A 72089-nucleotide genomic window follows, 5' to 3' on the forward strand; every position below is an offset into this window, starting at 1 on the left:
TCAAATGTCTCTAAGGTATTAAGAAAAGTTAAATCAAGTGAAATTACTTAGTGATAGGTCTCATTTGAATCTTTAAACATTTTTGAGATATTTAAAACATACAGAAAACAACAAAAAAACTATAAAAATAAGTTCTCTGTATATAACATCCATAATTGTCAATAAAACACTTATGATTTTACCTTTCTTTTTAAATTAAATTAAGCATTACAAATGAGGTTGCTGACGCCTTATTTCCCCCTCCTAATCCCTTTCCCTCACTGATAGGGACACGGACAATCATAATGTTCAGGTACTTCTTACTGTCACATTTTGCTCTATATATTTATGTACTAGAATTATTTCTAAAGAGTTCCTATTGCTTTTTTTTTTTTTTTAGCTGAGCCATCCCGCCACCTGTTGGCAGCTCCGCGGCTGCTCAGCTCGGGCTGACTCGAACCACTGTTGCTCAGAGCTCAAACTCTTGAGCGAGCTCTTGAGTTCCTATTGCTTTTGAAATTACTTTTTAAAAAAGCAAATGTTGTTAAAATGTTTGGTTTGAATTCTGTTACATTAAGCCACTTAATTAAAAAAACTTATTAAATTTATTGGGGTAACATTGGTTAGTAAAATTATATAGGCTTCAAGTGTACAATTCTATAATACATCATCTATCTGTTGCATTGTATGTTCCCACCCAGCATCAGTTCTCCTTCCATCACCGTATACTTGAACCTTTTTTTTTCCTCTTCTACCACCTCCTCCCTCCTTACCCTTTGAGAATTTTTGTTTCTACTGTCTTGACTGATTCTATGGCTTTCAGCTTAGACATAAAAATACTTGGAGTTACACCCCCAAATTCCTATGATCTAGTTACACCAAGTTCAAATAGTTGCCCAGATACCTGTGACAACACGTTAATTCTTAGTTTCTAGACTTTCAACGTGTTCCAAATAAGTGTGTGTGTTATAAAAGAAGCATCAGATTAAGAGTTAAAAGGAAAGGGTTCTTGTCATAGCTTTCTCCTACAAGCCATTAAACCATGTAGTGTTTCTTCATCCCCATTTCTCTGGGCTGTGGTGAGAGCCAAAAGAGAACTGAATGTGAAAGTGTTTTAATATGTAAAACACAAACCTTACATTATTGTTTGTCATTTCTAAATTATTTCAAGACCAGTAATGTCTAAAACATAGAATGTAAATGGTATTATGCAGCTGGTAGTTAAAGCATCTAAAATTTCAGTCATGTGAAAAATATGTGATGCTTAATAAAACAAAGCACATCATAATTCTTATTATTCTATATTATCAAAACAAGACACTCTTTTATCCTTTCTCATCATTTTGTGATACCAAGAATATAAGCTTATGTCAATTAAAAATGTATTTTACTAATACCAAGGGATACTTGTTGCAAAGAATATGTGAGCAGAAAGTTTTCTTTTTTTTTAAATCATTTTGAAGAAGTTCACTTTTTTTTTTTTTTTTTAGATTTTTATTGGGGAATTGAGGGGGATGGGAACAGTGCTGGGGAATTGGGGGAAGGGGAACAGACAAGTTGCTGTCGTTTTGTTCTTCAGTCTAGTTGTGGAGGACGTTGCTTCACTGGCCCAAGTTGGCACCATCATTGCGCTCTTCCCGGGCGAGGCAGATCAGTTGCTGGCTTCTGGACAGCCGCTCAGTGCGGCTGCTGGCCGCTCATGCTGGCTGCTGGCTACATACAGTAGCCCATGGCAACCCACTGCAGCAGGGGCTGCAGCCTACACCATCTGCCGGCGACTCATGGCAGCCCAGCTCCAGGTTGAGCTGTTGTTGAGCATCTTAGCTGTGGAGGGCAGTGTCACTGGCCCTCATATGTGGGATCCGAACCGGTGCCCTCTGGAGTCCCAAAGCCAGCTCTTAACCATCACGCCACTCGGCCGGCCCAAGAAAGTTTTCTTAAATCATAACTATCTGGGTAAAAATTATAACTCTAACCCAATTTGTTTTTGTCATCAACATGCTTAGAACAAACAATATCCTCAACCATACTTAGTCAGATACTTCCCAACATAGCATCATTTCTCAAAATTATTTGCTGTTTCGTTTTAAATAATAAGAATTACCATTAATTAAACCTACTCCATATACAAAGCACTTTATCTATTTTAGCTTATTCCCCTCTTACATGCAACTCACAGAGATTTAATAATTAGCCTAAGGTCAAGTTACTAAATGAGAAAGCTGGGATTCTATCCTGCATACCTGATTCTAATATTTGTTTTTTTAAACACTGTCCTCTAGTCGTGATGATCCAGTCCACATGCCCTTTATGTTGGTGCCGTGGTTTCAGTTTTGGCTGCACATCACAATCACCTAGGACCTTATAAAACAGGTCTAATGCCAGGACCCCACTCTCAGAGATTGTGATTTGATTTTCTGTCATCCAGGTTTGTGGTGGCATATGAGCATAAGTTTTTAAAGTTCCCCAGGTGATTCTAATGCACAAATAACACTGAGAATCTAAGATATGGCCAAAATATTACACTGTGTGGATGATTCTCTGTATACACAAGATGTTTACCTACCCTCAGAACCTTTCCTCATGCTGAGAGATAGAGTTGCCTACATGAAAAAGCAAAGGGTTTGGTGTAAGACACAAATAAATGGTTTCGAATCACTAACCTATCACAGTGATTAGCTCTATATAGTGACAATGAAGCTTGAAACATAAATTTCTTCATTATTTAAAAACGGAAAAAATAAAATTCACCTTGCAGAATTATTGTGAAAGATATAATAATGCTTATAAAATCACAGATGTGATATATAGGTGTTGTGGCTTCAAGGATATTTATGTAAAGAACATGCGTTAAATATATACATATGCATATTCTCGTACATGCAAAAGAATGGTTGTCCACAGGGAGAAACAAATTGAATGTGTTCAGATGTGTCTCATATAAATTTGTGTGCCTCAAACACCCAGAAGGGACACAAAGAATGAAGGAGCAATTCCAGGGAGGATCTTTAGTTCTGGGTAGGGTGTGGGATCCAGTGAGATAGCATCTCATCAAGCTGCTGTGAGAAAGTTTTCTCTGACTTCTGCATTTATTTGCTACTTGCCCGTATGCATAAAGCTAAATAAACACTTAACATCAGTCTGAGAGCAAGATCATTTGCAAGCAATATATCGATTGAATCAGACAGTTAATTGTCCATTAGAACAGGCAAAATGGCTCTTATTAAGTTGGGCTTTTTGCTTGAAATGCTTTTTTTCATTCTACCACAATTGGTCAAAAGCTCATCATCATCCTCTAAAATGTATCTCAGGTGACATTTTCCTCCTAAAATGCTTTCTGAATGCAAAGGTAATATATAGAGCTAATGACACTTCCAGTCTCTCTTGCATCTGCTAACTAGAATACAAAATGGAGGTAGAATCCATATCATTAATTTACTCATGAATTCAAATAAAATTCATCGAGCATTAATTATACATTGGGAAATATGTTAGGATAACAAAAATGTTAACCTTGACCAATATAAAACTATCACCTTGACCAGTTTAACGGGGATGACAGACATAACAACTACAGTTGAATTTCTGCGTGATACCTGAGATAACAGAAACAGGCTTGGATATAGTCATAGAAGAGAGCATAATTATCATGTGTTGATGGGTAAGACAAGATTTCACACTGATAAGACTGAGATCAGTATTGCAGCATCTTTTTGATGGCATAGATTTTAGTGTCAATCACGTTCTTGGCCTGGCTCTACTGTTTATAATTCTGTAACTTGGACATAATATATAATTTTACAGGATCTGCTTTCTCACCAAATTTTCATAGTATTTATATTAGATAATACATAAAAAGAATTCATCAGATTATCAAATATATGGTAAACTATTAGCAAATCAGCTGTTGTTTGTAATACAAATCAAACACTATTTTTGTTAGCATTGGAAGCACGAAAAATCATAGCAATTTCAAGGAACTGTTAGTAATTTATTAGAAAGTGAGCATTCGATATTTATGAGAAGTAAAGGGAGACATGTTTGGACAGGTAGGCTGAGGCTAGAACTCAGGGAATTTGTATATCACCCTAAAGAGTGTGGGCTTTATACTCTAGGCCAGCGGTTCTCAACCTTCCTAATGCTGCAACCTCTTAATACAGTTCCTCATGTTGTGGTGAACCCCAACCATAAAATTATTTTTGTTGCTACTCTATAACTGTGATTTTGCTACTGTAATGAATCGTAATGTAAGTATCTTTTTGTTTTCTGATGGTCTTAGGCAACCCCTGTGAAAGGTTCATTCGACCGCCAAAGGGGTCGCGACCCACAGGTTGAGAACCGCTGCTCTAGGCAGTAGGGGTAGGATGTGATTGAAGGAATAACATTAAGTTTTAAAGGCGTAATATGATTAGATTATAATTTGTTAAAGCCAGAATAACATAGATTATGGAAATAAGGATACAGAATAGTTACAAACTAGGCAAGTTCAATTAAGAATTTGCCAAGAAAATGTCATTGTTGATGTTTACTTATTAAGGAAAGTTTGAAGAGTGAATAGGAAGAGAAATGTATTAAATTGAGTTTAAGGAGGTAGATTCAATGTAACTTAATGACCAATTAGATATTGAATGGGATAGATGTAGGGTCCATGGTGACTCCCAGGTTCTGACATTGTATAATAGGCAAAAGTCAGAAAAATTTTCAAATATGGTTAAAAAGTGAGAGCAGATTTTAATGGAAAATTAATAAATGCAGTTCTAAGATACATGAGGGGCAATTAAGTAGTTGCATATACATTTCTAGACCTCAAAACAGAGATATGAATTGAAATTATAGGTATACTGTATTCCTTCCAATCTCTAGAATTAATATTTTATTAATTATAAAGTTATTATCCTCATCTTAAATGCAGATAGATCATTGTAAGCTGTTATTGAAATACATGTTTTATGTGCAGTATTTCACAAAACCCATAGAAACTCCACTTCAATTAGTATTATTAGAATTTCCACTTTACAGAAGAGGTATCTAAGCTTTTAAAATAAGTTGATTTTTCAGATAGCAGGTGAATAAAAGATGTGAATCTAGACCACCTGAATCAAGTGTCTGAGCTCTTTTAGTATCACATATTTACACATCTTTACTTAGAAAATATTTAAATCATTTGTAATTTTAGCATATTTAACCTTCATATGCAAACTCTCTTTCCTTCTCCCTAAAGCAGCTTTTCACTAAATTCTAGTATGTATTAACCTGATTACATGTCAGACAGTCACTATAAAAACCTACAAACTGATGAGAAAACATGCTTTAATCTATTAGTATTAGTAATATTTGTAATGCAACTAAATTAGAGACAATGAATCTTTAGTAATATGACATTTTTTAAAACTTCTATTTAGGTATAAGATTGAGACATTTCAGGCATCAATACATTGGTAAAATATTAGGTAGTAAAATACTTTATTGTGTTCAAATGTAAAAATATAAACAATATATCTTATACGAAGCTTTATCTAACTTAAAAGAAAATCAATGTGTAGCATTTTTCTCTGAAGGGTGAAAATTTGTATTTTTAACTAGCTGCTAACAAGACTTGACATTTATCTTTCTGAGGTTTAAAATAGCTGTCCTCTAACTTTCAGCAAGCTCATTTGATTAATTTGGAGATTGGTCAATCTTATCAGATATCAATTTTACGTACAGACATATATGTATACACATGCTTACATATATACTAAGCAAAATGAATGTGCACTTATATAAATATAGTTATTATTTCCCCATGTATAAGACGCAACCTTTTTCGAAAAATTTGGGGTCTAAAAACTGGGTGCATCTTATACATTGGTTGTAGATTTCAAATGTCATAGATGGAACTGAGGACGAGGCAATATACGAAGACAGTGATTCGTCATCAGACACAGATGAGGACAAGCTAATGGTTGGGAGTTTTGACAGTGGGAGTTGTATGAATTTTATGATGAATAAAACCTGAGTTCAATAACTTTATGTAATATATTTTTTTTCACATTTCAGGCCTCAAAATAAAGGTGCGTCTTATACATGGGGGAATATGGTATCTTTAATGGCATTAACATACATTTTTGTATGTAAATATCAGCGCTAGAATTTACATCATATTTTGTAAGATATAATGCAGAGTGGAATACTATTATTCTGCCATTACAAAAGATGAAATAGTGCCATTTGTGACAATATGATTCGCTCTTGAGATTATAATGCTAAGTGAGATAAGTCAGACAGAAAAAGTCGACAACCATATGATTTCACTGACATGTGGTATATAAAACTAAAAACAACAAAAGAACAAGAAAAACAAATGAAGAAACAAAACTCATAGACACAGACAACAGTTTAGTGGTTACCAGAGGGTAAGGGGGGAGGGGTGGTAGATGAGGATAAAGGGGGTCAAATATATGGTGATAGAAGGAGAACTGCCTCTGGGTGGTGAACACACAATGTGATATATAGATGATGTAACACAGAATTGTACACCTGAAATCTATGTAACTTTGCTAACAATTGTCACCCCAATAAACTTTAATTAAAAACAAAAAGATATAATGGTTAAAAGTGGCTACACTTAGTTAAGGTATTTTTTGGTTATCATTTGTATGCAAAACACTATATCCTGGGCATACAAGTAATGATAATAAGCAATTTCTGTCTTCTAGGGAATTCCGACTTGATAAAAAAGTTGGTAAATAAGTATATTGTGCGAGTCTGAAACACACTGACTCTCATATCCAAATTCACTCCTCCATGGCCTACTCTGCAATAATGGAGATGCTCTAAAACTATTTCACCTTTGCCAACTTGCTCGGAATTTTTAAGCTTTGTCAGTAGATGGCGCTAGGGGTCCCTGGAGGAAGAGGGTTTATTTTTTTGGTCCCCGTGTTCTCTTGCAAGGCTTCTGCATTGAGCGGTTTCTCCAGAGCTCAGCTCCTGCAGCAGGTGGTGGGCTAGTAGCATCCAGCACCCAGCAGCCTCTTCTGGCTCACTTTCTAGTTTCAAAGCCTGGCACCTCCCTGTAGATGGCTTCCTCCAAAACCTTCTAGGGTGACTTTGCATTCTAGTGCTTCCAGTGAGGTATCTCCCTGTGAACAGCTGATTCCAGCATCCCCCTGGGTCGTTTTTCCATGACTACCAACGTGCAACATCTTGGGAATGGCTTTTTCTATTACCCCCCTCAGATGACACAGTAATGGACGATGGCATCTCCTTGGATGGTTTTGCAGAGGAGTGGTGCCAGTTAGCATCCTCCCGATGGGTGACTTCTTCAGTACCCCAGGGAAAAGATTTTCAGGAAATTCTGCTGGTGCAGCGTCTCAGTGACTTGTCCACCTCTCAGTGAGCCATGGCTGTATAATCTCAAATGAAGTCTAGATGTTAAACTTGATAGGCAGTTGGGGGCTGCAGTTCTTCCTGGGGTGCAACACTTCACCTCTAGAGGCAGTGACTGCTCTTCATATGTACTATTCCTATATTCCATAGAGTCCTCTTTAATCATTACTAATCAATCCTTCATTACTCCAATATTTTGTTGTATCTATTTATTCTGTTTATTTAACTTCCCTGTTCAAATTACTGTCTAGTTTCTACCTCCCGATGGTCCTTTTACTATTACACACACCAAAAGTAGCATAAGACTTAATCTAAAGATCAAGTAACAATAATACAAGATAATAATACAAAATGTGCCCCAAAGCATAGAAGGAATAATAGCAGTACACCAAAGGGTGAAACTATCAGTCATTTCGTGGACTTTGGGTTAGATCGCTAAGGAGAGGGAAGTTTTTTTTTCCAGATAGAGAACAGGGATACATTCCTGGGAATGGCTTTACGAACCAAACTGTCCTTACACTGTTACAGAATCAATGAGTAGGAATGGAGGATTGACAGGGTAAATGCAGGAGATTAATTAGGCTAGAAATATATGGTGATATCAGTTACAGAGAATCTTTCAATGTGATGCCAAGGAATTTGCACATATCACATAGATATTGGTGAGCTAAACAGATTTTCACTGAAGAATGTCTGTTTTCTTTAGAAATCCAGCATGATATCAGTTATTTTATTTCAGGAGCGCTGAAAAGTGATATGCTTTTTTGCCTGCTCCTTAAGCAAAATCATACGCTCTCATCTTTAAAAGTGTGTATATATATATATCCATCATAATGAATAACTATGAGGAAAATATGAGAAGCCTGCATGGATATAAATATGCATTTGAAACGAGAACGACAACCAAATGCATTTGTCAAATGCCAGACACTAAGGGCACTATTTGTACTGTGAATATTAACTTTTTTGCATCTTGCTAAAATACAAAAATGGTGGGGAATCAGGAGATGTATTTTTATTGAATTTCCTTCACATGTCCATATTTTAATCATCAATCATAGTTTGAGAACTGCAGGGCACAGGGTTTACTTTTCAAGAAAGAGCCCGATGAAAAACTAAAGCTATATCTAAAAGAGCCAAAAAAGAAAAGAAAAACAAAACAACAACAACAACAACAACAACAAAACCAAAGAAAGAATAGTGCACCTTAGTTTAGTCCTGGACATAAAATGACATAAAATGGAAATTCCGCCAGGTTTAGATAATGCATTCTGTTTCCATTTTGTTCAGCTCTGAGTGAAGCTGAACTGTCAGGCACCTGTCAAGCACAAGGGAACTTCAAGCAACATCTTCAAGAAGTAGCAAATTAAGTGTATGTCAACGAGTTGTTGCACTGAATGCGAATGTCAAACATGCCAGAGTTATAGACACTTTCTGTATCAGGTTGCAAGATTATTTATAAAGACGTGTGTGTCTGCACAACATAAATCAAGTTTTCATTCATCAGATGCTAGTGATCCTATCATCACTATATATAATTCTACTTGGATAAGGAAACAAAAATCACCACCTGAAGCTGTCTCACTAAAACAGAGGTGTTATGCAAAGCTGATGACTTCTATTGAAATATCTCATACAAGATCACAGCAGCAATGCTATAATTAAAATAAACTTGACTTTATATTTCTATATTTATATTTCAGTCCTTTTGTTTACTATAATTTTTAAAGCCTAATAACTACCCATTTTCTCAGGGCAAAGAGTTTCTATGAGTAAAACCACAGTCCTCCAATAGAAATATATATTTTCTTAAATTAAATTTGTTACACTGTTTTTTTATTGTTTTGTTTTGTTTTTTTAAAAGATTTTATTGGAGAATACACTGTTTTTTATTTATCTGATTTGGCAGATCATTTACTCTGTGTAAGGATGGTTTTGCAATCTATATTACAATGGTAAACCAAATTGCCTTATTTTTAAATGTCTGAACTAACATGTATTTCACTCATTGATAATGAATAACTATTTTTCTTTCTTGGGAAAATGCTGACAGTCATATGATAAAGATATACCCATTGGAAAATCAGCCTACATAATAAACTGTTGTTAAAATAATCTTTATTAGAGCTCACATAGAGATTATACAGATATTCCAAGGTGGAGGCCTTGGTACAATATATTATTCTTAAAATATAGAATATGCTAGGAAATGAACAACTGACCTTTACTTACTTGGGATATCGACTTTCAGGACATGAAAGTTCGGCAAATGAGCATCTTTCAAGATGACTGCATTTGCCAGATAAAGCCATCTTTAAAACAATGTGCTTACCGATAAGAAGTACTTCACTATTTTAAATCATTTGTTTAATTCTTTGTAGCTTTTAAGTTTATTGAATATTTCTTCAAAACATTAGCATTTTAGATATCTCTCCTATTTTAATGTGATTGTTCTTTATTTTCAACAGTTTGCCTTATTCAAAATACAATGATATTCTAAAATTTAATAACTCTAAATGTTATAAGTTCATGGAAAAATCATATAGCTCAAAATTCCTGACTCATTCTTTAGCTATGTGAATACAATCCTGGACCTCTAGAAAAAAAAAGAGAAAACTGAGTCAATTTCCTTTTTACAAATATCTGGCTATTTGACATTACATAGGTAAATTTTGGGGTTAATGATTCCATATAAAATTCAGTTTATCTCAGTGTTTTGGTACTAAAGTGACTGCTAAATAATCTTTCTTCCATTACATAATGCATGTAAAACATATAAAATATAAAAAAAACCCACAATAAGTTAAAGCAATTATTTAATTAATAATAATGTATTTTTTAAAATGAAAATTTGGTTATGGAAAGTACCAAACAACAGAGTAATTATTTTCCAATACATGTACATTAGAGTCAGACAAAAAAAGAAATATGGTAAAAAGTTGAAAATATTTGTATCTTTATTATTTAAAGACATATAAAAGAAATCTACACTTCCAGTTTTAAAAAAGATACCTTTAGAAGTTGTACCAAGGTTTCAGGGGAAGTTAAGTACTGCAAATATATACTTTTGATTAAGTAACCAAGCATACCTTAATATATTCTTGGTATTATATCAGGTAAACTAAAAAGACTTGGTTCCTGCCCCAGAGAAGTTTATAATATGAAACTATTTAAATATAAGTTTTCATTCAGTAATAAAAACTGTTATTACAACACTTTCAACTATCCATTTTTCTTATTGTGGTAAAAATTCATAAGACTGGCCGGCCAAGTGGTGCATTGGTTAAGAGCTGGCTTGGGATGCCAGAGGGCCCAGGTTTGGATCCCACATATGAGGGCCAGTGACGCTGCCCTCCACAGCTAAGATGCTGAACAACAGCTCAACCTGGAGCTGGGCTGCCATCGCTGGCGACGGCGTATGCTGCAGCCCCTGCTGCAGTGGGTTGCCATGGACTACTGTGTGTAGCCAGCAGCTGCAGTGAGTGACCATCCAGAAGCCGGCCATCCAGAGTTGCCTCGCCCGGGAAGAGCGCAATGATGGTGCCAACTTGGGCCAGTGAAGCAACGTCCTCCACAACTAGACTGAAGAACAAAATGACAGAAACTTGTCTGTTCCCCTTCCCCAAACTCCCCAGCGCTGTTCCCATCCCCCAATAAAAAATAAAATAAAAAAAAATTCATAAAATGTCTATGAATCAGATTTATTTATAGCCTTGTGGTTCTACAATTGTTTCATGATTTTTATAATCTATGGGTTACCAATAATACTGCCAATGTGAAAAATTATAAAAACTCATTTTTAGATTGACAATATTTTTTTATTCTTAAAGTGTGCTGTGATTCATAAAAACAAAAACATCTAACTGTATTTAAAAAATAGAACTCATAAATGTAAAGGATAACACCTGGTAAATTTGCAAAAGACTTCCAAGCTTGAATCTCATAAAATTAGAAGACCATACATGAATTAACACATTTTGAAAAAAATATACACTCTTTTAGAGACATATGTGCCATTCAAATTTCTATTGTTAAAGCAAATATTAAACTTGATATGAAATATTATAAGCAATCATTCACAATTACAGGAAACATGAAGTCATTAAAACTGATTAAATTATTTTTAATGTTGCGGAATATCAATACAGTTCTCTGTTTATATTAGATGAAATGTTGTATGTGTGAATTTGAAAGGAAAAGAGAACAGAATCACCACTTCTTGAATACCTACTATGTGACGAATGAGGAATTTATAGGCATTATTAAGTTCATTCTTTAGCACACCTGGTGCTATGAGTGTTATTTCACATTTTTAACATAAACTACACAACAGGTTTGTAGATGAAACAATAAAATTCAGAAAAAAATATATGAGCTTAGGTAATACCTACAACTAACAGCTAATGTGATTCTATAATAATACAGTGAATAAAACAAATGGCAGGGAATGAGGTAAAGGAAGACAGAGTACAAAAAGATAAGTACCGAAACATTTCTTGTCATATTTGATTTTCAGGTGTAAATAAAAAAGGCAATGCAAAAACATGAAGCGAAACACACACACACACAAACACACAGTAATTTTATGTACTACTTGTTTTTACTACTCTTTGGTTTATTTAAAATTATTTTGTTGGGTGGAATGGAGTTTCTCGATTTGTCCTTCACCAATAACAAAGGATTTTCTGCAGAAGAGCCATCAGTGTTGCTGAATCACATTACTAGAAAAACATATTTGCTTTTTTTAAATTAATACAGTCTTGAGCAAAAGAAAAAAAAAAGAAAAAGATACAGGTTTAATGTAGACAATCTGAAAAAAATAGTAAAATGTGAATAAAAAAATAATAAACTACCCATAATTCTATCACCCAAATAACCACTATTATTTTTGTTGTTACTAGCTGAATTTCCTTTTTGATGCTTTTATTATATCTACCACTGCCTAAAATAGTCTCTATACATGTGGACATGTACAATAATATATGCTATTTGACTATATATTATTTTTAATGTTACCACCATGAAGTATTTAGCATTTTAAATCTATGTAACATAAACTTGCTCCTATCTTATTATATAGTCTCTGAAAGGTTAAATATGTAAACAGTGTTCTTGAGCATAGATAATAAGCCCTACTATTTTTATCATTCTCTATTTTTGAATATTTAATTTTTTCTAATTTTTAATTACTAGAATGTCTGTAGTGAGAATCCTTATAATTTAGAATCTGTGTCCATCTCTATTTCATTAATTATATAAATTTCTAGGACAAGTATAATTAATATACTATAAACATAAAATATTACAAAGAATAACTCAATTAAAATTATTTCCAGTAACCTGTTCTACTATAGTTCACATTTGACCTAAATGCACTTCTTATCCTTGACCTGTTTTGAAGTTCAAAAAAACACAGTTTCATCCTATTTCTCTACAGCTGACCAATATGGGATAAAGGAAGGGATTATTCATGAAATTGCTCAAACTGAGGATGGATGGGCATTTATCAGGAATATTGTCAAAAGGAGTGCTGCAATTTAGATGATGAGACCATATTAGAGTTCTCCTTCAAATCAAGAATCTGGGATTTCTTGAAATAATTCAGAGAGTTAATCAAGTTCTTTTCAAAAGTAGCTCAAAAATGTTAAAAGTATATTCAATACTATATTTCATAGATGACTGCATGGATTATACAAGTATGCACTAAACTAATATTTTGATTAGAGAGGATTTTAACAAATTTTATCCCATATTCTTTTATAGTAATTCTACAGTATTGTTAGTTGAGACTAGATTATGCCTGCGTTACATGCCATTGAGTCCTCTCCAACTTCTCCTCAGAATTATTTATGCACCTCTAATTTATTGCTGATTATTTTACATTTCTACAGTCCAATTAATATTTATTTTAATTTGCATATTGGCTAAAATCTTAGCCAAGGAACTAAGATTTCTCAGTTCTACTTTCTAATGAATGCTATGTCTCAAAATACTCACCCTAAAGGGCATGAATGAGAAAATATTAACACAATGTTATGTTTTTTAGGAAACAATTTAACAAAATATTAACATTTTGGCAAATGTTTCCTTGCTGAAACGTTGGAGTCATTTCTGAAGCTATGCTACATGTGATACTTTTGCAAAATATTGCTGAAATTAAGGAAAATTCACATTGGCACTCCATTTGATTTGTACATTTGACCAAATGTTCTTAACTAAATTATCCTTTGAGTGCCTCACTTTTTTCTGGCATCTCTTCTACAACAAAACATTGTCTCAACATATTTTATCCAACACAACAAAGAATATCAGTTTCTAAGTGTTGGCCAATGTGGCAGCGAGACAGTGAAAGCAATTTTACAATCATTTGCAAAAATGTGCCTCTATTAGCATGTGTGCCTTTTGATGAGTTACACTAGTTACAGATTCCATGTCCTATAACCTCAAAAGAATAGTGTGTGCAATGTAGACATGCGATAGAGCCAAACCTTTCAGTTATTTCTAATACAATGATCCTCTAGCCCATTTGTATAGGACTCTTGCCCTGTTTACAAACTTCAGTTTTGCAAAAATAAAGCAGTAAGGAAATGATAAGAGCTTTATCTTCCTTTGAAGCTGAGGTTTCTTCCAGAACAAAAGGTGTCGCTTACAATTAAATCATTTCTCTTTTTAAATTTTTCATCCCCTAAAGCTGTTTATTTATATTCTAAAATCATTCTGGTAAAATATTTGTAAACAGTTTAATATCTATGCTGCTGTTACGGCCAAATAAAAATTTCTGGTTTGACTTTATAACTTACTGGTGCAATATAGCATTTGATATGTGTGTTAGTTCCCTACTGATGCTGTAACAAATTTCCATAAAACTAGTGGCTTATGACAATATAAAGATATCATCTTACATTCCTAGAAGGCAGAGATTCAAAATGGGTCTTACGGGGCTAAAACCAGTATTTCAGCTGAGCTGCATTCTTTCTGGAAGCTCTAGAAGAAATTGTGTTTCCTGGATTTTGCCAGCATCTGGAGACCACCTTGGTTCATGGCTTTTCCTTCATCTTCAAACCATCAGTGCAGCATCTTCAAATTTCTGTGTTGCTCTGACCCTTTTGCCTCCCTCTCATAAGGACTCTTGTGATTATATTCAACTCTCCCAGATAATCTGGGCAAGATCTTAAATTTAATTCTATCTGCAAAATCCCTTTGCATGTAGGTAATATGTTAACAAGTTTTCAGTATTAAGATATAGACATACTGGCGGCCATAATTAATTTTAGCGATTTTAATTTCTGAAAGATCAAACAAAATAGGCCAAGTAAAATTATTTCAGAAATTATAAAATGCTGTCCAAATGATAATCATTATTACTATCTTCAATTATTCTTGGATATACATAAGAGGAAATTATATATCTTAAGTTTTAGTCATTATGCTTAGTTCTTAGTATAAATTAAAAATAAGGTACATTATTTGGAGTTAAAAATATATGGCCTAATAGTGAAGACAGACAATTATATAGCAATTATTAAACAAAGTATATACTAGGAAAGGAATCATCAAAAGATGTTATGGAGCTTGGAGGGAGAACACCTAAGTCAGGTTTGGAGCAATAGGTGAAAATAATTTTATTATTATATTGCTTCACTTAATATAATCCCTTTATATAGATAACAGCAACATAATCAGCAAGCCTCAAGTGTTCATATATTAGAACAAATTCTTTATGTAGGAGGAAGGTCTCTAGTTCTTTTCTTAAATCATCCTTCAGTGTCATAGAGACAGAATGGAGTCTCTTAAGATGATGAAAATATACTTTGTTTCGATGTTTGTAAATGTGTGTGTTTGTGTGTGTACAAGAAAGAGAGAGAAAAAGAGCATATCAAGTATGATTTGCAGTGTTGAAAGGAAAACAAAAGAGAAAATTTGAAAACTTGGAAAAGAGCTCAAAAAATTACACATAGATAAACTCTAGATGTTGTCAATAAGAGGAAATCACCTTCTTTAAAATACCAAACGATGAGAATTTTAGAGATTTACAAAACTTTAGAGGATCTAAATTCAGAATTTCTCAAACTGTGTCATCAAAATACATTTTATCAGTAGGCATCGCACTCCCCTGCCCCTCCACAATGGGGGCAATAAGGTTTATCTGATTTTTAAATTCACTATTTTTAGAGTATATAAGTACTTTCAGAGTAGTTTTAGGTTAACAGGAAAATTGAGCAGATGATACAGAGATTTCCATATATGCCCTGCCCACACACACACACACACAGCCTCCACCATTATCAACATCGTGGACCACAGCAGAACATTTTTTACAACAGATGGAGCTAATATTGACACATCATAATCACCTAAAGTCCAGTTTATATTACGGCTCCTCTTGGTGTTGTACATTCAATGGGTTTGGAAAAATGTATAATAACATATATCCACCATTAATAGTGTAATACAGAATACTTTCACTGCCCTAAAAATCCTCTGCACTCTATTTATCTGTCCTCCCTTTCAACCTTTGGCAGTCACTAATCTTTTTGCTGTCTCCATCATTCTGCATTTTCCAGAATGTAATATATAGTTGGAATCATATATTGGGTTGTCGGAAAAGTCATGACACATTTTTGCAGCAAAAAACATGGAAAAAATATGTCACAATTTTTCTGACAACCCAATAGTATGTATCCTTTTCAGATTGGCTTTCTTCACTTGGTAATATGCATTTAAGGTTCTTCCATGTCTTTTCATGATTTGATAACTCATTTTCCTTTAGTGCTAAAAAATAGTCCATCGTCTGGATGTGCCACATTTTATTTGTCTGTTCACTTACTGAAAGCCATCTTGGTTGCTTACAAGTTTTGACAATTACAAAAAAAGCTGTTCCTAAGCATTAGTGTGCAGGTTTTTGTGTGAACATGTTTTCAGCTTCTTTGAGTAAATACCAAGGAGCCTGATTACTGAATTGTATGGCAAGATGTTTTAGTTTTGTAAGAAACTGCCAAACTGTCTTCCAACATGGCTGTACCATTTTGCATTCCCACCAACATTGTATGAGAGTTCCTATTGCTCCACATCCTCACCAGCATCTGGTATTGTCAGTGTTCTGGATTTTGGACATTCTAATAAGTGTGTAGTAGAATTGCATTTTTAAAAAACAAAAACAAAAAACTGCTGATTAAATAAAGTTGTAAAAATACTTTAAATGAAAGCAATATTTTTGCTACAGATATTCTCAGATCCAATATTAATATGCACTGAGAATCTCAAAAAAAAGGATGGCTGTACTTTCTAAATGTATTTGGCCACAGTTCATTTTTTCTAGGACTCCTATTAATATTGGGCTATCAGAAAAGTCATGATGCATTTTTGCAATGAAAAACATAGAAAAAATAAATCATGACTTTTCCAACAACCCAATGTCTAAAAAAGAGGCACTGGTCTTAGGAAAAAATTAAAATATCAATTTAATCTATTCCATTGATTTAATTAAGTTTATTTTTGTATAAATGAAGTTGTTAATGACAAAAAGGTGAAAGCTTTGCCTAAAGTCACACAGTAATCTGGTAAAAGAGGTATGATGACATTGTTTAAAAAGACTACTCCAGTACTTATTCGGTGAGTAAACGTAAAAAAATAAAATAAAAATCTTAACATATTTTTACACATTTTCATCATGTGTAAGCTTTTTAAACTGATAAGATGAAGATAATAAAAAGTAAATAATAATAGTACATATCTTCCAGACTTCTTTTGAGAGTAAATGAGTTAATGCATGTTAAGTTTAGAATAGCTTTGGCACATAATAATGTCAAAAGGAAAATTAGCTGGTATTAGAATTAATAATAGAGCTTAGGAAAGAGCAAATAACCAAATAAAGTTGAGTAATGTAAATCATTATTTTTATCAGCTTTTTGTCCTTTTTGTCTTAAATGTGAACTGTTGCCCTAGTAACAATAAGGCTAAAATTTTTATTAAATTATTAAATTTAGGCTCCAGCCCACTCACCAAGCAGGCCTCACCTAGGACACTTATGAATAAAGTACAAGTATTTTACTTCCCCAATAACAGTTGCATCTGCAAACTCATAAAGCAATCCTGATGCATTAATTCAGTTGCATGATCATATGTGCATTCTCAGTTTCCCAGTTCCCATTTTAGTTATGACTAAATAATACAGAATTAAAGTCTTACAGGAGAATGCTAATTAAAGAAACAATGTCTCAGACAAAAGAAAAAAAACCTTATTAAAATTCATATCTTAAACTATGCTATTATTGATACTGGGTATCCATATACAAAATCATCTAACAGTTTAACCTTTTCTTTCTTATTTTATAACCAAAGTAGACCACAGTATCCTCTGCAGCTTTTTTCTTCTAAAGTATGATACAAATTATGTGGCATTCAGCTCATAAATTGCCAGTATTAGTATGTGTTATAATTTTTGATCCATAAAACCTTAAGTATTTTGAGCTTACACAAAAATTATTCAAGTTTATTACCAAACAAAAGCCATTCTAAAAAATATATGCTATATAACACAAAATCATTAAGTAAATAGAATATGTTGTCATATTATTTAATAGCATCATGAAATTATATGTCTACAAACAAATAAGCCAAGTGTTATGAGTTGAATTGCATTTGCCAAAAAAGGTATGTTGACGACCTAATCTCTCATGCTTGTGGATGTGACCACACTTGGAAACAAGATCTGTGCTGATGTTATCAAGTTAAGATGCTTGGGGGAGCCCTAATCAAATGCAATCTGTGCTCTTATAAAAAGAGGTAAATTTGGACATAAACATACAGAGAGAACACCGTGTAAGACATGGACACCGCAGGAGATCAACCATGTGAAGCCAGAGGCCTAGATTAGAGCAAGGTTGCATCAAGCCAAGGAATGAATGCCTGGGGCTAGTGGGCGGACAAACGGGGTGACGGAAGGACACTAGACTTTGAGTGGTGAGGACACCCTAGAATACACAGATGTTGTATTATAAAGTTGTACACCTGAAATTTACATGATGTTATTAACCAGTGTTACCCCAATAAACTCGATTTAAAAACGATGATGAACACAGAAAGGGTACTGAACAAATATAATCTCTAGATAAATACAGATTGAAGAGAAGTGACTGAGATCCATAACATAAATATTAAGAATTCATACTTCTAAAGTTTCCAAGAAGACTTAAAAATAGTTTGAAGCTACACTTTAAAACTATTTTACAGGGCTCAGAATAAGAGGAAGAAACACTGTCAGGATTAAGGCATCTAAAGGATTCATCTTGATGAGGGAAGTGGGCATTTCAAATATCTTGGCAGGGAACACAGGAAATTTTTTATTTTGACGTATATGTATGGAAGCAATATTGATCATCATGGTCTCATCTGTGCCTTGAAAGTAGGACTCTGCTATGAAAAAACACTGAGAGTAATTATCAACTATTTAAGTACTATATAATGTTAGCCTTTATTATTAATACACTACATTTACCATGTACCTACATTACTTTTCTTCAATAAAATTATTTTATAAATATTCACATGTAGATATAGTCAAAGTATGTAGCTTAAGTGAAGAAGCTGATTCAAAAACAGAATTATACCTATTGTAAAAGAAGACAAAACATCTATGTGCTGAAATATAGGTTTTAAATATTTATATAAAATTTTTAAAGCAAAAAGAAAGTACACTTCAAACTAACAATGATTACCTCAAAGAAGTAGAGTTCAAGAATTGAAGAGAGAAACAGAAGGGTTTTTGCTCAGAGATTATTGCACAAATCAATTACTTGCGTAAAGAAATAATAAAATTGCATCTGTATGGTTAATAGGCTATAGTACGCAATAAACTTATTATGAACATATGTTAAACTTTGAAAACAAGATGCATTACAAGACTAGACATTATCCACAAGATAAATGGGTGAAGAAGATGATTCCCTGGGAAATACTGCCAAAACTTGAATGAGACTATGTGTGTTAAGCGCATTTCTTTGGGGCGTGACACAGCATTTCTTAGAGACACAGCGTTGCATGATAAGAACCACATTATACCTCTATAGGTAATGTATTTGAAGAAAAATGCTTAGTGTTTTTTCTCTTCTGTGTAATAATAATTAATAAGCCAGATAATAGATCAAATTTTATTATATGCATTATGTATTTTAAACAATGCAACAACCATTCAAAGTAGGCACTGTGGTCATCACTGCTTCCAGATGAAGAAACTAAAGCTAAGAGAATTGAAATGATGGCTAAAGGCTGTCGTTATTAAAAACTGGGTCCAGTATTCAGATCTACATCATTTTTGTGTGTTTTAACACTTTTTACATGCTATCACATGGGGGAAATTTAGGAAATTGTTTGTGACTAAATCTGTCCAAGAATGACCCAAGTATCATGTCTGAGCCCACAGTCCAGCATATCGTAACCAGCTGGTCTAACTCCATGCCTCTCTAGATTTTTTCCTCCCTTGTTACATATGAAAGGTGATAGTCTTCGTATTACACTTTATGCTTTGTTTTTGGATGCCCACAAATATCAAGTGATCATGCCACTAATTCTAACTGGCTATAAACAGCAGCAATATAAAAAATAATTGGTATTCCAAAACATACACACGAGTATGCAGTTGAAGTGAACCTCTTCCTCAAATGACATGCCCTCCACACTGATATACATGCTATTGTATTTTGCATTGGCATACACTATTATTCAAGTGCATCGTGTAAATCCACAACATTGATTACTTTATAACTTTAATTCCTTGCTCCAACAGTTTTATTTCTTATCCTACAGGTACTTCCTCAGCTTCTGTCACTAGGTATGTTATCTGTGTTTCTTTCTGTTTCTTTTTTTGTTTGTTTTATGTTGTTTTTGTTGTCTGTGTAACTGACATTTCCTTTGCTATGCCATCTCCCTTGTTGAGTGCAACTTTAGAAATTTTAAATCCTATTTTAGAAAAAATGTGGTATTTGGGGGACAGGGACTTAGGTTCAAATATTAATCCATTGGTATCTTTAATTGACTTACTTTAGTTATGTTATTGAATATTATTTTTCTTTCTTTATATATAAATGGGTAATAGTATTATATACTTAAACAGAGTCTTGTTTGAAGATCAGATAATATGGTATATGAGAAAGAACTGTACAAATATAATGCTAATGAAAATTATATTAATTACATAAGTATAATTTGTTTATTCAACTAATGTTTACTGAATATTTATGTAGTATTTTAAAGATAAACATTATAACTTCTATTTCAGTTCATTCATGGCCATGCAAGTTACAAAGAAAGTGCACACTTTTTGCTGACTTGGTAGCTCTAGATTCTGGTTGTAGACCAAGTGCAAAAGAGGACAATGTCTAGTTTGTCATATATCTATTGGGTGAGAATAATAATTCCAGATATTTATTAACAAATCAACAGGGATACTGCAACATTGTAGAAAACAGTTGATGAATCTGGGTTTATTAAGAAAGAGATTCCTTAGAGAGTTTTTTCATGAATACAAATTTTAAGAGGGAAGCCTCTATGAAAACATACCTATTGTTCTAAGTTAGTCTGTTGTTCTGGAAAATTATCTCTAAGGGTATCTTAGGGAACGAACACACACACACACACACACACACACACACACACACACACACACACACACACACCTTAATCCCATGTTCTTAGAAGCGGTCCTTAAAATTCCTGTACATTTGTAATAACACTGGGAAGACATTACAAGGGAATCCTGATTGGCTTTAATACCAACATCATTCAATCTTACATCCATATTTAGCATTTTGACCTGTTTTCCCTGTCATTTTTTCGTACTTCTTGATATAAGCTCATTTGATTTACACATATTTAATAGATCATTAGGCACAACTGTCAATGAGCACTGCATAAAATTAAAACACAGTAGTTAGGATATTAGGCAAGATCTTTAAAATTCAACTACTTTTCACATACATGTCATGCTATGTCTGAAACCAAAATTTCTAGGATGAAATATCAAAATATCTAGGTTGAAATTATAAAATATAATTAGTAATACCTCAGATAAGTGCCCCCACTACCTCGTGAACTGTGAGTAAAAATAGTGAGCCTCCTTCCACCTTCTGAAATTTGTGTAGTAACCAACTAAACTTCGATGTATGTGCTCCATTTGCCTTATAAAATCTTCACATTCCTTGCTCACTGCAGAATAATCATCTTAAAGCTGTCCTCATTTTGAAATCTTTTAATCAAGATTTGAGCTAATGGCTTTGTTTGGTTTTCATCAATGAAAGGACAGAAGGTGGTCAAGGACAGAGGACGGGGAAGAGCAATGCCCCGGACTGATCGAGAAATAACAGAGAGCAAACGTTCAGCTCCAACACATACAGAACACACACTCTGCTAATAAAGACTTATTTTTGTTAATAATGCTAAAAAAAAAGCTAAATAGTATCATACATTTAAGATAAGTGGCCAAAAGTATTCAAATCATTTTAATCAGTTAGGAAGATCCATTGGAATACTTAAAGAATTTGGAATAAAAAGTGAGGCATAAAAATAAACACTAGGAAAAAAATTCAAACAAGAGGTAACTATAGAATGTGAGAGTTACAATCAGTATAGCATAGGGTAAAATGGAGTGGAAGGCATCCAAGATTTGAAATCAAGAAAAGTGCCTTTGTGTTTAGCTCTGGCACTGACCAGGTATATGAAATTGTTGCATGAATGAACACAGAAACAATTTTCTCTGCTATAAAATAAGAAAGCTTTGTTACTCTGACCACCCAAATTTTATGATACTGGAATACCTAAGAAGGGAATAGGAGGATAAAGGGAGAGCAAAATTATGCGATTTACCAACAAGATATTTATCTCCAACAGTATTAAGAAATTGCAAATGAAGTAACAAATAAAAATTAATGTAAATTTCTAATGACTTGGATTAAAATTTCCAGAACCTTTTATTTGGCTTTACAGACCATAGATTAGCATTACATATAGCCAGTTAGCTTAGTATTCCCACTGAAAATGAATTCAAATATAAGAACTTCCTTTCTACCCATATGCTCCTCAATCACTCCCTGTTATGCAAAGGCAGAAGAAAGAGTAACTATGTCAGTAGGTTATATTTCTCTATGCTCTACAGTTCCGTAGTATCACAAACATGGACTGATGTTTCAAACAATTTCATTTTTAGACGATCTCTCTAACAACTATTTGGGTCTATAGTTCAGTATCAAGGACTTCTCCCTCCGCAATATATATAATACAACTTGGGGGTGTGGAGGGGAGTAAGCACTGTTTCTTTCTCTTTTCTTATAATTTATCAGTTTCCACCAGGGATCAGAGAGCAGAAAGTGAACTCGTACTCTTAACTGTGCAAGGACAACAGAACTTCACACAAGATGTCAGGGTGATGGACATGGGAGGAGGCACAGCCAACTACAACATTCTTTCCTACCAGCTGTGAACTCCACATAAACTTAGGGGTGATTTTAATAGCATTCTTGACTTCCCCTCGAGTTCTTCTACAATTGGTACAACATGATATCGGGCAGTAAGTAGTTAAACAATAATGTGTTCACGAAAGCACTTAATGTCACACAGTGAACGCATGACGCTGAGGCAATGCAGGAACCTATTTTCAGCTCAGACTCTGAGTAGAAAGAGGCTCGTGGTCACCCAGTGTCTTGGACAGCTCCATGTCATGACCACAGTCAGAGTGAACAAAGCTGCTGGTATAAAAATACTGCTATGGAAACAAGGCAGTCTGGAGTTTATTTAACCGTATCCATATAGAGATATATTTCTCATCACAGCACTGTTCTCAAATGCCGCATGAAGCCCCACTCTAAAGAACTTCTTCAGTTACTGCTAAATTGAGATACATGGCCCAAGTGAGTTCTACCTATTTGAGTCATTTTGTGATGTCTAGTGTGGGCAAAACCATGGAACAAATGCTGCTTACAGAACTCTGCTTAATCAAACGGTTATTTCTAACTCAATGTACTACACATTAAACTTACTAACTCCTTACATGGTTTTATCACTTTAGCGATGGTCTCGCACTTTCATTATGATCAGGAAATAACAGACACTATACCCCTAATTTAATATTACTCCTTCCCATTGTATTTTGTTCCTATTACTCTCACGCCTTTCTGGAATGGATTAGTCCGTTTTCCACAGCTTCCTAACAGGTTAGGAAAACACACCTAGATGTCAATACTATATGGCTCTTTACTTAACACATAAAATAGAGTAGCATGCAAAATGTATCTCACAGTTTTGTGTAAAATTAACTATAAAAATAGCCCTGACATTTATTTTTATGTGCAGATTGTGGACTTAGATGTTTTACATTAATTATTTTTTCAATTATCATGATCACCCTTTTCAGGAAGGTTTTCCTATTTTTCTTATTTTGCAGGTAATAAACCTGAGGATTTGACACTTCAGGTAACTTGTTAAAGTGACACTGGTGGGAAGTTTTAGGGCTGAAATTGAATCTCTTGAGATAGACTCCATAACCTATAATGTCTCACTAATTTAGAAGGGAAAGTCCACTGTCTTTCTAATTTTGGATATTTCAGTTGTGGGCTGTAACTATCACTGTTAATTTGGGATATGACTTTTTTACTGTCTGTTATAATCATGGGTAATGTTTACTGAGGACCAGCAGTTTCAATGTAGCACATTTGTTCTCACAAGAAGCACATAAGATAGATACTTTTATTTTCCCATTATACAATTGAGTAAACTAGAGCAAAGAAAATGAAAGATACTTGCTCAAGTATTAAATCTTAAGTGTTAGTGGAAATAGGATTCACACCCAGGCATTCTGGCTCCCATGTGCTTATTTTTCTACTAGGGTATTTCTAAATGGGGGGATACAAGGATTTAGGAATAGGATTCTTTTAAAGCATTTTACTTTTTAATGCTCAAAAGATTAAAATATATTAAGAGTGTTAGCTGTTATTTATTGAGAAATGCAAGATGCATCAAAGAAATAAAGCTTGTGAGACAGCTTTTAAAAATTACCCAAGGATAATATATAGAGGTGACAGAATTCAAATCGAAGTCTGCTGAGTTTATAATGCAAACTGTTAATTTAAGAGTCCTAAAATATTTTATTTTATTAACGTACATGCATATGTGTAAATATGCACACACCACATACCATATATATTCAGATCTATATGTTATTTGCTACAAGGTATCTGCTAATAGATTATAGCATATGTTTTGTAAATAATAAAATATATTAGTTCATACCACTATACAAATTCACTAATCACCAACCCATATTCTATTTTTACTTAAAATTTTGTATTCTCATTTCAAAATGAGATCCATAATTATTTTCTGATACTAGATATCTAACCCAGTTGAACCCAAATGGCATCCAAGTTATGTAAAAGCCCCTTATGGAACTGTGCTTGGGAGAGACCATTTCCTAGTCAAATGTATCAGATATTGCTATACTACTAAGGTGGTGACACACTCAATTAATGTTAAGTTACACTAAGATGCAAGCTGACAAAAGTATAGGGAAGGAGACACGGCCTATATACTTGAACTGCAAGTAGTCCAGTCAATGAATCTTTGTGTCTAACTGGAAGGAGTGCCCTACCTTCAAAGTTTTATCCTCTGCCATCTGGGGCAGAGGGGTCCTAAGTGTTAGACAAAGAGTGATTGTGATATGATTTTTACCTCAAATCTAAAATAATCACTGACAATATGCAAAGCAAAATCTTTCAGAGTCACAAATCCGTCTGTTCTCAATGTAACGCTGAAAGTGGTCTACTGGAATACATGCGGGACTTGAAATAAAATAATTTTTGAGTTTAATTCTCAGCTTTAACACTCATTAGTTGTTTAACATCACTCAATTTTCTAAGTCTCAACTTCTTCATCTGTAAAAAAAAGAGATCAAAATAGCTGGCAGCACAATTCACAGCATTGCTATAAGGATAACATTGATAACATAGGCAAATGTTCTTTTAAACCATAAAATGCATGATTACCACCAGTATATTATCACATTACAAATACATATTGTATTTTACAACATTGACAACAAATAAATATATATTTGTTTTCTTAAAAAAATAATATTTATCTCTTCAATGTTAAATCAAATTGCTGAGTAGAGATATGTGTACTTCACATCTTAGGTACCCAAATCATGCAAGACGATCAACAAGAGTACATCCTCAAGTCAAGGAACAAATAAAAAAATGTATCAAAAAGACACTGGAGCAAACAAACCAAAGAGGAAATCAATTGCTAAATTTCAAAATTTTCAAGATATTTCAAGATAGATATAAATGTGCAATGGGCATATGAAAAGATGTTCAATCTGACTTATAATCAGGAAAATGAAAATTCAGATCATAATGGGATACAATTTTTCATACATAAGAATGAGTAAACATTTAGAAAAGAAATAATACTAAGTGTTGAAAAGGATAAGGATCAGTGAAAATGCTGGCATACTGCTAAAAGGAGTGGGAATCATTAGAGAATAATTTTTTAAAAAACTGGCATGCTTCCTTTTAAAGATGAACATGTGTACCCCATGACTCGACCATTTCACTTATTTTCCTTCTTTAGAATTAATGTTCCTTAAATGCAGAGCTGGCTATATCCCTTTTCCCCATTTCTTCTATTCTCTAAGACCATTCCAATTAGGTTTTTGTCTTCCCCATCTTATTAAATCTACTCTTGTTAAGGTCAATGTTAACTTTATCATTGCTGAATCCAATGTCTGACTTGCAATCCTCCATTTAATTGACTTATGAATTTCCTCTTAACTTGTTTTAATTTTCCTCTTAACTCATGAATCACTTCTTTTCAGCCTGCTTTGCTGCTTCTCCCTTTCCCCCTGACTTCTTAATGTTAAAATGCCCCAGGGACGTATCCTTGCGTCTCCTCTCTTCTCTATGTATACTCATACACTTGGTGATCCTATCCAAGCTCATGATTTGAAATTCCATCTCTATATATCGACAGCCACATTAGAACAACCCCTCCCCCCCTTGAAATACTAAATTACAAGTATACCTGAACACTCTTTTTACTGTTTTTTCACTTTAAAACCTATTCCCATGTAGGAGTTCAGAATTAGTCACCCCACAATACACCTTTGTGGTACATGGATTATTTTGAACTAAAAACAACTGAGACCATGTGGGCTCAAGAGAAACTTCTGTGCCACCTCATCCCAACAAGAATAAGAAATTATTAAAGATAAGTTTTTCGATCTATCGACATGGCAAGGCAATCTACTAATTCCTGAACCTCTGCTCCTCTTATCTTCCTGCAGTTCCCTTCCTCCTCTCTGATGCTCCAAGGCGCCTTACATCATCCTTCATTCACGATGCCATACACACCTTGCTTGGCTTTCTGTCCCTGAACCCCCCATGTTATGTGGGGTCTCTGACTTTCTCATGTACGTGGGATCCCAATACATATGTATATAATTAAACTTGTTTATTTACTCTTGTTAATCTCTCTCATGTAGATTTAATTATTAAACCAGCCAAAAGAGCCTATAGGGTTGTCAGAGAAAAGTCATGAGGCATTTTTGCAAAAAACAGAAAAATACGTCATGACTTTTCCGACGACCCAATAGAAGAGGAAAGTTTCTTCCTTTCCCAAACCTGCAACCTTTTCCATATCTGTTCCACTTGTACAGGCTAAAAACCATGGGTATATCCATCACTCCTCTCTCTCCCCACAGGGCATAGCAATCTGTCAGAAACTCCTAATGACTCTCTTTAAAAGATGTCCAGAATCCAATCGCCATTCACCACTTTTTCTGCTTTTACCATAGTCAATGCCGCTTTCTCTAACCAGGATGATCATAATACCTCCTAATAAATTCCCTACTTACAATTTTGCTCCCTTCCTTGGTTCTATTCTCTGAAGTAGACAAAAGGACTCTTTAAAATGGAATGATTACTACCTTGCTAGTCAACACCCTGTAATGGCTCTCCATGTCACTCACAGTCAAATCGAAAAAATTTACATTTAACTCTAAAATCTTTAAAGATCCAATCATTGTTTCCTCCACTTCAGTTCCCTCTGGCTCACTCTGCCCTGGTCCCTTTGTTGCTTCCCCCACACCAGGCCTGCGCCTCCTGCCTTTGGGCTTTTCACTAGCTGGCCTCCCTTCTTGGAAGTCTTTTCCTTCAGATATCTACATTGATCACTTCCCACCTCCTCCAAGTCTTTGCTAAAATGTGCCTCTGTGAGGCCTATGCTGGACACCCTATTTAAAACTCACCTCTCTTTCACTCTTGGCACTCTCAGTACCACTTACCCTGTTCTATTTGCTTTCAATTTTTTAATTCCATATAATCATCTTGCATTTAGTTTATACATTTTTTATGTTTGTTTTGGATAGTCTGACTTCATTAGCTAGACTATATGCTGCCTAATGTCTGGGGTCTTTGTCTTTTTAAAATAGACTTAATTATTTTTTAGGACAGATTTAGGTTCACGACACAATTGAGTGAGCAGAAGGCAGAGATATTTCCCTTGTACTCCCTGACCCCACACATGCATAGCCTTCCCAGTTATCAGTATCCCCTACCACAGGGATCTATTTGCTACAAGTGACGAACTGACACTGATGTATCATTATCACCGAAAGACTACAATGCCCATTAAGATTCACTCATACTGTTGTACATTTTATGGGGTGAGACAAATGTATAAAGACATGCATCTGCCATTATAGATTCATACACAGTATTTTCACTGCCCTACAAATCCTCTGTACTCTGCCTGTTCATCCCTCTCTTCTCACTACTTTTCACCTATTTTTATGTTTACCAAAGTAGCTCAGAACACTACCTGAGACAGTAACTGGGCTCAACAAATATATTTTGATTTCTTTTTTTAATTGGGGAATTGGGGGATGGGAACAGCGCTGGGGAATTGGGGGAAGGGGAACAGACAAGTTGCTGTCCTTTTATTTTTATTTTTTTTGTTCTTCAGTTCTAGTTGTGGAGGACATTGCTTCACTGGCCCAAGTTGGCACCATCATTGCGCTCTTCCCGGGTGAGGCAGATCAATCTCTGGCTTCTGGACGGCCGCTCACTGCGGCTGCTGGCTGCTCACGCTGGCTGCTGGCTACACACGGCAGCCCATGGCAACCCAACTGCAGCAAGGGCTGCAGCCTACACCATTGCAGGCGACTCACAGCAGCCAGCTCCAGGTTGAGCTGTTGTTCAGCATCTTAGCTGTTGAGGGCAGTGTCACTGGCCCTCATATGTGGGATCCGAACCGGGGCCCTCTGGTGTCCTAAGCCAGCTCTTAACCAATGCGCCACTCGGCCAGCCCAACAAATATATTTTGAATAAATACATGTATGACACTATCTGGTATGTTCCCTAAAAACTCTTATTCAGATGTAGTATTAACAGCAAGTTTGCTTGCAAGAGCAAAACATGAGAAATCAAACAAATATTTATTGACTTTTAAGGAAAGGTGCTGCCCAGAGACCTTAGCTCTTCTGTAGGTATTTCATCTTCCAGCCCATATTTATGTCATTTCAAGGACACATCGAACCTTATTTTAAAGATTTACATTTATAATCCTTAAATTAGCTATCTGATTAAAATCTATTTAATTAAGCTTTCGGTTAAATTCAGCAGGAATGACAGAAACCACCTCCCCTATTTTGTCACAAAGAATATACAACTATGGTACATTTTAAGCCTAAAAAATACCTGAGAATCTCCAATGTTTTAAAGTATGCAATAATGAGTGTGAACATCAAGTGACAGATTTTCTTTTTTATTTTCAATTAAAACCCTTAAACACAGCGTCATCAACCTAAAATATACCTTCATTTTCACCTTTATATATATCGATGTCCTATCTCATTGTATCTTGCCCTTTTTGAAGGGCGAGGGTTGTCGGTGTTTGAATTTAATCTTTTTTATGCCATGCCTTTCTTGCTACTTAATTTAAGTATCCTTGAGTGCTTGCAATGATTATATCACAAGTTGAGAGGCTAAAAAGGATATAAAGTTAATATAATATATAGAGTTATAAAAAACAAGAGAAAGGTATGTAAAATAAACATATGACATCATTAGAACAAAATGTTGTTGAAACCCTCTCATTTTCAGAGCAGATGTCATAAATGTGTTGGTCACTAAATTCCTCTTAAGTTCTCCACCCTCAAAAAGAAGGGGGCTTGTAATATTATTTATCATCTGTATTTAAACTGGGGTCCAGGTCAATCCCCCAATAGCTGCTTTAAGCAGGGAAGTCATATGTAAGGAACAGGAAGCCCACACATATTTAAATAAAAAAAAAGTGCAAGTAGGGAAAACACTATGAATTTAAGAGAAAAGAATAAGTTTCAGGTCAGTGACTAGACTAATTTGGCTTATACAGAGCTGCTTTCTTTTTTACCTTCTAAGATCCCATCCCATTTCTTTATACACTTTTGCATTTGTTAGTTAAGTATCTTAGAATTTTTAGCAATACACTGGTAGTTCTGATATCCTTAATGTTATATTTAAATCGCATGTTCCAACCCTGTCATTTTCAATACAAGAAACGCTTCTATGATCAGGTATTTAAATGTCAATTTACAACTTAAGAGTTTTTAGAAACAGTGTGTTTGAAAAAGCTACAGTACACAAAAGGTATTCAAAAAATCCATGTTAACTACTGTTTCTTGTCTTTTCTTTTACTTTGTGGATTTGACAGTATTAAAAAAAATCTGCCAGATGATTATATCAAACATGAAAAAGAAGAATTGAAGAAATGTAACACACACACACTGAAATTAACAAAGCACTGGGAATATCTCCTTTGTAACATGTTCTTCAAGAAATATGGGAAGAATCAAGATCAATTCTACCAGTTTGTCTTTAAATAGTCTATTTTTAAATGTAGTACTCAAAGCACAAAATTTTATTTATTTATTTTTTTGGTTAGAATACTGACTTAGAAATAAAAATAAATTATTTTCTTCTATTTTTTCTCTCCTCCTTAATTCCCCCCCCCCAAATATCTTGGCAAACAAATGAAAAATTGTAATTTTGATAAGAATACAAAATTCAATATTATGTTTATTTATAAAATTACATGTTAGAGACATTAATTATTTTGAACAAGCAACTATACAATATGTTATTCTGCTAGTTACAGATCCAAGGAATTCCAGGACATTTCAGTGTTGTGGCTACATCTTAATTACTTGACGGTGATTAATATTACTATTCCAGTTTTGGAAACAGCTCCATCTGTTTGTCTATACTTTAAAGACAAACTCTCCAATGATTGGATTGTGGCTGCATATGCATGGGTAGTACTGTGAGGCTTTTAGTTTTTGCTGAATAATGTCAGTTGTGGGAACAAAAGGAACACAACGAAAATTGCCTTCATGTGGAGTTAAAATGGGAATTAATAAATGGTCTTTTGAACACTGGCCTTTGCACATCCTAAAAAGATTGATGACATAATGTTTAATGGTGCTACTATAGTACTTAATATCACATAATTCACTCTCACCGCAAAGCAAATGACTTTTAAACTATCTTTAAAAAAGATGACATAGCTCAGACCACCAGATCAAGATCTTTACTGCTATCCTTGAAGAGAGAAAAATACTTCTCCAGGGAAAAATACTTTCACATGAATCATATTTGGCCACTAGTTTGCTATTTTCTGCTGCAAAAAGATCAATTGTAACTTGAAAGGAAGTCTAGACATAACTTCTGGCTGTCTAAATATATCATGACTACTATTTTTAAGTACTGTAAGGCTACCGACAAACACTAAGGTGATGGCTTTCTTAAGATATTTCAAATATTTCACATCATTCCATCATTTCATATTTTCTGTTGCTACATATATCAATTCAAAAATTTGAGTGCTACCTGATATTTTATACACATATATTTGGTTTTATTAAATATTTAAGAATGAAAGAATATATTCTTGAATACTACTTGCCTGAGTGACACATGCTATTCATATTAACATATATTAAATTTTAAAATCAGAAGATAGTCACCTACATATATGTTAAAGTAATAATACATAGGCATGCATTAAAAATGTTTAACAATTAGAATTTCATATCTGGTTACAAATATGCCTTTTAAAAACTTTTGAGACTATGCATTTACATACAAGTATAATATAGAGCTAGAGCTGAAAACAATTCAATGAACATTTTAGAAGCATACTATTATCCAAATTCACAGAATAAGTCTGTGGATTCAGTTTGTTTAAATGTGACATCGATGTGCAATGTTGATATCATCAAAAAACAAAACCACATCAAATAAAGTTATATCCATGGGTAAAGTCCACTTAGCTGTTTGTTAACATCAAAAAACATAAAAAAGAAAAATATTATTTTTTTATTTTTTATTTTTTTTATTGTTAGTTTAAGGTGTACAGAACAATGCAATAGTTATCCTTTTCACCCTTCGCACAGAAACAATCCCCCTCCCCCATCTACTGCCCTCCCACCCCCAATATCATACTTATCTATTACAATTCCATTGACTCCATTCCCACACTCTACTCCAGGTCCCGTGACTATATGTATATATAATTATAGTTGACATACATTATTATTCAACATCAGCTTCAGAAATACAGTGTGGTGGTCAGGCCTCTACACTGACTATGAAGTGATCTCCCTAACAAGACATGAGTCCAGCTGGCCCCCTAAAAAATATTTACAACATTATTGATTATATTCGCCAGACTGTCTTTTCTATCCCTGAGGCCATAAGGAGATGGGGAAGGGATGAGACAAAAATATTAATTTAGTGGCAAAACAAAAATGATTTTTTCCCTATTACCAATTCCTCTCTAATTAGGAGGCAGCAAAACTGAAGTTACACATATCTTTAACAATGTTGTGAAATTAACTAAATAAATATTTTAAATGAGGGGAAAACAACTAAATGAAAACAGCGTATTTACAATTCTTAATCTTTGAATTGATTCACCTCAATATTCAGAGGCTGTTACTAATTGAATTTTAACTTCATAAGTCATTTTGTTCAAATTTTTAAATGACAATATCTAGTAAAGAAACAATACAAAATTCTCTTTCTCACTTGTTTCTTAGCATTTTGGGATAGTTTGACAAACCTATGCTTATAAAACTGTTAAGAGCGACCTCTAAGATAAAATCTCATAAAATTGACATTTTATGTGTCACAATACTTCTAAGTCAACCCCAATTCTATATAGTAAGCATTTAAAAACCCACTATGAATTTATTCTGAATTGTGTTTTCTTTGGAACTATTAAAAAATTCAGTTAAACCATCTAAATTCACCATGGTATATTAAAATTTTATAATTAATTACAACAAAGTTGAAGTTATACATTAAAGCAAGATATTACATTAATTCAATTAAAGTTTTTACCAATAAAGCAAAAGTATACTACTACTACTACTAATAATAATAATAGAAGGAGAAAGAAGGAGAAGAAATATTTATATAACTTTCAGTTTTCAAAGTACTTTGGAAAAAATATCTCATTTTATCCTTATAAAAATCTGTAAAATAAATAACACTTTCTATTCTGCTGTTAAGTTACTCTATGACATTACTTTAAGCACCCCCGGCCTCTGTCATTCCTTTTAGCACTAATCTACATTCTGTCTGAAGATGAGACCCGAATCACTCAACCAAACCACTTCCTCATCCTTGAGCACTCCTACATTGGACCTTCCAGGTCACCAACTTTCTCATTTTTCCTTGTTCCTACTCTTGATATGTAATGCACACTGCTCTCTCTAGACTTTTCTTTTTATTAAGTTTATTGAAGTGACATTGGTTAATAAAATTATATAGGTTTCAAGTACACAATTCTATAATACATCCCCTGTATATCATAGTGTGCGTCCACCATCCAAAGTCAAATTGCCTTCTGTTGCCATATATCTCACCCCTTTTACCCTTTTCTATCTCTTCTCCATCCCCGTTTCCCTCTGGTAACCACCATACTGTTGTCTGTGACTATGAGTTTTTGTTCTTCTTGTTTGTTCATTTTTTGCTTTCAGTTTTATATTTCACATATAAATGAAATCATATGGTTCTTGACTTTTTCCATATGACTTAAAAGATGTGGTACATGACATTTCTGTTGCAATGGATTCTTCATTCATTCAATCAGTAAACACTTATGAAGCTTCCATTATAATCCAGATACTGTACTAAGTATTAGGAATGCCAAAATTAAAATAAGAAAAGGTTCTATCTTTAAAAATAAAAAGTAGCAACTACAATATATCATTTGTTTTGTAACAGAGAAAAAATCACATTATGCAAGAAATAACTTCTAATATATACTTTTAAATTTTGTAGCGATGCAACATACAACTATAAAAGTACATACCTTAACTATATATCTCAATTAACTTTACAAAAGCCCTTGTAGCACATATAAAATTGTAACATGAAAAATATGTTAAAAGTATTCAGGTGAATATACAGGATATACCTAATACATCAAAGGCTTCTTCCTGAAATACTATTGATAAATGTAGAAGTTATGTCAGAAGATCAAGAGCCCAATGATAAATAGTATAATATACATGAAAAACTTATTCTGAAAAAATAAGCGTAGAAGGCAATCATGTATTTAAAAAAAATCATGATACAAAATAAACATTCCAACCACCTCAATGTTTTATAATGTGGTGAAAATTTTAATGCAAATTTCACTTTGAACATTGCAATCTCCATGAAATTTAAAATAATTAAATTTAAATAGCATGGGAAAGAATTGCATAAACTTATATCAATATTGGTTCCAATTTGGTAATATTGAGTAACTTTAATTATTTGTATCCATTTATTTGATAATAATTTGATAAATTAACAGATTTATTTACTAGTGATGGTAAAAAACTTTTATACCTGTTGTTTAAGCAAAGTAAAAAAGAAAAAAAAACACTTACAAATAAGTATATTAGTCATTTGCTAATGTCCTAGGAAAAGAATAATGTTTATTGAAGTATTTGAATGGACACACAGTAATATAGGTATGGAAGACATAAAAAGAAGTTGTAATCCCTTTAACATGAGAAATACACATAGAATATCCAGCACTTGAAGAGAGGACTTAACAGGCCTCGGGTGGGCACAAGCCTTGCCAGTGTAAATTGTCTGAAAGAAGCCCATATTCACCCTTTCTATAATATAGAAAGGACTGAACCCCTAAGTCCTAGTGAAAAGCATCTTAACATGAATACATCTCTGCCTTCTTCAAAACAGTGCCTCTTTCATCCTCTTTTCCTTTAGCTTTCAAAATGTAAAAGGCTTAAAATTGTATTCTTCATAGAACCAAAAAACATGCAATGAAAATGACTGTAACTCTACACATCAGACAAGATATCTGTGAGAAACCAAAGTCATTTGAAAAGGAACCCAAAGACTTTTTTTTTAGCTGGCTTTAAATTGTCATGTGATAAAGCTATACATAATCCATTTGAAAGTAGTATTAAAGGATATTGAATTACAAAAAACATTCTCATTTGAAACATTCCAATTGAGTTTCTAACAATAAAACAAACAAAAACCACAGTGATTAATGTTAACTTCAGAATAAAAGAATTTAACCATAACGTCAAACCATACACTGATGGCTTTTACCATTATTTCCTCTAATGATGATTAGATTTTGCATACATGGGATAAGAAGTTTTGCATGATATCCGGTGGTGTATGGGGAAAGATGGTGGCACGTATCACCCTCCACATTCACATGACCTAATTCAATATTAAAATAGGTTTTCTTTTTCATTATTTTCCATTAATTTTATTGAGACAAACGCCAAGCGTGGTTAATATTACAACCTGGGGTTTAGAGTACAGTAAGTAACCAAAGATTAAAATACCTTACTTATACCAATTTAGACCTTATAAACATGTTACTTTAAGTAAAGGTGAAAACAGCTAAAGAGATGTACAAATTTTAATAAAGCATAGATTGGCAAAGACTACTGATTGAATAGCCGATGTGTATTTTCTTCTTTATAGTAACAAAGACATGATTTCATTACAGATGATAATGTACCCACCAAAAAGATTATTTTCCAGCCTCCCTCAGTCTAGGAGTGTCCAGTAAAATGTAAGTAGATGTTATTAGTGATGCTTACTGAAGAGCTCATTAAGAGAGGGAAAATACCTGGCAGGCGTCTTTTTTGTCTTTCCATTTCTTATTTCTTTTTCAAAAAGAGGATGCCACAGGTGGATATCCAAGCCATCTTTTACCTTGAAAATGAAAGCCATGTACTGAGGATAGCAGAGCAGAATATAAGATACCTTGCTTCTTGATGCTTTTATGCCTTTAAGACTGATTACTTCTAAGTTTTTTGTTTTAATGTAAAAGAATAAACTCTAATGTGTTTAAGTTCTTATAGTTGAATTCCTGTTATTAATATATGAATGTTTTCTAATTGATATAGATATATAATGAGGAAATCTAGGATTTGTCACTCCAAACATCATTCAAATATAAAGATGATGTGAAAATTAAAGATAATGAAGGCAACATATTTCAGCCAGAACACTTGGCTTGTGTTGATAGAGGCATCAAAATGTTACCTAATTCTCAACATTGACTTCATGCCAGAACACTGATTAAAATACACACGCAAATGCACACACATGAGCATACGTGCACGCACACACACACACAATTATTTCAGATTATAATAAAAGTAGAATATTCTTTTTAAATCCAGTATAAATGCTACTGTCATTTTCCTCAAGTATCTCTAACTATTGTATGCATAATAAAGTAAATCATTATTTTGATTTTTTTATATTAACTTACTCTTTACACATAGGACAGAAGGACATTTTTCAGTGAGTGAATGGTACTGTTTTTTTGAGGAATCAATAGGAATAAATGGTAAGGTCTTAGTCTGGATATCACAATTATGGGCTGGGTAACTGGTCAATTCACTGAAACTCTCTAAGATTATCATTCCCTATAAAATGAAGGATTAGAATAGATCCTCTTTAAGGCACAAACCAGTTTTAAATTTCCATGATATTCTGATGATGCCTTTATATAATGACCATTAATATGTACTAAATAGCTCTAAAAATTCTGTGACTCTAGTTAAGTCTTTAACTCTCTGTGCTGTAATTTTCATATTTGTCAATAGATATCATACAGTTCTAACATTCCATAATTCTATAAAATTATGGCTGTGAAATTTTTCAGGGGTCACATATCCTTAAGTATATATAAACTATTAAACATCAGGCATACCTGCCATTTAGTATGTTAGGATTGAATAAAACTTGTTTCTTCAGTTTGCCAGTTTGATGCAATCGCCTGAGATTCTTGTTAAAAATACACATCCCCATGCCCCCTGAACTTAGTCAGAATGTCCATGATAGAGAACTAGGTATCTCAGTCTTTAATAATGGGCAAAATAGTAATTAGTCTCAGGAGAATTAGGGATATACTAGGTTAAATCATATACATTCCTTGAAAGATACAAGGGATATAAGGTTCAACTTATGGAAACATACTACCAAAAAGTAAAAGATCAATAAAATAAATTGAAAGGTAAATAATTAATATAGAAAATCCATTGTATAAAATGCAGATTTAAATAAATATATATTTATATATATGTGTGTGTGTATATATATATATATATATATATATATATATATATATATATATATATATATGTGTGTGTGTATATATATATATATATATATATATATATATATATATATAAAACAGCAGTGAAGCTAGAAATGAGGAGCACATATTTGTGTTTGAAGTAATGAAAAAAAAATTCATTGATGTGAACACAAGTTGAAAGTTCTAATCCAACACTGGGAGGAGGATGTTGATTAGAAGAGGCATTTAGGATGGTATAAACAAGTGGGGTGTCCTGTGCATTGTAGGGTGTTTAGCAGCACACATTTCTTGCCTCCAGTCAATAGATGCCAGTAGCATCCATGGAGTTGTGGCAACAAAAAAAAAATATCTAGACATTAGCATGGATGTATAAAATAGGCAACTGGTACTGGTTTGCTAGGGCTGCCATAACAAAGTACCATAGACTGGGCGGCTTAAACAACAGAAACTTATTTTCTCACAGTAATGAGGCTGGAAGTCCAAGATCAAGCTGTCAGCGGGTTTGGTTTCTCCCAAGGCCTCACTCCTTGGCTTGTAGATGGCTGCCTTCTCACTGTGTGCTCACACAGTGTTTTCTTTGTGCACTCATAACCCTGGTGTCTCCACCTAGTATCCCATTCCTAGGTGTAACCTAACTCTCCTTATAAAAAACATCAGTCCCCACCCCTATGATGTCATTTAACCTTAATTACATCTTTAAAGGCAGTATCTCAAGTCACATTGGACTTAGGGCTTCAACATATGAATTTGGGGGAGGGAAAAAAAATCAGACCTTAACACTTTCTTCAAGAAGCATTGCATTAGGAAGCAAGGCTAAAAAGAAAAGCTGTTTCAGATCTTTGGGTATTGTATTAATGAATGAATATTTCCCTTTGCAACATATGGGGAGACAATGACAAATTTTAAGTAGATTTGTATTTGGATGAGACAACCTAGAAACAGGGTGACTGGTTTGAGGTTCGCACACAAATACAAAACAAAACTCAATGAGTATCCGAACTCACACAACAGGAATAGAAAAGAGGAGAAAAATCAGGTACTTTTTTTTTTTTAATTTTTAGGTCAAATGAATACCTTAAATAAAATCAACACATTAGTGGAGAATCTGATAAACTCAGAACCACTGAACCTTAAAACTAAAAAAAGTATTTCAACATAGTTTATAAGAATCTTACATGCAATGCAAGAATCTCTTTTTCAGTATCTCTGATGGAGACTTACCTAGTCTTTACACTAACTTTTCAGTGAATGGTGAACTCACTTCCACACTGAACGATCAATTTACTTTTTAATAGTTATTGGTTAAGCTAAACTATCACTTACTGCAATTATTTTCTTAATTGTATGATGAAATTATTTCATATATTATAATTCCCTGCTCAGTATTTAAGATCACTTTACATAATTTTGTTTCCTTTCCTGTTTTCTGCAATGAAGTTCTATAGGGCCCATAATTTTTTTTTTCTTTAGTTATTTTCAAGGATATACTGGTATGCTACTTTCATTCACATACACCTAACTAGAATGAATTCAGTTCATTATTCATTTCAACATCTTAAGATTTTGGGATTTTTTTGTTTGTTTTTCCTCACATGAAGGCAGCAGAGCCTCTTTCTTTTTATTGTATTTCTATAAAAGTAGAAAGAATAATTCTTACAGAGGGATGAGGAGACATTTCAACAGAAAGTGCTAACATTTCCTGCTAGCATAATTATTCTCTAGGCAGTTTTTAGCAGGTGTTTCATTATAAAAGTTAATAACTAACAAGGAAAGAAATTCTGGTTGACACTAACAATTTCAATATGCACCCTAAAAACTTAATGCTCTTCTAGAACACACGACCATACACACATACCCCTACACATGTGTGAAACACACCCATACCCAACCACTGACATATGTTGGTTGGGAGAGAGGAGGTGTGTAGGGGAAGGTGTTCATCCCAGACTAGTTCTTTAGTTCCTATATTAAAGGAAAATCATTACTAGAGATTATTTGAGTAATAGTGACCAAATATCAATACAGAGGGTGCCAAAAATGTTTACACTTTTTAAGAAAGAAAAAAGAAATTGTATTAAGACTGTAATACTCAATACATACCGATAACAAAAGATGAATGCAAGTCATGTGTATACATTTTTTTGGCACCCCGGTTATACATTACCATTACTATGGGGCACATGATTTGGCCTAAAACATACAATATAGTGATTAATTTTTTTGCATCACCATACCAATATTTTGTAAAAGTGAGATCCCGAGTATTTCACTGACATTTTTATATTACCAAGAGTCTACTTACATCATACATAGTACTGAACACACTTTGGAAGCAAATCTTTACTGTGATGAAAGATTAAAATACATACACACCAGTAATTTTTCCTCAGCCATTTTAAAATAAATAAAAGCTTTAATCATGAGATTATATAAACATATCTTTTATTTTTACAGGATTATGTAGCATTCCTGCAGCATGTTAGAGATTCATTTTCTTCAATTCTCTTTAGTGTGGAAATTTACTTGCAGAATTATTCTTTTCTTAAACATAGCTACATGCATTAACAAATATCATTTATATGTAATGACACTAATAGCTTTTTTAAAAAATAATTTTGTTTTTGGTGTCAACAGCAATCATTTTCTGGACATAAACACAAAAACTAAACAGGGTGGAGCTTGGACAGTTCGGCCAGAGGAGGCCATGTGTTGAGGTCAGTGATTAATCCAATAATTAAACAAAACCCCTTTGCTGGTATAATATTTTAATATTTAAAAATGTTTCACTTACAGAAAAGAATGAAAATTACCAGAACATTGCCAGGTAGTCTAGGTATTTTGCTGCTAGCTGTACACCAGCTAACTTCTGGTTGCAAAAACATGAGTGGCATGATAGCATCCTGAGCCCATATCTAATGAAAGGCTCATATTCCTCTGAAGGACTAATAGTGGGGGGGGGGAGAACAGAAAATTTTAGTTACAATTAGGATGCGAGAATTCGCATTTTTAGTTTGCTACATCAGGATGTCCACTCTAGGCATAGACTTCCTCTAAGAAGGTAGATACACAGAATTCACTATCTCATTTAGACATGACTAATATCTGGCTCAATTTATTTGGACTAATCTGGTAGTTTTTCTGAGTCCCAGGGACTGTTTTTCTTCTGGTCAAATTGCAAATCTATTAATCTCCTGCAGAACAATTGCCCTAAGGTATTATTTAAAACATAGATTCCTGAACTCTACCCCAAGTACTAAATCAGAAGTCACACTAAAATTGAGAACCACTGACACAGAAATTCCTAAATATTTTGAGTAATTTGAAGACAGTACAATTAATTCTGACTCTAATGATAACTCCATGTTTACCAAAATATTGTGAAATAGGATAATACTGATATTGGAGTTATTTGAAAGAAAATCCTTACAGGCAAGGTGGGTCTTCCAACCCCAGTTTCCACACAAACTAGAATGAATATAAAATAACCATTGCTTACCACTAAATAATAGATTAGGAAACTGAATCACTTTATAATTTCAAATAAGAATCTCTGACAAGATCAAATAAGACTAGAGTACTCTGGAAATTTCTGGAAGGAATGTGAATACCTTGAGTATATGGGATAATTTCATTCTCAATGAACAATACAAATTCATAAATGGTCACAGTAGCATTCTCTGTCCATGATACCACAGTTTTCTGCAAATAAAGTATGCGTAATAATGGACTAATAAATGGTACACTGATTTCTTCCAAATCCCCATTATATCTTGCAAGGTTCAGATGATTTTGGTCCTCCCAGTCTTCTCCTCCAGACTCATGGCTTGCTGACATCGTGGAACCTCAGCTGTGCTGCCTCCCTTTTGAATGCTCTCCCTCCACAGCTGCATATTTCACTACAGACACACACACACACACACACACACACACACACACACACACACACACCCTTAACTGGGCTAACTTGTTAGTCAGAGCTTACAGAGAAGAGTCATGTGATTATTTCTATCTCTACCTTGACTGAGCTGGGTCCAGGCCTCTTACATGTTCTTACAGCCCTGTGTTTGACGCTTCATAGACTTAACGCAATTTAAATCCATTATTTATATTTATTATTTTTAATATATCTCCCCATTGCTTGCTTATAAATTCAAAGAGGTCGGTCAGACTTTCTTGTTCCATCTAGTTATTATAACACTGAAAAGTATATGGCATGAACTAAGGCTTATAAAATTTAAAAAATAAACACACAAATGCCTATGCAACTCCATGTGTAACTAACACAAGATGATTTGTTCAGCAGCATTTAGGTGGCATATATGTCTTAAAATTACTAAAAAGCTCTGAATTATGTCTTGAATCTTATCCTGTAAAATTGAATTTGTTTTCTTTCTTTTATTCCAAATGATTACTAAATGAACAGTAATGTCATTGTGGGCTCTTTAAAATAGACAGCTTAAATAAAAATTAAAGTAATTAAGGTCTTGTAACTCTTTCATTCGATTTTAAGGGGATGGTTAAAAAATAATGATGTTAGCTAGTCTCTTAATTTACTTATTATCATTTGATAGCATATTTGATATTTTGTATCATTAGGTATATATTCAATTTTAAGTACAAATTTGAGCTTTAAAAGTAGGCAGAAAAATTTTCATACTACATTTTACATTTAATTAGCAAAGATGAGCATCTTAAGATGTTTAAATCTTATCAAAAGTTCATGCTAGTTTAAAGAGATGTCTTTGTTACTTTGGGGAGGTAAGATTCTTGATATAGTTACTACATTATGAGTACAGGGTCCATAAGTAAAATACAATAAAGTGAAAAGATACAACTAGGTTTATAAAATAATTTCCAAATCTTAGCATCCTAGGTAACTATATTGTAATCTGTGAACATGAATTTGATATTTAAAAAGACATGTCTGCTATGTTTTTCTTTCAATTGACCCCCAGATGGGCATTTCAAGGGGAATTACAATGCAGTTACTATCCACAGTTCAATATCCATAGTTATTGTTGTTTAATATAATTGAGAAACATATGGAAGTGGATTCATAGTATTAGAGATTGCACTGGCAGAGTGCATTTAATTAGATTTGTATCATATAGAATGGATATTTAACAAGTAAAGGTGACACAGTGAATAGAAGTAAAGGTATATTCTGCTTGCAGGTCACATAAACTTCCTTTCTGCTGAACTAACGAGTACGTGATTTTTCTTGTACGACTTGACAGAGCATGTAAATTAACCAACAATATGAAGCCTCAGAGATGGAAGCAACAGAGGCTGCAGTGCATGTTGAGGTTCAGGGAAGGTAGCATCACCTTTCAATAGGTAAGAATCGATGTGTATGCATCAGTGCAACTGTGCTGCTCACCATAAAACAGGTCTCATGGTAGAGAGAGTAATATGGGCTTTTGCTCGCTAAGCTATAATTTAAACTCTCTACTTTTATTTCCCAGGCAAAAGTTGGAAAAATGGTGTTTAGCTTGCTTCAAAATGCAGGCAATCTGTGACTACACAGTATTAAGAACAGACAATCAGTCCTAAACTTACAAGATGCATGATCTTTGAATAATTATTTTTCAAGGTACTGCCGTTTTGTTCTTAGTAAAATGAGACTAGTATCTAAACGCAGAGTTGGGGAAAGAAACAAATTAGACTATCATTTATGAATAAATCCAACATTTTAGCAAGGATAGAGCATGCTGTATTTTCATAAAATGTTCTTAGTTCACTACTATGTGACAATTAGAAAAAGCATGCTACTGATTATCTCCCTTTGTTCCTTGATACAGGTGGAGATTGAAGTCTCACTATTAATTAACTCTTGCTGCATAGAATGCAGGGAGGAAAATAGTAGGGGGACAGGAAATCAGGTACAGAGGGGTGAACAGAAAGATGAGAAAGCATTAGAACAAAGGGGACTATTACATATGAATAAAACAATGTGATTTATAGTAAGCAAGGGTAGATGTTGGATTGCTCCAATGTCCATTTCACCTTCTTCCTGTATGCCTTTCTGTATAGTAGAGGCTGAAAAGGGAAAGCATATATTTGCTAAACTCACTGCTCTTATAAGGAACACATTAAGAAAATAAGATGTAACATAAGGTAAAGAATAGTGATTCTTACGAATACAGAGAAATTGCCACTGTGTAATGTATTAAGAAAAATCAGACCAGGATAGATGCTAACCGTTATCACTAATTAGTTGCTAAACTTAAAAGTGTTTCCAAATGCTATGCTAAGAAATTTAAACAATATTCTACATTCAAGGAAAAGTCATGGAAATTTGTTTTTTGTAAAAGAGGATGAGGTGTAAATGGAAACCACAGGTTAAAATAATTATGTGGCATCAAGATGGGTTTCAGAGCTGCCATCCCATCAGCTCTGAAAACCAAAAGATATATATTTTTTAAAGGCAGAGGAGTGACTGGAAACTTGATGTGATCTAGGAAAATATGCAATGCAAAACACACATATTCACACATGGTCACACATACAACACTAGCAAACAGAAGTATATACATCGATTTCTCAAAAAAAACACTAACATTCAACTCAGGAACTTTCTTGAAAATGTTTTGGATTATACATAAAAACTACTTGACTTCATGGCATTGAAATGAAAGGTGTTCTTTGCAACCATAACAGTTAGATAATAATTAGAAGAATAAAAAATTAACATAGTTAACACTTATTGAATGCTAATATGTGCCAAGTGCTATTTAAACGGTTTTATATAATTACTTTTTCTTCAAAATAACCTTATGAGTAAGTACTATTACTATCTCAATTTTATAAATTTTGATACTGAAGCTTTGGGGAGTCTATCCCCTTTCTCCAAGTCACTCTTGTTTGGCTATCAGCCATTTTGCTATAATAAAGAGACATGAACATACAGTGGCTTGAATAAGACAAATTTCTCTCTTGGCCCACAGTTAGTCGGTAAGGAAGGCAGGCAGCTTTGTTCCACAAGATCATCAGGAACCCAGATTCCTATGATCCAGCGGTTCTGTCATCCTTAGAGCTTTGCTGTCATTTCTTTGGCTGAAAGTAGTTCTTCACCACCATGTCTCCATTCCAGCCCAATGAAAGATGTAAAAGCAGTGGAGCACAACAAAGTACTTTAAAAGGGTGGGATCCAGAATGTGCCTACATCACTTCCTCTCATACTCCATCGGCCACAAATCAGTCACATGACTTTCCTTATATCCAAGGGAAGCAGAACGACTACCAAAAGGGAGATAGAGAGAATGCATACTGGGGGCAATTAGCAATCACCTTGGGTCTCATCTACTAATTAATATATCTGAGTTAGAAATCCAGTTATATCTCACTTAACTCTTAGCTGACATTCTACACCTAAAACCAACCTGTGAAATAAGTATTATTAAATTAATTAATAGATGTCTACTTATGATGAGAGAGATTATCTCCTTTGGGATCAGCAAATATTCAGAAGCATTACAAGACATGAACTGCGTCTTTGGTACACAATGATTTTTTTAAAATCACATTGAATGTATTATTCTATCATTAGCAATGCATTACTCTCTAAATTATGTGATTTTTATAAAAGCTTGTGCTTTGCTGATATACCACTGAATTCAATTTATTTATTGATACAGTCCCTATCCTTAGTGAAAATGTATTCTTGTCTATAAGAGATCAAATATGAGGTCTTCAAAAAAATCTTCCTTGTGACTTTTTCTGGGAGAAAATTTAATTTGACTAACATTATTTTAACTCATAATAGCTTTTCCAGGAAAATGTACTTCTACAAGTCAGAGGATTACCTGCACTGACAATAGGCTGTGAAACCTATCTCCTGGAGCTCAACAGTCAAATGTAGCTCAAGCTTTTAGTGAGAGAGAATCAGTATGCTAATCAGATAACTTATATAAATTATGTAGTCACTTTCTTTCTAGGTCATTATCTACAAAAATGCATATTAAAATAAACCTTCTCTCTTGCATCCCACTACAGTTAAGTCTCAGCAGAGAGGCAAGAATCAAACCAAGAGGGCCAAGATCAAATTGAGAATAAAGAAATCTTGTACATCCCTTAAGCTTCCACTACAAGTGATGACAGCAATCAGGGATGCCTGTCTTTGCTGAGAGCTGAGGTGGATAAAGTGAGGGCACCAGTCTTTCCATCTGGATTCTTTCATAACTACTGAAATGCACTTTAAAAATTTCAGGTGCATTAGTAGTGCCTTAGGGAGTTGAAATCTCTTTCCATACCATTTTAGCAGTCATTTGGCTGTATCACAGGTCACTGTTTCTTATATGCTATAGTAAACCTGTACTGAAAAGTGTTTGTCCGACTGTGAGAAGCTATCAACTCTCTGCATGGTTGACAGGACTCCAAAACAAACTCTGTCTGATGCACCAGACAAGTTCTCTGCTTCAATAAACAGTAGCAATAGTCCTTCTTAAAGATCAGTGCAAACTCCTAATGCATTTTGTTTATCCTTACCCATAACATGTATTGAAACAACGTATGTGATGATGAGCATGGATAGTCATTTTCGAATGTAAAATAATGCTCAAATCTGCCCAAGTAATTTGTTTTCATATTTCTGACTGTCCTCAGAAATTAGTCCCCTGTATTCTATAAATACTTAGTTCAGATTCTTAACACTCTAAACAAAGAAAGGTAGATGCACTGATGACTGATACTATCTTTATTTTTTTATCTGTTTACTATAAAAACTTAATACCATAAAAAATAGTACAAGGTTGAAAGTATGAACAGGCGCTTCTCCTCAGATGACTACTTTATATATTTTCAAATAGTGTAAGAACTATTACCTAGGTCTGTAGAATAACATCAAGTTTTGCTATTTAGTTTGTAGCTTTCCAAGTTCCAAATTTTTTTGAAGTGAAATAGAGGGAATGAGATATTATGGTGGCTGTTATACATGCACAAGCAACATGTATTGTTTACAAATTTTTCTAACAGATTTGATATACTTATTAAAATGATTCCAGAAAATTTCTAGTCTCCTGGACTTCAGCATTAAGGCCTCTAAATCCAATCCCTTTGGCTTGATTTCTACTACTAATACTATATGAATTCATTTATTCAGATGTTCATTTACTTAACAAATATGTTTAATAAACAACTACATGTCAGGCATTGTACTTGAACTGAGAATATAATTATGGGCAAAGAAGACATAAATCCCACTCATGTCTTGCAGAGCCTAGTAAGAGAGACATATATTAATAAAATACTTATACATGTATAAAATTACAAATTGTGTTAAGTTCTATAAAGGAAGAAAATAGATATCAATTAGGGAGTAACAGAAGGTGAAATGACATAATGGGTGACTACAGAAACTCCTTTGAAGAAGTGTATGAGGCCCTGATGCATGCAAGAATTATGCATATAAGGGGGTAGCAATGGCAGAAAACAATATGAACTGATGAAGAAAGATGAGAGAGGAGCAGGTACTCTGAATTAAGGAGCAATGGATGGTCCACAGGCTTATCTTCCAAAGCCCAAATTCTAAGACCTTGAGCTTGAACATCAGTTATTAAAACAGAAGACATCTCAATGTACGTAGTCCTCCTTCTTCGTACTGTTTTGTGAAGTTTCCCTAATCACTCGGTAAGAGAACAGCATAAAAACCTTTGATTTTTTTTTAAACTTTTGACCAGGCAAATGAAGGGCCAGGTTAAAGAATACATGTTCTAGCCTTCCTGCAGCTAGGCAAGACCATGGGACTCAACTTTGGTCAATGGTGTGGTGCTGAAGTGTCATGTGTAAATCCCAGGCAGAGTCTATAAAGAAAAGGCTAGAATTTGGACCTGAGGGGTGGAGCACAAACACACAGCTTGGACTATGAGCTGATGCCATGTGCAGAGAATACTGGGGAAGATTTAAGGAGCCTGATGAGCCCAGCCTACCACACTAGACTTCCTGCCTCTGATCTAATCTATTTTTAACATAAAAATATATATATTTTTTTCTCTAGCTGATATATTCCAGAGTGATCCCTTAAATATTTAAATTAGGTGTCTTTTCCCTGTTCAGAACCCAAAATGTTTTCTAATATCACTCAGAGAAAATACAGTCTTTAGAATTACATCATACATATCATTCTCCCTAATTAAATTTCCTTTTCTGTTCTTTTTCCATAGTATATATCAACTGATTTCCTTCATTCATTCCTTCCTTCCTTCCTACCTCCCTTCCTTCTTAGTAACATTGGTTAGAAGCAGTAGACATAGTGTGTGAGAAGACATAGTGACAGAGTGAGATTGGTCAGAAGTGGGAGAAAACAGAACAGCAGGGGTTTGGGGACCAGATCGAATCTCCTAGTGTTAGTCTTGCTAGCCCAGAACAATCTCAAGATATCAGGAAATAAAGAGCAATCAGATCTAAATGCATTACAATTTAAGTATCTTCTGTCTTGTCTATTCCATTAAAAAATCTTAATTTATTTAACAAATATGAACGGGGCTCAAAGCAGTGGGAATATGACAGCCAGTAAAAATAGACACAGAATCTGCATATAACTTTATGATGGAAAACTCACAAAGGTAGGAAATCACTGTATCCTATGATTTATGATTTCACCATATGTATTTCATTTCTTCTGAAGTTGAGTTTCATATATATATATATATATATATATATATATATAAAACTTGACTAAAAAGATTTACGCAATGATATTAAGGAGGTAAAATTTGATAAACCTGATAAACTGATTTTATAGAATAAAGAGACCCAATAAGGAATTTTTCTAATTTTAACAAGGAAATTGAATAGGATAAAGCAAAATATTAAAGGTTCTATTGAATTTAAAGGAGTATTCATTTGAAACTACATTAAAGCTCATTTTATTTAGAAGAAAAGTATGGTATTTGTATATAATCATTATAGCATGATATTAATATACTTAATAAAGGTAAGAGACTGGTTTTAATTTCAGCCTGGATAGTACCATAAAAGTACAGTTAAAACATAGAAAGCTTACATTTTATTTTATTTCTTCAAGCAAAAGTCAGGGATTTGGCATTTTCTTGATTTCAGTGATTCAAGGACACCTTTCTTAGAACCCGTGGCTGAGAAAGTGGCTGATCTCAGTTCCGAGTTGTATTTGATCTCTTCTCACCAGCTGTGCATTCTTGATAGAGGGAGAAGAAAGGAGGTGCAAGGAGTGGAGGTGTTAGTCTATTCATATTTCATGAGACCTTCCCTGTGGTTGCCATTAGAGCACATGTACACAGTGTCCCCTCACATGCTGAGGATCACTGACACAGAATCAGAGTCAAGACTGCCAGCATCACAGAATCTTCCAAGTCTGCATATTGGTGGCACTTGGACACAAAATATTTGGTCACTTTTGACCTCAATAACCCTTGAGGCTATAGGCTGGACCATATGTAAATTGTCTACACTCACGAGTACTGAGGTTCTGAAAGATCTCAATTACTATCTGTGATATCTGATTAAATAGGGCTATGAAGAAACCAGAGCACAGAGAAGAAATCTGAAAATACACTGAAACAGTATGAATGGCTGGTTGTTACTTTCCTACTCTGATTTAATCAGTAGTTCCCTATTATAAATATCCACACAAGGCAAGTTAAACACAATTTATAATATAAAACTATAAAAAAGTTAGGATTGAATAATGTGATCTTTCTTTAGCATGGATACATTCTAGCATAATGGAGACAGAAATCCAATTCTAGAAAACTTTTTTCCCCCCCACTAAGGTTTGCAATGATTAAAGTTTGGATTAAAATAATTGATCCAGTATAGAATCTTGTTAAAATTGGCATTAATTCAAAACATGAAATAGAGGTTCATGTAGACTTGCCATACAGTGGATTTAATTAATAAAGACAATTTTGCCACTTCTCCATATAATCAATTGCCTAGCATCGTGAATATTTAAAGGCTATTGCATCATATTAGTGTAATAACCTGTCTTTTTAATGAATGTTAGTCACAACAAAACTTGATCATCTAGAACCTCATGATCAAGTGTACTCATAGCTATCTACATATTTTTAAAGAACAAATTAAGCTCAAAATGCCATTGCCTAATAGCAGATGTAATTTGAAAAGCTTAAAAAACACCATAACATAAAAATGTGCTTTTTAGTTTGCAACACTTCTTCCTGGCTGACAGAGGTAGGGTTCCCCAGGAAACAGACTATGAAATGGAAATGTGAATGAGAGGGATTTATTAGGGCATGGTGTCTCTGAGTCAACACCAATTCTGTGGTATACAAAAACAAGAAGCAGGGATGCACAGAGCTACAGGTTAGGCTGTGATGCAGCCACAGGGCCTGGGCCAGTTCTGAGGGAACTCTGAAGCTGGAATGGCCCTGGAGAGTTTTCTGGGTGACCCTTTATACTCCCATGTTGACCAGTCATTGGATGTGGGCTGCCTGGTGGACAGGAAATAGCCCTGAATAAGGGCAATCTTGGCCTAATAATTTCCCAAAAAGAGCTGAAAGTTTTTGGCTGGATAATCTTCCCAGCAGCAAGGGGAGGAGATTGAGTCCTGAAGGGAGACCTGGGTGGCACGGCACAGCATCCATGACACTGGCTGCTTCAAATATCTATATAACACATTCTATGTCTAAATTATTACTACTAGAGGAATTCAAGGTTTTTAATACATGTTCTCTCCAGGAGCTTGATAGTACAAATAATACATATATGCACATATGGAATATACTTAATATTACTCTTAATATTAACATTAAGTATATTAATATCAATTAAATCTTCATATTAATAGCTATTTAGTGACACATATGATATAAAAATCAATAGCAATGAATATTTATAAAACAAGGAGGACCTCAGCAGATGGGAAGTACTGGGGAAATACCTCTCCTCTTGATTTAGGACTATAAAAATAAATAGGATTTTAATATGGGGAGATGAAAGGAAAACATAATTAAAGTATAAATAACACTGTTAAAAAAAACATGCCAGCAGATATAAAATAGCACCTGTCAGAGAATGAGCAACAAGGCCAGTTTGACAGGAACATAGGTCATGCAAAACCAAGGTTTGTGGAGATAATTTCACAAGGGGAAGTTGGTGTACATTTGAAAGCTCAGATTTTATCGGTGATCTGAACTTCACTGAAAGATCATTACCTGTTTGTTTATGAATAGATGCAACAAATGTCATTTTAAGATATGACTTTCTCTCTAACTAGTATAGCCAACTGACCTTTCCCAGTAATTCCATGTGTTTCTAGAATCCTACCCCTAAAGTAGACAACCAAAATGTTTTCCTTTGCTGGTGGGCCTCCTGTTTAGCCATTATTCAAAGGCACTAAACTGTTTAAATTAAATAAGAACCACTTTTATAGGTTCTTCTGAAAAGAGTAATTTACCCTAAATTGTCCATCTTGGTTTTCGGAATAGGGTTTTTGTAGCAATTACCCTCATTGTTTTATTGTTCTCTCATACAGAGTTTGAAAATAGTATGCTGAATTTTCACACATGGTCAAGTCATAGGACCACGGTTCACCTCTGTATAGGTTAAGTCTACCCTTATAAACTCAACTGAGACTGGAATAAGAGGAAATATGTTGGTTAAAATGTAGTAAGAAAAAGTAACCTCCATGGCCATGATGATGCTACTACCAAGTACTAGATTTTGAATAGTATGACTACTGCTACCATTGTTACTGATATGAAATTTTCATTGAGCATTGTCCAATTAAGACACTAGACATTTGCAAAGGATTTATCCTTCCTAATCTTCATGACAATATTATTAGTTATGAATTATTTTAATTCAGATTTTCAGATAAGTGAATAGCCTGGGGTCCCTCAGTTCGTCAGCAGTTGAAGTTCAGATTTGAACTCAAGCTCTTTATTTATCCCAGAGGTATCTTTCCCATTGGTTATATAAAGAAGTTCAGGTTTATAGGATCAAGGAATTTATCTTGTTGAAGTTAGGCATATTTGACTCAAAATGTCACACTTATAAACTATTAGGCTATGTGGTTTCACATAAAAAATTTTTTAACAAGATTTAAAATGTACATGTGGTAAAAAAAAAAATGGCTGTTGTGGTTTTCCAAATATCCACAATCCCAACTGAAATAAAACAATTAGGCACTGATATGTTCTGCATCTCACCATCTCATTATTATTCATTTCCATTCCCTGAGATAACTATATCACACTTTGGTATTCAAACCTCTAACACCTTTCCCTCTATTCTCAGTGGATGATCTTGACAAACACTTTGAAAAAAAGAGAGGCAATTAAAAGAGAACAGATCTCTTTTTCCCAACACCAGGTGGGCCAGTCTATCTAGATTTATAAGTTTTTATCTAGCCTCTTTATTGAACTTAGTATCAGTGCACATATTTAAGAGCATCTGAAGTAGTTTACTCTGGATCCCATCAGCTCCATCTACTCAAGGGCTTAGGTCCTGCAGTTATCCATTCTCTGTCTTATATCATCGATGTTCACCTTCACATGATTTTTATCCTTTTTTCTGTAAGTCTTCTCTTGATACCATGTTCCTCTTGTCTTTCTCTGTATCCCTTCACAGAAAAACATCTGAAAAGGGATTGTTAACATTTTTCAATTCTACTGAACTCCCCACCATCAACACTAACCCACACCCTTTCTCTTTTCAGTTCCTCCACCCATAAAAAACTTTTTTGCAGAGGTCACCAGAAACCACTATTTTGCTTAAATCCAATGGTTAATTCCTTTTATCATCTCATTTGACTTTTCAGCATGATATGACATACTTGACTACTCCCTCCTTCTTAAACATATAGCTTTTTATATTCCAGGAAACAACAGCCTTCTGCTCCTCACCCTGTTTCAGTGGCTGCTCTTTATTAGTGATGTTTTCTGGCTCTGCCTCCTCCAATCGATTCATTCTAAATGCCAGTGGTCCTTGAACTGGGTGTATGGTCACCTACTCTTCAATATTATACGCTTTTCATGGATGATCTCATCTATGCTCATGGCTTCAAACATGCTCTGTATGTGAATGACTCCCAATTTTATATACTCTGAACTAACTTCTCTCCTTAGTTCCAAATTCATATATACAATTGATTTCTTTTCAGCTCTCCTTTGATAAGACAAAAAAGAAAAGCAGCCCCAGATATCTGGAATGTTTCAATTATTTTCAGCATTCACACCCAGTCTATCAAGATGTTTATTCCCAAAAGAAAGTTTGACTCCCTTTTTACCATCTCCACAGATCGCATCCTTTTCAGTCCAATCATCTTTGAACTGGAAAATACAATATCCTGCTTATTGAATTTTGTAAAAAAAAACCTGTGCCTTCTGCAGTGCATTGTCCATGCAAAACATGAATATTACTAAAAGAAATGTGAAGATGACAAATGCCACTTCACTACTTAAATTCTTGCAATCACTTACACTTAGAATTAAATTAGATGAAGGAGTCCTACACGGATGGCCTCTGAGTACCTCCATGATAATATTTTGAAAGGCTTTTCCCTTTAACTTCTTTGTTTCATCTACACAGGCTTCCCTTTTGTCCTGAACACATCAAGCTCTTTCCTGACTCATGCTCTTTGCACATTTTCTTAACAGTTTCTGGAACATTCATCACTCATCACACAGATCTTCACATGGTGGGTTTCCCCCACTAATTCAGGTTCTCCTTCAAATATGTCTTTGAAGAGGTATGTCCTTACAACTCTATCTAAAGTAACACACTCTATCCAAGTTACTTAGTTTTGCTTTATCTATTTATCTACTTTATTGTGTTGTGACAGTATTTAGATAATATAAAATTATCCTCACTATTTATTTACTTGTGTATATATACAATGGCAGTTCCTTATCAGCAGAGACCTTCTCTGCCTACTCCTTCCCTATATCCCTAATGCTTAGGTCAGTGCCTGCATCAGAAATTAATGATTTTTTTACTTGTAAGAGTGACAATAGGTAATAGATTAAATACACTCAAAACAGCAGAAACAGAATTGGAGCTCCTCCAACAGCCCGAAGGCCAGTCTGGTGCCCATACTTGAGGTCTGGACCCCAGGGTTAGGCCAGCACTAATGGCTACTGATGATTATCAGCTCTGCCTACAATTCATGGCCCAGCCTTAGGCATAGCCTCTGGCCACATCATGTAGCCTTTTCCATAGGGGATAGATCCATTAATTACAGTATACAGTAAGCGCAGATCAGGTCAGGTAAAGCGTGTATCTCTCTCTCTCTCTCTCTCTCTCTCTCTCTCTCTCTCTCTCTCTCACACACACACACACACACACACACACACACACACACACACACACACTCCCCCACTAATAACAGAAGTTCTGTTAACAGGAAAATCCTTTTTTTTTTTTTTGGTTCACAATAGATGTAAAAGAAAATATGACATAAAATAGACAAATAAGTAAAACGGCTAATGTTGGAAAAGATCACTTAAGGAAAAAAAAGAATACGATCAGAAAAAACTTTCTTTTTTTGAATCTTAAACTGAAAACAAATAAAAAAAAAGCCTCATTTAAATAAGCCCAAAAAGTCACTACCATTTCCCAAATGCTCATTTTATTTCTGGATATTAAACGCTATTTCTAAATTCATTGGCTCAAGAAGAATATTCAAATAGATCAAACCATATGAACAATTCTTAACCATATGAATAATCCTTAACCCTCCTATAATTTTTAGTTATTGTACAAGCCACTGCTTTAAGTGCTTTAGTGACAATAATTCATTTAATCCCCATAACAACATAACGAGGTCCGTATCATAACCACTACCGTGTTACAGATGAAGGTATAAAGCACATAATTTACTGATAGATTTGGGTTTGACCCTAGGTAGCTTGATCCTAAAGTACATGTTCCTCACAAATATTGTCTATTTCCTCTCTCATGGGCAGCCTCTATTTTGTGGGGTTGTCTTTCTCCTTCTACCATCTTCCAGTTCCTGGGTACCTTATTTCTCACAGGACAGATTCCATGAGCTATTACACTGCTACGGAAACATCTGAGTCTTTTCCCAACTCGTAAGCAAACTGACTCTTGAACTGCTCTTCCAAAGACAGTGCAATAGCCACCAAAGCCCTTAGCACTCTCAAGACTATGCAATGTCCAGGCACTGTGGGTTCCATTATTTTGCAAAACACACATAAGTGAGGGATCTGTGCAGCCAAATAAAAATGCTAAGAACTCCATAATGCGTTAAGTGGCTTGCATGTTAAATTTTGGAAAATTATCAGAAGTGCTTTATGCATTAGAAAACAGGCAGACTTTATTTTTATTTTATTTTTTTTGTAAATCATGGATAACAAACACTGAAGGAGTTTTCTTCTCAGTGTCATTTATTTAGGCATTACTGGCAGAAACGCTGACAAGGGACTTCATAATTCTATAGTTAAACAATGGAAACTGCACTCTTCTTAAAAACCATCATGTTGTTGATATCTTACAGTTAGTCTAAATCCTCTCATTTTTACTTCATCCTATGTCTTTTGGTTTTTACACATTTGTCTGTTCGAGAAATCTTTTTTTTTTCTTTAAATGTAGACTTATTTGTGAGTTGCCTTCTTTTCCCAAACTGAGTTACAGTAACTCCTTGAACTCTTTTTCAGAAGTCCTGGTGTCCAGGCCATTAATCATTTTAATTGGCATTTCTGAGTCTTACTCATGTCTTCCCATCAGTTTTGAAATGTGGAAATTAAGCTGCACCACTCATTCTTACTCAAACTGAAACTTATTTTCCAATACTTGTAGTCAACCTGCTGTGAGAACATTAAAGTGTTTTTTTGTTGTCTGTTTTTAAACAAATACCATTGTGTAAAACAAAAAAGGATGCATAGGATGTGAGTTTTCAGTAAGATCACAAGCTTTTATGTACATTAGTTGTTTTTAGACTAACCTGATTCGGGCTTAGCCAAGTCTTTTCTATTACATGTACTCTTTTTTAGTACGTTGTCATTTACATGTATTGTTACTCCAATGAGTTAAAATCACAAAAATCCTAGCTCTATCTTTTTACATTTTGGCAATCACATTGAGAGTGGTATCATTTTATATCTCACTGAAAACATTTTGATAATATAATAAAAAAAATTCAGGCCAAGGACATATCTCTAAAGGACATTACCTGTTATGTTCATGGAGTGTGCTATTCTTTGGACTTAGTTCTTCAATTCTTTGAGCAGTTACTCAACTAATCATAGTCTTAGAGTGGGTTTATTATTTGCATTTGTAATAAACCAGTTTCATAGGCAACTGATAACAGTAAAAATTCTATAGCAGTCAGAGTAAGTGCCATACATATTAATTCTTTCTTTTTTTAATAAATTATTATATACCTTATTCTATGCTCATTAGACTGAAGATTAAAATACAATTTTAAATTACATGGTTGAAAAGAGAATTGATATAAATGAAATGGTAGCATTACCTTTGAAAGTCCTAAGTTTGCTTTTCCTTTTCTAAGCATACTGCTCCCTATTTCTGTAACAACATATGCACACATGCAAAATTACACATAGACATATAAACACTCCACCTTTATTAATGAATCCCTTTACACATTCACTTGCCATAATTGCTACATTTGGTGGATGTTTCAGTATAAGCTTACCAAATAACATGCATCCTACTGGACACTAGTGGTCTAAAAACGACTAGTCTGTACGTTGCTATGGTGTCACATGCTTATTGGTGTCAAAAAGAACCAAATGAAAAAATTCACTTAAATAAAAATATATTTAATTTATTATCTTTCCTCACAGATTTCCTAAAATGCCCTCTCACAATATCCCTTCTTTCCCATGAGCATTTGAAATCCTATATCCATGCTTATACAGCTGTCAGATCATTTGGTTTATCTACTCTTTGTTCTTTTGCTAAGAATACATTCATAAACTCCTTCAGTATTCTACCTAAAAAATATTACACTGTCACAGACCTCAAAAATCCAGGGAAAACTAGAACTCTTCTTAGACAAAGAGATAATCAGATGCACCATTTTAATGTGTTCATCGCCTGTCTTTTTTTTTTTTTTCTTTTTCTTTCTCTATATGGTTAAGACAGAATGTTGCTCAAAGGAAGAACCATGATGGAAAAGTGAAAGAATTATACCTTGCTTCCTGGGATTGGAAAGCTACAAGGCTTGATTTTTTTCACTATTTAATCTAAGTTGCATAAATCCACTCCTGTTATTTGAGCACTTCTTACATATAAGGTACAGACTAGCATACTGTAAATCTGCCTCCATATTCAATATCCACTCAAAGTCCTTTAGAGAAAGGATATTGTTTACAACCGACATGTGTTTACCAAGCACTGTAGCTTGGTGGGCGTGCTTACGTACTTAATCACAGAACTGTTTGAGACAGAGAAATTTGTACCTTTGCAAAATTCACTCCAAGGTCACTGACAGTCCTTAGAGCACTGGCTCCTCTGGCTCTCATCCAAACTTTCTAGTGGCTATTGAAGTCTCTCTTTCCCCTTGTCTGCATAGGTTATGATGAAGGATATTTCAGATTAGACTCCTCAAGGTTCAACATATCAAGACCTAGTTAATCAAAAAGCTGCTCATGCTTTTGCCTATTACCTTTAAACTATTTAGTTACTAGAATGTCAAAATGGCTAAGAATGTCCAAAGTTATTATAGTATAGTATACGTTTGTATCTGAAAGTGTAGGAGCTGTTCACGTCTATGTGTCATGGCTGACACTGCAGGCAAAGAAGGTCAGAACAAGTGTCAGAAAGAGAGCCACAAAGTTGAATCATGGTACATATATTTTATTTAACAACATTTTAAAAATTGCTGGATGGAAAAGAGAGCCTTGGTTTTAACTTGTATATTTCTAAACATTTCCTCTTTGTAGTTACTCAAGTATTTATATTTGGAACTTTTGCATTTCATAAGTCAAACAGCCAATTTTTTTGCACTAATTCCTTTAACTGTTTTAAAAGTCAAGAAACTCTCGATGTATATTTAGAATAGTTATAAAAATACTTTTATTTGGAATTTTTGTTTTGATTATAGCCGTTTAACTGCACATTGCTTGAAGGATGGCTGCTTTTTTAAATCTAGGTATTTAGTTTTTTATTACCAGTTTTCTTTAACTGCTTCTTCATAAGTTAAGCCCTTAAACATTTTCTATTATTTTAAATCTATATGTCTCTTTTTTTAGTAGAAATAGTTTAATAATTGTTACTATCTAACCTAATTTAATGCCTGCTCAGGATGCCATCCTTGTTTTATTCTGTCAATATAGCTTCTATTATATTTGATTATGCTTTCTCCTTAATCAAATATATGTACAATTTAAATATACACTCAGTCTACATGTTTGTTTCGTCCATTCATTATGCAAAGGTGTGTCTGTCAAGAACCAACAGATGCTTTTCCAATTTTTCTAGTCAAACAAATGATAAAAATATTTTCCTTGTATTTGGTATTCTCTGAACATACAACAAATATGACATGCAAAGAGCAATTTGTATTTGATTTGCTGCAATATGAAGTTCAATTTTACAAATGAGAGATCACTTATCTCTAAAACTATTTTATCAATAAATATACAAATTTTCAAACACATATGTGAAAATGTTTAAATTACAGCTGCTATCGGGAAATAAAACATGCTCTTCTGCAGCTTTCTCTTATTGAAGTACTGAGACTTCAAAATCAGTGAATAGTTAGAATGAGAAATAAGGCAGAAGTTCTCTCAAATACTTTTGGTAATGTAGAAGAGATGAAGGTTGCAGAATAACGATTAAACTCTTCAAAATATGTCATAAAGGCTTGGAGACAGCAGACACAAGCAATAGTCAGACGCTCCTTTCCATTGGGTCCCCTCAATGGCAAGGGGATGGAATCACTGGTACCTGCTGGGGGCAGGTGTACCATTCCTAGCACCTCATCTCTTGAATTCCTTCTGGTCCATGTGAATGTCTGGTGATTTTCTTTTACTAGCTGTTATTATTATTTTGAATTAAACTAATGTCCTTATTCATGAGTGTCAAACTTTCATATTATTACTGATCCTAATGACATAACTAAAGCCACTGAGGCAGGTGGCAAAAGAGGGTTACAAGCTGATAAAGACTTGCCCCCTATGGCAGAACCCATTTGGGGAGAGTACTTCAGCTGAAAGAGATAATAATAAACATTGGGTTCAGCGGGCAAGCCTGGGTGCCTAAGGGGGAGTGGTGATTTTAATAATTATTCTGCAAAGCGTTGGTGCCCAGTGGTTAGAATACGAGGTATCTGGGGATGTCTGTAAGGGGTGCTGGTTGATTGCTTCTGCATCATCTATCCTTTTTCTTGCCTCTGATTTTCTTTAGGGAAAAAACTTACATATTTTATGGAATTGACACCACCTTCTGCTCCAGCAGAGGCCTCTAAATGGCTTAAAATTTCAGTACATCTACTACTTCGGAAAAAAAAAATTGGATTAGAGATGGACACAAATCCTAATGAAACCAGAGAAGTGAATCCCAAGGCATGTTCAGAGGCTAGAGAAAGGGTCTCTCTTTATTCTTGGACAATATGCTGTGAGCTTATGAAAGCCCAAATACTCATTGCCTGCAGAAATTTCCCTAGGACATAAGGGCAGTATGGAGCTGCTAACTGTGAAGATTCCCAGGATGAAGCTAACACCCTGGAATTCAGAGGGAAACTGGAAAAGCTAGGGATGAGGGTGTTGCTGAATGTCTACATAAATGTTGAACCTATTCTTATCTTTGGGTTTTCTGTGTTGACGTCAACACATTTCTTTGTTTGCTTATTTGTTTAAACTGGTTTGAGTTGTTTTTTTTGGGGGGGAGGGTCAATTTCTAAACAAGATATCTAGCTGATACAGTTTCCCAATGTATGCCTTAATTATTGGGATGAGAAACCCATAAAAAAGATATTTAGCAATTTAAGCAAGCTGGTAATTGTCATCAAGGTTTGAATAGTTGTAGCGTTTGGGCTGGGCAGGGTGACAGAAAATAAAGATGGATCCAGACAAAAACATACCACTGTCCTAGTCTTAGGAAGAGGCTGAGGAACAAACAGCTCATTACTCCAACAGCAGGGATCACTGTTCTCTGAATTCTTGAGTCAGAAGCTTAAGTGTAGGAATTTCATTAAGGAGAAATTGCATCATTAAAGTTTGAAGTAAAACTATGTCTCAGAAATCCATGTATGATCAACAAAGAGTGGGGGTTCTTTTAGAACAGAGAAGGGTGGAAGTCACTGCATCTAAAACCTAATATGGAAGCTCACTGCACTACCTGGAAGGATGGGCTAGTAATAAATTATATTGGATGCTTATTAATAAATGGTCTTGCTTTTTATCAGGTTTTGTGTGAGACTAAGCTGGCATTTAGTGAGGGGAAAAGGGAAAAGTCAGGAAATTTGTAATGCTCTCTTTTCCTGTAAATTATAGATAAACCTTGTATTTCGAAAGCATAATGGGAAAAGCAGAGAGGGCTGGATGATAAAGAAGACAAGGCAAACAAAACTACAGATAAGAGTTGTAGCATGGTATTTTTTTTTCCTGAAAACTTGATTATATTTTCCTTAAGAATAAAATCTTTGCTTATTACTCTGCCTTGAGCATAGGAGGGTCTCAAGAATCATGCATTAAATGATGGTTTTTTTTGTTTGTTTGTTAGCTTTTGCTTTTGCTTCTGAAACTTTAAGGCAGATGCCATATACCGTATTTCCCCATGCATAAGACGCACTCTTTTTCAAAAAATTTGGGGTCTAAAAACTGGGTGCGTCTTATACAGTGGTTGTAGATTTCAAATGCCATAGATGGAACTGAGGACAAGGCAATATATGAAGACAGTGATTCGTCATCAGACACAGATGAGGACAAGCTAACAGTTGGGAGTTTTGACAGTGATGAGGAGTTATATGAATTTTATGATGAATAAAACGTGAGTTCAATAACTTTATGTAATATATTTTTTTCAAATTTTGGGCCCCAAAATTAAAGTGTGTCTTAATACATGGGGAAATACGGTAGCTTTCAGGAATTTTTTTTTTCGTGTACATACACTCCTCCCTAAATAAAAGCAATTCCTAGAGAAATCACAAATCATTCTGACAAAAGCACCAAAAAACATGTAAAAAGTTAGAGAAGAGCATTTTATTTGAGATCAGGACAGTACCAAAGCTATACATGTTTTCTTACACTTAAATGTAACTTATTTTATCGTTTTGCAGTTATTGAAAGGCATTTTGTATCATTTTAGATTTTTTTATCTCCATTCTAAGTTTGGATTTCTCTATAGTTAGATCATATAAGCCTCTCAAGATCAACTGAATTAATATTTCTCCAGTCCCCACTGTGATAATTTCTCAAGGATTTGAGTATTTGTACTCCATGGATTCTCTATCTGCTTGGTAAATACTGATTGGGGAGGATGTGCTGTTTCCAACGCTGGGGTTCCATAGATAATACATCTTTCCTATAAACAAGTTACAGAATTGGTGAAGACTTCTGGGGAAAAAATGTGCATGGAGGGATTAGGCAGAGGCAGGGAAAGAGCTGTCAATAGAGCGAGTGGCATATCATCTCAGGACTTTAGCAGTTTCCAAGAAAATTATATTTGAAAGGAATATATAAAGATGATGTTAGAACCCCAAGAAAAAGCAGCTTGAACAAAGTGACACAAGAACTTAGTGACAGACCAGAAGGGAAAAAAAAAAAGTTCTTCAGGAGCCAACTTTATACATTCCAGTGAAGCACACTATAAATATTTAAAAGGAAAATACAAAGTAAGTTGTATGAGTCCTTCCAATTGATAAATGGAGATAAATTCTATCATAGTTTATCCCATCAATTTATCATTCCAAGAGCAAAACTAAATGTTGTTTATCAAAGAACTGATAAATTGACAAGTTAACGAGTATCAACTGTAAAGCTTACACAGTAGCTACTAAACATCACTGTGGAGGAACCGCCAACTATTTTCACTCAGATATTGTTCTCACCGCTAACCATAGCCTGAAACTAGATGACATTTTCTTCCAAAGATTTGTATTTTTAAAATAAAAACTGTCCCAAATAAATATATATTTAAAAGGTATATGGCATATCTAGTGTGAAATTAAGTCTATAGATTTTCATTTGAATACATTGTTTCTCATGAGTTTATTCAACCATGGGTTCACAGCATCACAGACTATGCTATCAGACAGTGTAGAATGAAATATGTCCAAGTTGATGAAATTATTGCAAGTTACTACCTAATGCTAGATATACAATAAAAATTAGCTGCATGTAGATTTACTGCATCCTATTCTCCTGTATTTAGGTAATGAAGGACTGCTGAGAAAATTTAACACTTTTGGTGCACTTTGTTCATTAGTCAAATCCTTAAAGCAAAGGAAAAAAACAAATCCAAATGATTTTTAGCCAAATCCTATTACTCATAAAATTATATGCTGACCATTTTTTTTCTTATCTCTTCTTTTCACTTTGTTTTTACTTTGTAGCCATAAAAGTTGCTTCAAGTTCTTTTAATATTTAAATAAATTAAGAACGCCCGAGATTAACATGTTAATATGTCCAGCTTGAAACCAAAAACAAAAGGGGAGACCCCATTCCCATCTCCAAATTATTGCTTTCATTAAAGTTAATGTAAGTGTAAATGTATTGAGGAAATCATAGCAGGTAAACTCTTAAAAAACTTAAGCAAAAAGTAAATATGTAGTTCCTTCATATCAATGATACAATGACCCAAAGTTCAAGAGTAATCAGTGTAGTATTAAAACAATCTTTTAAAAGTATTTAGGCTTTACTAAAACTATGAAAGTAGAACGAATGTTCTACATCCTAAGATAGCAAGCAGTTTGAACCTGAATAAATAGTGTAAACATAGCCCTATGGGGTGTCTTGTGTGTGTGTGTGTGTGTGTGTGTGTGTGTGTGTGTGTGCCTAATTAGCTGAGGCAGTGAAAGGTAATGAAAAACAGTATATTAGGCACTGAGTAACCTTCAGAAGTTATGATCAGTTCAATTAAAAATTACTTTAAATCAAAGGAGCAAATTATTTTTAAATGTTCTCAACGCAAAAAAAATTTAAAAGACATAGACTTGAAATCAGAAATAAGTACCACCTTACTTTGTCATTTCTGAGCTTAGAATTTTTATCACAACACTGATCATAATTTAATATATCCCTATTTTGGGTCTAGGGTATCTGGACACCACTAGCTCCACTCATCCTGGGTTTGTGCTTCATTCTTCTCTATCAAATCTAGATTGATCTCTCACAGGGAAACGTCAGAGGAAGACACAAGCAAATTAAGCACTAGAAACTGCCAATGTATTGTTTACGTTTCCATTGATCCTACAAACCCCAAATGAATTTCTTTAAAGGGGGGATTTCCTCAAGAATGTTAAATTTGAAATCCTGTGGTGAGAAGCACTGTACCCAGCCAGGATACCAAACATCTCAGAGAGTTCACAATCCAGCTGGAGAAAATAGGTATCATTACAAGAGATAAATAACAATTCAAGAAATATTATAAAGCAAAGCATGATATTGGGCAAACATTTGCTTTATATTCAGAGAAGACTTAACAATGGTAGTATTTGCCTTGATCACCTGGTGGCAGGTTTTTAATATGGGGAAAAGAATCACAGGACAAAACTCACTGGAAAAGTACAGGGCACTAGAAACAGCAGTGAGAAGACCAGATTAGTTGTAATAGAGATTTAATGTGAGTAAGAAGTAGGACAGATTGAAAAAAGTTGGGGCATAGCTTATGAAGGAGTTGTATACATTTTCAATATATAAATCTCTGAATGACTTATAAGCATTTATCTCCTTTTCATCTTCTTTTCTACCCATTTTTTTTTCATGCAGATTTTAAATACGAAGAATAAACATGCATTGAAAATATCAGTGGTAATCACTGATTACCATGACGGATATTCTATTAGTTTGGGCTAGGGGACTAACAGGAATGAGACAATGAGAAGAGAGGAAAAAAAATAAATGAACAGCAATTTGAGTAGAAAGGAACTAGGTGCATCATATCAAGTGTCAAGTAGATATCAGCAACTTGAATGCCATAGGGGATGAACACCTATGAAAGATGTCAAAATATAAGTTTTGTGTACAAGTACTCTGTCCATACACTCTTTTGCTGAGGCTTTCCTTTTAAGAGGTTTCATTTCCAGTGACAAAGTGGACTAGCAAGAGAATATCAGGTTTACTTACCAAATGATACTGCAGGAAATATGAAAAATATAGCCCAGTACTTGCACAACTAGGACACTTATTAGTTATATTCTATTTCAGTTTGTGAGCTGGAATACCCAATAAACCAGTAAGACGGTTTTATGGTATTGAGCTATATAACATGCTCCAAATATTTTATATAAAATAAAGTTCAAAACAATAAGAACAAACATATATAAAATATTCAGCAAAAGAGAACAATTTCCTACTCTCATATTTTTACACAGCACTAGTCCCATCTCTCTCTCAATTTAATATAATCTATTTTCTAGTTATCACTATCCAAAGTGAAGAGTTACTATAAATCAGAAATCTGTCTGCTCATATATGAAATGAAGAAAGACAAATGCACTAAATATTATATGATATCTTATAATAATATAGAGAAATGATCATGATTTCTATTTTTATAGAGTACTAAATAAGTATAGAGCTAGTTAGTGTATTATGAAATAATTTGTGACAAGATACAATAGAATAAAAGATAAAATACAGTCTCATTACACATGATCCTTTGTTCTGTGGCACACTTTAGGTCTTAACTCTTTTTTTCTTGGAGAGAAATTCCTGGTGCTCACATTGCTATTTGCATAAAAATTTTTGTACAAAAAAAAGGCCTTGGTAAGGATGAAAGTTCCTCACTGGCTATTTAAAGTTATACCCAGAAACAAGGATGAACCATCTTTCTGTTTGTGGCATTGGTCTAGTACAGAAGTTAAAGATTATTCACAGTTAAGTCCAAAAATTAAATGTACACAGAGATTTGTCCAGGACCTAAACACTGACTCCTGAATTAAAGGGATAACATTGCTGCCCTCTCCAGAATTCTCCGCAAGAATTAAGGAAACATGTATAAAAATCAACAGATATTTTGTCAATGGGAAACAGATTTGTCAATGGGAAAAAGAAAATCCCTGAAAACCTAAAACGGAAGTGGGGAAGAGCAGGATACTGATTGGGGCAGGGAGGAGGATAAAGGGGAGAGATTGGACATGACAAGGTTCAGGACACACTACCCCAAAATATAGCACCCTGGCATATTTAATATTTTAAGCTGAACTAATTTGAGGACTAGCGGGAAAAGAAAGGACTTTCTGACCATCTCCTGAAGCATGTCATAATACCTCATGTGAGAGGGGCCCTCCCTATACTGGGAAGAGCGGACCATACTTCAAAGATGAAGAGGATTCTGAACAAACAGGTCTTGCTAAATTTCCCCCATGATATTACACTTAGTTCACATTCTTTGCCCTATCATATCTTCCCTCAACTTTCCTTTCTTCATGAAATCTAACACACAAAAAAAAAACACTCAGGTTTCACTGTTTGTGTCTTCATTTCCTTATGAAGGCTCCCATGTCATATAAAATTTACATTGCATAAATTTGTATGCTTTTCTCATGTTAATCTGTATTTTAGAAGGGTAGAGGAAAAATATATTTTCTACCTAAAGGTGGAAGGGAAAGTATGAGGAAGAAAAAGAAATAACACAAAAGTTGAATATAGTCAACAGAGATGCAAACTATGTAGACTGTGATGTTTTAATGGGTTTTAACCAATTGAATGATAATAATAAAAAATTATGGATGTTTTAATTAAGAACAGAAAGAACTTTTTAAATAATTTTAAAATTCTCTCTTACAGAAATTACACTAACTTTCTGCTGACAGTAAGGAAGAAGTCTATATAAGTAATGGCCAGCTTTTACAGTTGTAGATATATTTTTCAAATCTAATTTATTTTGGTTAATTTTCATATATCATGTCAGAGATAAGTTCATTACTTCTTTAAGGAAAAAATGAAATTTTAAAATTATAGTAAATTTTACAGCATCTCATCAACATTATATAGCAAAATGAAGTTTAATGAAAGGACTTAAATTGAGGACCTGCTGTACTTCCATAATACAGTTGACACGAATAAAATGGGATTGAACTGGGTAGTTCCATATATATGGGCAATTTTTTTTTCAGTAAATACACATTCAGCCCTTTGTATCCCCAGGTTTCACATCTGAGGATTCACCCAACCACAACCATGGGTCAAAAACAGTGTTTTTGTACCACAGTTCAGAATCCACAGATGCAGAGGGCAGACTATATGCATTGGTCCCATTTTATACAAGGGTCTAGAGTGGAGCATCTGTGGATTTTGGTATCCGTGGGGGTTCGTGGAGTCAACTCCCTATAGATACTAAAAAACGACTGTAGTTAAGTTTTGGGGAGTTAAAAATTATACATGGTTTTCAACTCCACAGGGGATTGGCACCCCTAACCCACACATTGTAAAGGTAAACTGTATATTACAAAACTGGTAGCACTATACAGTGACACCAATGCAATATTATATGTGCACACAAATATGTGATACTATTTTTAAGCCAGGATTGATATTGACTTTTATTTGTCTAGCATTTTCCTCATGTAGTAAGATGAGACTATTAATAAAAATATAAGGCTAGTAGTGGACAAAATTGCAGAAAAATAAGTTACTGAAGACATCAACTCTTGTATAAGATTGCAAATATGTAGATCACACAGAAGAACTATAAATGCAGAATCAAAATTATCGGATAACATCGGGAGTGGTGAAGTTAAGTGATAAATGTAAATCTGAGATTAATTACAGGTTCATGAATCTGAGATTGGAAACACAAGAGAAACGGATAGTTTACAGCTGAGAGGAAGACATGAATTTGGTTCTGTAGGTGTTGAGTTGCAATCAATTGTGTGATAGGCATAATCTTTCTCTCTGGCTTAAAGCTATGACCTAAAGCTTCAGCAATTTTGGTTAGTAATAAGATCCCTGGAATTGAAATGTTAATTAGTGCTACTACTAAGAAATGCCAAACCTTTGAGAAAGTCAAAATCATTGGAGGGTGGTAACAGGAGGGATGTGCTTGAAAAGATAGAAGAAAATCACTTTGACATACATAAAGCAGAAATTAGCATCCAAGTTGACCTATAAAGAAAATTGTAGAAAGTCACATTTGTCTCATCGACAAATTTCTATTTTTCATCCTCTGTACTCCTGATGTTTAGTTAAATTTCCTTTCCCTGAGTTACACACAGTTAACCAGTACTCTTTCAATAAGCCTTGTCTTTCTACTTGAACTGTTCTCACTGGGTATCTGTTCTTTGCCTTCAAATGGGCATTGATTAAAACATAATAGAAAGCAGAGAAAAGGTAAACTCTAAAGGAAGAAACAGTCTCTTATTCAAACGTTATAAAAATTGAGCTGGAAAAGGACTGATTTGATATTTTATTCTATACTAAAGTTTTCTTCAACTTTCAGAAGAACATTAGAATAGTAATATTGCTCTTCTTGAGATTATAAATTCTCTTTCAAGATCAGGGAAAAAAGTATTTTATGCTTAATTGAGCTGATCATTCTTGTATTGAAAATATCACTCTCAACATACTTATCAACTTTGGAATATTGGTAAATATAGTACCAATGAAGAAGACTAAAGTGATGCAATAATATTACAGGGCAGAAAAAGTCAGAAAGCAATTTTTTCCTTCTTTCCTCTGTTACAACTCTTTCTCTTTCTTCTGATTATGTTTTTCCATTTTTAAGTGTTATGATACCCATCATTAAATTCTTCATTCTTTCCATTTCCCTAGAATGGGGTAAAGGCAAACACTATAAATTGAAATTCACTGATTTTTTTTCTAAAAATCTCATACAATTGCTCTTCCACCAAAACCCTTTACTGAAGTCACAGGATAGCTATTCTGAGAAATCAACATTAATTTATTTATTTTGCACACTTCCCAAAATAGGTATTAATAAATGGCAAAATTCCACAAAGATAATTAGGCAAAAAAAATACTAAAAGCAAGATATCTGCACAATTGTCTAATTAGATTATTGACTAGATGATAGCACTGATTAAAAAAAATTGCTCACATTTATGTTTAAATATGTTTTGTGACATCACAGCAGCAGTCTAATTAAAAATAATTGTGTATTTTTTTTAAAGATTTTTATTGGGGAATTGGGGGGATGGGAACAGTGCTGGGGAATTGGGGGAAAGGGAACAGACAAGTTGCTGTTGTTTTTGTTCTTCAGTCTAGTTGTGGAGGATGTTGCTTCACTGGCCCAAGTTGGCACCATCACTGCATTCTTCTTGGGTGAGGCAGATCAGTCGCCGGCTTCTGGACAGCCGCTCACTGCGGCTGCTGGCCGCTGGCTATACACGGTAGCCCATGGCAACCCACTGCAGCAGGGGCTGCAGCCTATGACGACCCCGGCAACTCATGGCAGCCCAGCTCCAGGTTGAGCTGTTGTTCAGCATCTTAGCTGTGGAGGGCAGTGTCACTGGCCCTCATATGTGGGATCCGAACCGGGGCCCTCTGGCATCCCAAGCCAGTTCTTAACCATTGCGCCACTCGGCCGGCCCAACAGGAAAAGTTTTTAATTTAAAAGTCTGACATAAAGTGAACAGGATGGGGTGCTGAGTACAATATATTAAAATTGCTGGTTCCATGTATTTCATTGTACATTGTATTCTGTTGGATCCTTTCAAAGAAGCATTCTCAACTTCTCACACTTTTCCTATTTTTCCTAATTTTTCCCTTTTCTACTCTTGGGACAAGATGACATACTCTAAGAATTTCTAGGACAGTGCTCTTTTAGAATATTTACAAATAGTAAAATTCATTGTTACTACTACTCTTTTTTGTGCTTCCAAACACTCCTTTCCATTTATGAAATTGGGATAACTAAATAACTGAGTGAAACATAACTATTAATTTCTTTATAAAACTTTCCCTGAAAAGACTCGCTCCATCAGGAACAGACGCATTTGCCTGTAGTCTCCTATTTATTCGTTTTTTTTTTTAAGAGAACAAATCTGTGTAAGAAAAATCAGTTTTCCTAAAGTTACCTCCTTTATCCAATAACAAATTGTTTTCCTAAAGTTACCCTCCTTAATTTTTTAAGATTAGTGCAAAGTTAAATAGATTCTTACTTAGGTCAATATCCAAAAACACTATAACAAATTGCAAATTCAATTTGAAGATGAGTGCATGTATATAGATTGCATAGAAAAGATACATTAAAATAATTGCATTGTTCATCATTTTCTTTCATTAGACTTATATGCTTCTTTTAAATATAGTATATTAAAGATTTTTCCCTAGGTTGCAAAACCACAGAGCAATTGGACAGCTCCTGCTAATTATGGTCATGAATAACTATTTACAACAAACCTAACAGTAAGTTTTTCCAATGTTGCTGGCCTCGTTAAGAATAAGAGAAAAAATAAATCTATGAAAGTATTTCTTCTTTAAAATGAGCTAAGTGTATTGTTTTAGTGTCCAGATTCAAGAGTGTCTATTCATTCCAAGTTGCATTAAATGTAAACACAACAATAGATATTTTTCTTTTATTGGAATTTATTCTCAGAGCTAAACTAGGATATCCAATTGCACATCATCTAAAAGCTTAAGCCAGTATATAAATTATAATCCCTAAAACTGGAATTACTGTTTTACTTACTTGTATGCCACATCTCCTCAAATTTTAACTGTGTTCAATGATTTGAATGCCATAATTATTTCTATTTTTTTCATACTATATTAGTATTCAAAATGACTTTTTTTCCTTAGATACATTTTTTTATAGATACATTAGCTAGGTTCTGAAAAATTTACTATCTGCTGCAAGGATTTGAAATAACTGATTGTTTATTCACTTGAATCATCCAAAACCAAGGCTCAATCTCTATTGGCACCTCAAGATTGTAGAAATAATAATGAACTGGGGAACATTTTCTTCTGTTCTGCTAAAAACCCTATGTTATTATAACTTTAGATTTGGTTTCCACCAATTACTAAAATAGCCGGGCACCTCTTCTAAAGAAACACCTTAACTCATTCAGCATGAACTAAGTAAAAATGTCTTTAAATCTGTTTAAAACCAAATGATTTATAAAATAAAAGTATAGAATATATTGTAAAAACATAAAGAAATTACAACAAAATGAAGGTGAATTTAGCTCCATTAAATTATATTAATTTTTGTGAGCTTAATCTAAGTTGAAGAGGAATCCAGTAAAGTGCATTTCCTGGTGAGGGAAAAATCAATGCAACTTTATATTACTGTTCAGTGGGTGGGTGTCAATATAACTTTTCCTGTGGAGACAAAAAATATTAAGCTTCCTGTAAAAATAGCTGAGATCACAACTGCTATTGCAATTTTGCTTCCTACTTTTTCTACATACTAGTTTATGCTTATAATCAATAGACAAAATAGTGTTGTAGAATGCAAACACTATTGAATGGTATATTATCTCCAGTGCTATTGGAAGACATAAAAGAATAAAAAGGAAAATCTTTAATAGCAAATAAAATATGAAGTTCTATGCAATAGCATCCTTTTTTTTTTCCTCAAAAGGATTTCTCGAAATCCTTTTTTTCTCTTTTTTTATCCTTTGCTAAACTCAAGAATAGTTTAGCAACTATTAATAGACCCAACAAATGTCCTCTTATGTTCATTTTAATGTGGCATAAATGATAAGCCACATTATCATTCCTCATTACATTTTCATTCTTCTAAATTATAAGTTCTAAAGAGTAAGAGGTTGCTTTATTGTTGTTGTTGTTTTGAGGTTTCAGTACATTGAAAACCCAAAAAAGCAGAGGAGTCCCTTTATAAAGGGTTTTACTCATTTTGCTTTTTTACTTTATACTCAATAATACTCCACAAAATCTCTGGCAAATGCAAAGTGCTCAGATCACATTTGTAGAATGAATGAAGGGCAAGTCATTATTTTTGTCTTATACTGATTAGGAGGTTAACTCTTTCTTTCTGTATAAAAAAAATCTATTAGCATTTTCCAAAAAAGGTCTTGTGGTCAAACAAGTTGAAAAATATTAATGTAGACATGGAATTTCTGAAAATTCTGGACTTCTGAAACCCCATATATTTTAGCACATTAAGCAGTCCAAGAAATACTGCAGTATGTGCCAAAACACAACAAATGGAAATGTATCTCTAATCTGCAGAAGTGACTTTGGGAAATTCTATTTAATCTACCCAATCAATACTTGAACAATTGTCAATCAAAACCAGGGAATCAAAAGTAAATGTAACTGACTCTGAGTGGTGAACACATAATGTGATTTATAGATGATGTATTACAGAACTGTACACTTGAAGCCTGTGTAACTTTACTAACCATTTCACCCCAATAAACTTTAATTTAAAAAAGGATGAACCTTAACAGATAATACTCCAAGACAAAATGCTTTTAACAGGTTTCCTCTGGTCAATATAGATATATTAGGCATATATTATATTCAGTACTTTGTTAAGTACTTTTAGACTCAGGTATAGAACATGGCTGGGATATTACCAAAGAAACAAAAGTCATGTCCAATGCAAGATGAAGAAATTTTTTTTTTTTAATTTCTGGAACTCAAGAAAGGCATAGTTCAGTAGGTTGTAGGATTGATTATGACGAAAGGTAGTCCTTGAGATATTTTTACTGCATTTGGAAGTCTAGAAGGTGAATACTATAAGCAAGGAGGTATGATAGACAGCCTCTAAGTGGACCCCAATGATTTCTGTCTGCTCATATTCACACCTCTGTGTAATCCCGCCCAGTTGAATTTGGGCTAGACTTATTGATACAGTTTTACAAATAGAGTACAGCATAAAAAATGGATTGTCACTTCCAAAATTAGGTTACAGAAAGACTGTGGCTTTTGTCCTGGCATGCTCTCTTACTTGGTCTCACCCTCTCTCACATTCCTCATCCTGGTGGGAGTCAGTCACCAAGATCTGAGGCAGCACCGTGGACAGGTCCACATGGTAAGTGACAGAGACTTGTTAACCACTTGAGTGAGAGATCTACTTCCAACTCCTTCCATCCCTTGTCAAACCTTCCTATGAGGCCATTTGACTGAAACCTTATGAGAGGCTTTGAGTCAGAGGCACCTATCCAAATTGCCTTTGGGTTCTTGACCCATAGAAGTGGTGACATAATAAATACCTGTTGTATGAAGCTGCTAAGTTAAGGGTAATTTGTTTCTCATCAACAGAAGAGTAATACAGGTGGAAATGTGGTAGGTAGGGGAGTGGAAAGTTATGAGGCTCAATCACATCACACTCTGAACTAAAAATATTCAATGGCTCTCATTACCAGTAAAATAAATTGCTTGCTCAGTTTTACTTAAAAAGACTTGTGTGATTGTCCCAAGCTATATTTCTAGCCTCATGTCACTCCATTTCCTCTCCATGTCACCTAATCACCAACCAAAAAAAAGCAACTTAAACTGCTTGAATATGCTGTATGCCTTCCTGATTCTGCATGTTTGCTCAAATGTTGTCCCTTCCATCTCCCTCAGATCAAACTTAATGTCTACACCGTGGATTTACAAACGGTACACTGGGAAGGGTCTTGGAGTCACATAGAGCTGGTTCTCTATGGATCAGTGAGTCTAAGTTTCTTCACCTGTAAAACAGGAATACTAGTACATAATCATAAATTGCTTTGCTAAGTAAGTATTGAAACAAATGCAAAATTCTGAGAATTGCACCAGGTACAAAGTGATTCCTTTTATAAATGATAGTTTCTTTCCCCTCCTCCATCAATCATCTATCCCAGTCCCAGTTCGACTCCATATTGCTTTTCCATCTATGTTCACACAGCAATTTAAAAATTTTACATAAAAAAATGAGTAAAAATATCCCAACATCACTAGCCGATCACTAATGTGACATAGAATACACATACACACACTTACACACTTTAATATACAGTTGTGCGTGTTTGTGTGGGGGTGGTGTATCCTTCCTAGGTACTGAGCTTCTTAAGG

This window comes from Hipposideros armiger, unplaced genomic scaffold (assembly GCF_001890085.2).
Source record: "Hipposideros armiger isolate ML-2016 unplaced genomic scaffold, ASM189008v1 scaffold_975, whole genome shotgun sequence".
In the NCBI taxonomy this organism is placed as follows: domain Eukaryota; kingdom Metazoa; phylum Chordata; class Mammalia; order Chiroptera; family Hipposideridae; genus Hipposideros; species Hipposideros armiger.